Source organism: Rhinatrema bivittatum, chromosome 1, assembly GCF_901001135.1.
Source record: "Rhinatrema bivittatum chromosome 1, aRhiBiv1.1, whole genome shotgun sequence".
Taxonomy (NCBI): domain Eukaryota; kingdom Metazoa; phylum Chordata; class Amphibia; order Gymnophiona; family Rhinatrematidae; genus Rhinatrema; species Rhinatrema bivittatum.
Window position 1 is genome coordinate 70,095,384 of NC_042615.1, and position 72,089 is coordinate 70,167,472.

At 43.0% G+C, this 72,089-nt stretch overlaps 1 protein-coding gene across 2 annotated transcripts; it reads left to right on the forward strand.

Annotated features, from left to right (window-relative positions):
* Positions 1 to 9,810: 9,810 nt before the first annotated feature.
* LOC115099022 (WAP four-disulfide core domain protein 5-like) lies at positions 9,811 to 37,263 on the forward strand. Of its 2 annotated transcripts, none has more exons than XM_029616312.1 (4): positions 9,811 to 9,931; positions 28,213 to 28,353; positions 31,579 to 31,713; positions 36,321 to 37,263. In XM_029616312.1, exons 1-4 carry the CDS (start codon positions 9,850 to 9,852, stop codon positions 36,371 to 36,373), a joined length of 411 nt encoding a protein of 136 aa, XP_029472172.1. In that variant the 5' UTR covers positions 9,811 to 9,849; the 3' UTR covers positions 36,374 to 37,263. The 2 variants fall into 2 exon arrangements, with proteins under 2 accessions (XP_029472172.1, XP_029472252.1); XM_029616392.1 differs by lacking the exon at positions 9,811 to 9,931 and adding an exon at positions 10,604 to 10,694.
* Positions 37,264 to 72,089: the final 34,826 nt, after the last annotated feature.

The following is a 72,089-nucleotide window of genomic DNA, read 5'->3' on the forward strand; positions in this document are numbered from 1 at the left end:
TGCCCACTTTGCTCAGTAAAGGGCCTCCTATTTTGGCTATTGAACTTAATAGCCAAACCTACAAAGACTTTTCAGAGTTCTCCTGTAAGCCTACATTGAGAGGCATTTTTCCTGCCCACATGTGAAAAGGAGAGGTGAAAACGAACTGAAATGAAACATATAGACATAAGACCAGGAAGTCCATATTGACTATTGAGTGATTTCATGAAGCGGTAAGTAACCCAAATAACTTTAGCCAATATATTACCTGGGTAAGTTTGAAGCTGAATATATACAGCTAAAGTTACTCAGGTAACTTTTGGACTGTGATTTACTCAACCAGACTTATCCGCCTATATTTATCCAGTTAATTGGTGCTACCTTGATAAATTTAGGCCATCCCTCCCCCCCCCCCCCCCCCCCCCCCCCCCACACACACACACACACACAAACACACTTCATCCTGCCCCTTTTTAATCTGGCTAAATTTTATCCAAATAAACAGTTATCCAGATTTTAGCCAAGTAAAATTTAGGAAGTTGGTGGGGCAGAAAATTGAAAGCTTGGGGTTTGTCCGGGTAACTTTTAAAAGTTACCCGGACAAACCATTTTCAATGTTAATGTCCAACTTTTCAAGCACTTGGGGCATGCATGCATATTATATTCAGGTCAAAAATGTCATCATTTTTCAAGTGCCACTATGAGTTAGATTGGGGACGAAAAAAAGAGATCATGACTCCTGAACGCATTGGAAAAACAAAATGCTGTTATTATTGGTTGCAAAAGCAATAACATCAACACAATCAGACTTTTAATTTTGCACAAACATATGCACTAGCTTTCTATTCAAGACAAATAATTTTTATAATTGTTTTATATTATGCCAGTTAAAAGTTATAATTAGATATTTATAGGGATGTCTTTCATTTACTGAATGTAGAACACTGAACGTACTGTACACTAACACTTGAATGATTCTAATAGCGAGTTCACATGATTGATATGTTCCGGGTTTTCAGACATCCTGTGTCATTATATCCTGGTGCGTATCTGATGTCCTCACTATTTTCACTTTTTTCTTTTAACTCTTTATTTATACCAGTTCAAATAATTAACAAGCAGAAAAAGCTTGATAGAAATCAGTGATCAATGGTAAATAAAATTATATAAGATAAATATAACATTAGGAATATTGAAACAAATTGCATTACCTTTAAAAACAACAAAAAAGGTGTTATGTTTGGTGGTTTGCGGATTCCTCCTGCAAACTGCTGCACTCACCTCTGGGTCCGGTCCATCCCTCAGGATGCCGCCATTTCTATCTTCTGCCCATGAGGCAGGACGCCGCTAACAATCTCTGCAGTGGAACGCCACTGCTTTCTTGCTGGGCTTTCCTAGATGCATGCACACCCAACAGCATGTCATTTAAAGGGCCCATAGCAGGGAAATCCCCCATGGTGCCCATTGTTGACCTTACAGACTTAGGCCTATTTAAGGCCTTCCTTGAATCGGCAATAGTTCTCTCTACAGCCTGTGTAATGTGAGTTTCCTCAGCATTCCCAACTTCCTTGTCTTATCTTTAGTTCCTGGTCCTTGTCTTGTCTCCATTTCCAGTGGTCTTTGTCTCCAATTTCATTGGCCTTCATCTTTGTCTTCAGTTCTTGAGGTCAGTTCTTCAGTTCTTCCGTGTTCCAAGTCACTTTGCTGCTTGGCTGTGCTGCTCCATGCCTCTCTGCCTGCCTATCCATCCCACCTTCCTTTGAATGGATACTCAGCATTGACCTTTGCTTGCTTACTGGACCTTCCTTGATTGCAGCCTGCTACTGACCACTGCCTACCTACTTGACCTTCCTTGAACGCCACCTGCCACTGATCACTGCCTGCCTACTGGACCTTCCTGGTACGCCGCCAGCTATTGACCCGAGCTTGTCTTTGACTTTGCCTGCACTCCCCAGTCTCTTCTACAGATCTTCTGACAATCAGCAGAGGCTCCACCTAAGACCTGCCAGCTCCACACCCAAAGGCATAACCTGAGGGGAATGTGGGCTGGTATAGTTGAAGCTCCATTTGGGCCTCTGTCTCATCCGACTCTATCAGCCGATGATGGAGACCTGCAGGGCTCTACTCTGCAGGTTGCACCAACTCCTCCTCGGACCAAGGGTCCACACCCGCAACAGATTGCCGAGGTCATGGACTCGGCGGATGTCATAGCCTTGCAGGCCATCCTGTGTTTTGCACACAAGATACAGGACAACAAAAGTTTCTGGAGGTTCTGGCAGCATCCATGGAATTACTTTCTATGCAGCTGGATGTGGCCATAACTTTGGCATTGCCATTGCCTTCTCCGCCTGCACTGCTGCTACCCATGGCACCCAGCCATCCCATACCACAGTTACCAGCTCCACCCCAGTCCGCCATCCCCAAACAATGCCGTGGGTTCCTGAACCAGTGCTACATGCACTTTACATTACAGGCATTGTTATTCCCGGATGAAGTTGTTAAGACCACATATATTCTCTACCTCCTGACTTGGGCTTCTCCCTCTGGGAGCTTCATGACCTGCAACAATTCACAACTGTCTTTACGATGATCTTTGAGGAACCAGGCCTCAGGATGTATGTACAGTCCTGCAACACCTGCAAGAAAATAACTTATTCGCCAAGCTGGAAAAATGCCTTTTTGAAAAGCAGACTGCTCTTTCTGGGATACATTGTCTCACATATTGGATTCCATATGGACCTTAATAAAGTAAAAGCCATCCAGGATTGGCCTCACCCAGTGGGACTTCAAGCTCTGCAGAGATTTTTGGGATTCACTATTATTGCCAGTTTATTTCAAATTTCTCCTCTGTGGTGAAGCTCCTTACCTCCCTCACCCAAAAGGACACCAATACTATGGACTGACCCCCTGAAGCCATAGAGGCATTACAGGAACTCAAAGATGCCTTCTTGAAGAAGCCTTGTCTCTATCATCCGGATACCATGCATCCCTTCATCCTTGAAGTAGACACCTCCACCCTGGGGTAGATGCAGTTCTAAGCCAACACTCACTTAGAGTCTTTCACCCCTTTCCAAAGAAATTTTCTCCCATGGAATGTAACTATGGCATTGGTGACAGAGAACTTTTGACCATGAAATTAGTTCTTGAAGAGAGGCACCATCTACTCAAAGGTGCCCAACACTGTATCACTATATATATGGATCACAAAAATCTTAAACACCTTCACCATGCTCAGCAATTGAATACAAGACAAGTTTGCTGGTCCCTGTTCTTCATTCGCTTCAGCTTTGAACTGCGGTATCACCCCATTTTCAAGAACCTATGGGCCAATGCTTTCTCACACTCCTTTCAGGTTGAGGGCATCCCTAAGCTTCCCAGGCACATCATTGATCCCGCTATGAATCTATTGGCTGCCTCTATGTTGTCCCTCCAGGAAGATGGTCATACCTTCCCGACTACATGAAAAGATATTGAAATAAGCCCATGACTCCTCTGTCACAGGTCACCCTGGATAGGCTCAAACCCTTTCACTACTTCAGCAATACTATAGGTGGCCTCAAATTAAACAAGATGTCAAGGCCTATGTTGACTCATGCCCTACCTGAAAAAAACACTGCATAGCTGACCCAGGGGGTTGTATAAGCTGTTACCATCCCTCAGGGAACCTTGGACCCACTTGTCCATGGATTTCATCATGGACTTCCCTATCTCGGATGGCGCCACCATTATCTGGATCATCATAGATAAATTCTCAAAGATGGCTCATTTTGTGCTGCTTTTGGGCCTCCATTAGCACGACTCTTTGCGCTCCATGTATTTCGTTTACACAGTTTGTCAAAGCACATCCTGTCAGACCGAGGAGTACAATTCACTGCAATGCCAGGACAATTTGGCCATTCTCCTACCCTGTACTGAATTCTCACCCAATACCCACATCAATGCCTCTACCAGGTCTTCCCCCATTTCTACTTATCTATGGCAGACAGCCATTACCACTCAACTGTCTGCCCGGGAACTACAAGTACTCTGAATACGGACCAACGCCCTCATTCAGGAAGTTGCTGACAGGGCCAAAAGAACTTCTGATACCCATAGAAGGCCAACTCCTCAATTTAACTTGGGCAAGAAAGTATGGCTGAGCACATGACATATTCACCTGAGAATGCCTTCCATGCACCTGGCTCCCCACTGTATTGGCCCTTTCTTGTACTCCGGCAAGTGGAACCAATGATGTATCAGTAAGGTTGCCAGCAGCATTAAAACTCATAACATTTTCCATCTGTTTCTACTTAAACCCTTGATACTCATCTGGCCCTCTAGAGCACCCCCTAGAGCCGCAAGAAGTGGCCAGTGATGACAACACCATTTATGAAATTGAAGAGGTCCTAGACTCACGCCACAGGGTTAAAAAGATTGAGTATCTTCTTTCTTGGAAAGGATATTGCCCAGAGGAGAACACTTGGGAACCAGCCTCCAACATCCTAGTCCATAAATCTCGAACTTTAGGGAGGGGGCTTAAGAGGGGTAAACTTATCTTTAGTGGTCCACAGGCTCCACCCACAGACTGCTACACTCGCCTCTGGGTCCAAGCCATCCTTCAGGATGCTGCCAGCTCTCTCTCTTGCCTGTGCGGCAGTACATGGTGGAATGATGACGCCTTCCTGCTGGGCTTCCCTAGGTGAGCATGTGCCCAACAGCATGTCATTTAAAGGGCCCATGGTGAGAAATCCCCTGAGGCACCCATTGATGACCTCACAAGCTTCCCGGCGTGCACAAATGTACGCCTGATTTTATAACATGCTCGTGCAGCTGTGCGCATGTTATAAAATCAGGGGTCCGCGCGCACAAGGGGGTGCACACTAGTGCAACTTGCGTGGGCTGAGCCCTCGGAAATCAGCTGGCTTTCCCCATTCCCCCCTCCCTCCATCTTCGCCTCCTTATCCCGCCCCCCCTCCCAAAACCCCCTTACCTTTGTTGCAGGTTACACCTGCCGGCCAAGGGCCGGCACGCGATCCCCTGCCCAGCGGCCTAGCAGAGGCCTCTGGCCACACCCGTGCCTGCTCCCGGATCACCCCGCCCCACCCATTTTTTCAAGCCCTGGGACTTACACGCGTCCCGGGGCTTTACGCATGCCACCGGGCCTTTTGAAAATAGGCCTGGCGTGCGTAACCCCCCCCCCCCCTACGCATGTATATCCACCTGTCTTTTAAATATTTAATAATAAGCTCTCGTGGTCCAATGAAGGAGGTATGAGGAAAGTTTTTAAAAAGTGGAGATTATATGACCTCCATCTATTCTCAAATACTTCAAAATAGCAATGAACAATAGTAATGTGCATTTGTTTTAACTAAATTTGAAAAATGCAATGAATAAGGACCAATTTGTTTTCTTTCGAATAGAGTGGCCCCACAAATTAAAAGAATCCTATTTGATGCATTTGGTTAAAAAGAATCTATCCTATGGCCTATACCTAGGCCCAAAGTCAGGGCCTTGCCTAGCAAATAGGCTGAAGCCCCGACGCTAGGTCTTTGGCCAAGACCTGAGCAAAGGCCCAGGTCCTCCTCAAAAGGTTTGCAGGGTTCAGGAAAGTTCCTGACCCCCATTTACCTGATCCATTGGGTATATTATGCCATAGTTAGGCGGGGTCCTGATGCCTGAGCCTTGACCTAGATCAAGACTTAGGCCCAGGTCTGAAACCATGACCTGGCCCAGAGACTGGGTCCTGATGCCTGGGCCTCAATCTATGCCCAAACCCAAATGTGGGGCTCGGCTCAGAGGCCAGGTCCCGACAACTCGACCTCATCCCAGGCCCAAGACTGATGAGGGGCTCCAGCCTAGAGGCTGCATCCTGATGCCTGGACCTCAACCTAGGCCAGAACCCAAGCATCAGGACTCCGGCACATCCCCAGTGGACAGCGTTATTTGAAGATGAACGAAGAAAGAAGACATCTTCTATGAAGCCTGGGCTCCGACCTCTGTCCCTGAGCCTGACCCAGGGCTGAAACCCCAGCATTGGGTCCCAGCCTCCTGGCCAGCCCCAGCATCAAGACCTCACCTTTGGATTTGTACCCCAGTGATGGACCTGGGCCTCGGCTCTGACTTAGGCATTAGGACCTGGCCTCTGTACTGGGCCCCAATGTTGGGCCTGGGCCTGGGCCTGGATCTGAGCCAAGGCCCAGCTGTCAAGACCTGGCCTTCATGTTGGGCCAAGACATTGTACCTGGGCTGAGGCCCTGGTATTGAGACCCAGTCTCAGGTCTGGGCCCCAGCATTGGGCAGGGGCCAAGGCTCTGGCCTAGGCTGAGGCCCAGGCATCAGGACCTGGCCTCTGGGCTGTGCCCCAGTGTCATGCCTGGGCCTAGGCCAAAGCCTAGGTGTCAGGATCCAGGCTCTGGACCAGAACCCAGCATCTGGCCTTGGCCCAGGCTCTGGTGTAGGCCAAGGCCTAGGAGTTGGTATCTGGCCATGGCATCCAGCCTAGGTCCTGGTATTGAGCCTAGTCCAAGGGTTCGGGACCAGGCTTTCAAGCCTTGGCCTTGTATAGAACCTAGGCTGAGGTTGTGGCAACCTGCCTAGGCCTATGCAAGGCCGAGGCTTCAACCTGGGCCTAGCCCTTACCAGCAGATCCCCACCAAAACAGTTAAGTGGAGACTGGGTCGGGGCCCTGGCATTTTTACGGATGGGAGGGATGAGTGGTAGGATTGGCAAGACTTGGGAGCCCCGTTTCCTTTTTTTTTTTTTTCATTTTCATGGTTTTTGGGGGGAGTTTTAATGTTTGATTTGTTGTTGGGTTTTTTTTTTTTAATGAAAGAAATTAATTAAACATTAAAGAAATAAAATCTGTGCAGGAAGCTCTCCAAAAACAAATCAAGAAATGAAATACATTTTTACCCCTGCATACCTCTAATGAATACTAGAACAATCCTTAATAGAAGCCAGTCTAAACTTTAAATTAATAAGGTCTTGAGATTCAAGATTTTTCAGTCTCATGATGGTCCTCGGATGTTGTTTGGGAAACAGATACTTGAATTTTTAGTGATTCCAGTGAAGAAGCAAAATCATCGATTTTGTTACTCTCAGTGTTTTCAAGAAGAACAATTGCCTGCCACACATCTTCCAAGCTAATATTTGCTGGCTTCTGTAAATCGGACTGCACTGGGGTATCCACAGCCTGATCAGTTTTGAGTATTCCCGATAGCAGAAGCTCCTTTTCCCTGATCATCAACAAAAACTGTGAAAGGCTGAGAACTCCCATGGAAGACTGGAGCAGAAGGAGGAATGTGGAGCTCCCGACTCAAAAATGTTTCTTCCTCCTGGCTGATCAAGCGCTGTCACATTTATGCTGTCAGCAACGAGGTGTTAACCTGACCGGTGCCCTGCTAGTCCAGACATCTTCTGGGGAATAGTGCATTTATGGAATCCGAGGGGCACAGATTCAACATGGACTCAACCTTTCCTCTAATCCATCTGAGAAAAAAGAAATAACCAAACAGAACTGTAGAGCAAACAGCCAAAATTAAGATGCCTGAAAATCTGGATCCAAGATGTGCACCCCTTTGGTGCGTGGTTTTGACTGCATGTGCTGGCAGTGGTACGCCTCTAGGTGCCTCCTTTTGAAGTGAAGCAGACACCTCTTGCTGATGTCAGTGTTGATCCTTCACGGGAAACAACTGCTATGTTCCAGACTAAAATGGGGCAATTGAGGTATGGAAGAAGTCCTCCACGTTCTACCACTAGACGCCTTTTGAAGCGCAAGAAGACATCTCTTGATGACGTCAGAACCGCATCTCCGGGGGAAACAGCCACAATGTTCCAGGCCCAAATAGGCTAACAAAGGTATGGAGGAAGTCCTTCATGTTCTCTAGTATTACTTTTTATTTACTTATCTGTTATTGCACTTTTGTGGATCTGGTATTTATAGATGTTAAGAATTTTTTGAAACTTATTTGTAGTTCCTCTTTCCGTATGGACATATTTTCAAGTGAGATTCTGTTTTGCTCTCTCTTTTAGCTGTTTGGTACATATTTATAGGCCACCCAAAGTAAATATATGGTTGTTTATACAGATAAAGACGAATGAACAATAAATGGAATAAATTCTCTTGCCTGTTACTTATTTTAATTATGGCTCTCCAAATGGCTACTATTACAGTGCTATATTGAAAAACTATGGAAAGTGGTTAATGAAGACACATTTTCACTATGACTTCCTACTGACATTTATAGGAATTGTTAAAAAAAAAAAAAAAAAAAAAAGGAATCAAGCAATAGATTCAGTTTATATTTGTTACTCTTTCCAGGTAGAGTAATCAATAACTGGAGGACATGCAGGTATTTTACCTGCACTCTAACTGCTAACACTGAATTCATATTAAATATAAACTGCCAAAAGGACACTTATTTCATTCAAAATACTTCAAGGAAAGCCTCTATCTGGAGAAAAATGTTTTCATATAATTGTTATCAGACTGTCACATGATTTTCAGAAAATGTTATAAATTATTTTATAGGGGAAAGGTTAGTTCTGACCCTGAGATTTTGGAGTAGATCAATATATTCCACAACACATTTGCAATTTTCCTTCATTGTTTACACTAACACTAGCTTTGTAATGATTTAGAAAATTGCTCACCCCACCTGGCAGATTGCCTTTTGGCATGGGCGTGAGAATCTTTCCTTCTTGTCAGACAAACATGTATTAACCTCTGCTTTAATGAAGTTAATGAAGGTAGTCAGGAGAGTAAGCAGATTTAGGATTTCAGAGACTTGAAAATGGGTGTGCTCGGATTCAAAGCTCCCTTCAAGGAGATTAAAAAAAGGGGGCAGAACGGTATATTAGAGCAGAGCAAGTCCGTTCCATCGCTGAAGCCAAATAAGCCTGCAATATCGGAGAAAAAACAAAACAAAACAGACCCATTGCATGCTTCTATTTCCTCCTCCCTCTCCCCATTCAGTTAGACTGTAATATTATACTATTTGACACAACAAGAAAAATATTCAGAAAAGTTCACCAATTTATAATTGTGTCTTTTAGCCCAAACTTTCAGGTGACACTGACCAATTTACTATAAATAAAATATTGATTGATGCATCTTCATGCATGTACTATATTCATGTGGCTGCTGGGAGGAGTTGATAGGTAGAAAGAAAAGAGAGCAAGAGGGGAGGGAGTGACGTGGGGAGCTGGTGTTCTAGGTAGAAGCAAGGAGGTTAGCGGATGGGGAGGAGCAGCAGAAAAGGGGACGATAGAGGAATGGGAGGGAGACATATGAAAGGAGAAATAGAAGTAGAGAAGAGCCCATGATGTATATTATATGTTTGCTCCAATGGTTTTCTCATTAAACATACCATGATGTTTTCATTCACAGGTGTGGAATCACCTTTTACATTGCAGCCCATGCTTTTTACATCTGCCCCAATGTGTGAATTTGGATAGAGGAGTGGACTGGGGAACTATGGGGGGGCAGTTATAAAAATTGCTCTGCAGTCCAGGAAAGTCTGTGCCTGCCTCTGGTTTACCATTACCTGCTAAAATATAAGGAAACTTTAAATAATTCAGCTTTAAAGCTTGTCAAGGAAATCCAGTTGGACCATTACCAAGGAAATGCCTAAAGCTTGAGATTCCTGCCCAGAGGCCTTGGAGATGAGCTGTGCACAAACAAAGCCTTTCTTTACCTGCTCATGCAAATCAAGGAGTGGGGAGAGGTGCCTCAGTCATTGTGAAAGAAATTAATGTTGGTGTTGTAGTTTGGGAGTTCCCTAAAAGATCATCTGTTTCCCAAACCCTGCCCTTCCTGATCCAGCCTTTATAACCCAGCCTTGGCCACAACTAAGTAAGGAAATAGTACATAGTAAGTGGGAACACAGCACCATGAAGACAGGTGACATTATCCTTGTTCTGGCACTGCTTACTGTCTGGGTGGAGCTGGACTCGGTGTCTGGTCAGGAAAAGAGTGAGTACAGAAGGAACATAACAACAGCATCCGGCACTTTAGAAAACATACAGAGCTGCCTAGATTAAGGGGGGGGGGGGGGGGTTTGCCTGATGCAAAACTTTAGCAGAGTGTGTAAATCAGAGGAGTCTGGATCATGGAAATTATCCTACCAAAGTCTGATGGAAAGTCATCATCCAAGATCCAAGTTTTAATTGATCTAACTGAAATGTTATGTAATTTTGTATATTGTGATCCATTTTGGGAACTGAAAAATGGTAGGACAGAATATAAATAAAAGGATCAGGTGATGATGAAGAACTTGGATAACTGTATTAAGTGGCACCATGAGATCTCTATCAGGTAAAATTATCCAAGGCTTATCCTCAGAGCAGATTCTGATCTTTCTTGAATATTCTTATCTGCTTAGAAGATGGTTCCTCAGTGAAATCTGGGAGGTCACGGTCTCCAGCTGAGGATGTAGATATGCAATACTATACCTAAATTTGTGCATGTTACTGTTATTATCATGATTTGTGTCTTAGTTCTGAGGTGAATCTGGTGAGAACGTTTTTTTTTTTTTTTTTTTTTTTTAAGCTGACATCATACTCGGTTAGGTGGACTCAGAAGTGCACAAACACAAATCTCAGCAAGGGCAATAGGAGGAGATGATTAGCTTGGAGAAGAGAGAATACATGCAGGGATTTCATGCTGATGTCCAGACTTTGCACCTGCTTCAAAGCATTCCCTGCTGGCCAGCATTTTCCAAGGGGGAACTCCAAAGGTAGTGTGCAGGCCGGGGAGATTGAAAATTACCCCAGTATATATAATTTAAAAAATCAATGTATTATAAATGAGCTACAATTTTATTTATTTAGTTTATTTGATATACAGTCTTACAAAATATAACAAGGTGGAGAAGTGTGTAAACCCCACCACCTGATTTTCTTTCACTGTAGGTTGTTGGGGCATGTGCTATTCTCGATTTGAATTCTGAGGCTTTCAAGACATGATATCATAAAGTTTGAAACAGTAACACTATTTATTAATACTGTTATTTATTTAACTCAGACCTTTGCATCGGTAGCTCAAGGTGAGTTAGTATGTTGTATGCTGATTGATAGCAAAAGCCAGAAGAATGCTGGGCTGCATAGAGAGAGGAATATCGAGTAAGAAAAGGGAAGTGATTATCCCCTTGTACAGGTCCTTGGTGAGGCCTCACCTGGAGTACTGTGTTCAGTTCTGGAGACCGTATCTACAAAGAGACAAAGACAAGATGGAAGCGGTACAGAGAAGGGCGACCAGGAAGGTGGAGGATCTTCATCGGATGACATACAAGGAGAGATTGAAGAATCTAAATATGTACATCCTGGAGGAAAGGAGGAGCAGGGGTGATATGATTCAGACTTTCAGATACTTGAAAAATTTTAATGATCCAAAGACAATGACAAACCTTTTCAGTCAGAAAAAAATCAGCAGAACCAGAGGTCACGAGCTGAGGCTCCAGGGAGGAAGACTAAGAACCAATGTCAGGAAGTATTTCTTCACGGAAGGGGTGGTGGATGCCTGGAATGCCCTTCCGGAGGAAGTGGTGAAGTCTAAAACTGTGAAGGACTTCAAAGGGGCGTGGGATAAACACTGTGGATCCATCAAGTCTAGTGGGCGTAAATAAAGACGAGGCAGCAAAACACTGCACGGAGCGGCAGTAGCCACAGAGGCATTCACGGAGCGGCATGCCAGTGGCCAGTAGTTGGTGTTCCACCTTCAGGCAGCAAAACACTGCACGGAGCGGCAGTAGCCACAGAGGCATTCACGGAGCGGGATGCCAGTGGCCAGTGGTTGGTGTTCCGCCTTCACGGAGCGGAGGAATGGAGGGCTGCCATCTCCAAAAAAAAACCCAAAAAACAAACAAAGCAGGGGTGGGTAAGAGTATGAGGCAGGGGTGTGGCCTGCTTGTTGCGGCGGTTGCTACCCCTGATTGAGCTGGATGTTCACTGGGATGCGGATACGGCACTGCTCTCTGCATTGGTGGAGGGGTGGAAGGGAGTTGGGGCCGGAGGGTGCTGGAAGCCAATAGTGACGGGTGGGAGGGAGAAAAAGGGGGGGGGGGGGGAATGGATAAACTGCGTGGCTTGCTGGGCAGACTGGATGGGCCGTTTGGTCGTCTTCTGCTGTCATTTCTATGTTTCTATGTTTTCTATGTTTCTATGTATTGCAGTGTATTTTGTGTCTCTACCTTGGGACAGCAGGCAGTTTATTGCATATATAATTGGCCTAGTATTTCTTGACTATACTTTGCATTTATCCTCATTTCACACTACTACTGCCGATGACACAAAATTATTGAGTTGAAAAATTACAAGAGGACATTGCAAAACTGGGAGACAGGGCATGCAAATGAAATTTAATGTAGACAAGTGCAAAGTGATGCACTTACGGAAGAGAAACCCAAATTATAGCTACCAATGCATGGTTCCACATTTGGAGTCAACACTCAGGAAAAGGATCTAGGTGTCATCGTTGAAAATATATTGAAATCTTCTGCTCAGTGTGCAGCAGTAGCCAAGAAAACAAATACGAGGGTAAGTCAGTAAGTAAGTCACAAACATACATGGGATTAATATTCATGAAATTTATTTAAATGCAAAAGATGAATTATTTACTGTGAAATATACAGAATATTTTATTTATTTATTTAAGTTTTTTATATACCAACATTCAAGACTGTAGTCCCATCATGCTGGTTCACAAGAAACAGGGGTGCAATTATAACAAACTTTACAATTTGAACAATAGTGCAGAAAAGCAGTTACATATAACAAGGAAATCAATAACTTGGAGTGAGAAGGAAAATGAAGATCAGATAATTATATATATGTATAAATAACATTGTAAGAGGTGGCTATTAACGCTATTACTAGCGGAGCGTGATGATTGATGGGAGTTACATAGTGTTGGAGTTAGGAAAGGCCTGCGTGAACAGCCATGTCTTGAGTCTTTTCTTGAATGTTGAGATGCTGGGTTCCATTCTAAGATCCGGGGGAATGGAGTTCCATAAAGTTGGACCGGCTGTGGAGAATGCCCGATCTCTAAGCGTGATGTGTCTGGTAGTTTTGGCTGGAGGTACTTGAAGTGATCCTTTGTAAGCATCTCTTGTCGGTCTTGTTGAATGGTGTAATCGGAGGGGGATATGGAGATCGATTGGAGCTAATTGATGGATGTTTTTGAAAATGGTGAGAATGGCCTTGTAGATTATTCTGAAGTGGATGGGCAGCCAATGGAGGTTCATCAGGATAGGGGTTATGTGTTCTCTTCTCCTGGTGTTAGTGAGTATACGGGCGGAGGCATTTGCAATGGTTTGGTGTGTGATGAAGGGAGACCAAGCATGATGGTGTTACAATAGTCCAGCTTTGCGAAAATGATTGATTGTAGAATCGTTCTAAAGTCATGTGTGTGGAAGAGAGGTCGTATTCTTTTCAGCACTTGGAGCTTATAAAAGCAGTCTCTGGTGGTTTTGTTGATGTTAGCTTTCAGGTTTAGGTGATTGTCAATTAGAACTCCTAGGTCTCTCACTTGTGTAGTATTTGGAACGGTAGGATGAGTGTGTGTGAGGGAGCTGTTTTCTGGTGTGATGAGTAGAAGTTCCGTTTTTGATGAATTTAGTATCAAGTTGAGACTTGTGAGAAGCTGTTTGATATTTTGGAGGCAGGTTTCCCAGTGAGACAGAGTTTTTGCGAGTGACTCTTCGATGGGGATCAGGACCTGAATATCGTCAGCGTAGAGGAAGTGTTTGAGATTGAGGTCAGTGAGAAGTTTACATAAGGGTAACAGATAAATGTTAAACAAGGTAGGAGACAGGGAAGAGCCCTGAGGGACTCCTACTGACGCAGGGTGAAGAGAGGATTCTTTATTATGAATCTTAACCTTATATCCTCTGTTGCTGAGGAAGGTTCTGAACCATGATAGGGCAGTGCCTGAGATACCTATGGCTGTTAGTTGGTTGATGAGAAGGGAGTGATTGACCGTATCAAATGCAGACGAGAGGTCGAGTAGTATCAGAAGGAAGGCTTGTCCTTTGTCTAAGCCTAGGATGATGTGGTCAGTCATAGAGATGAGGAGGGCTTCCGTGCTTAAGGTTTTACGGAATCCGTATTGTGATGGAAATAGAAGGTTATTGTCTTCAATGTAGTTTGAGAGTCGTGAGTTTACCAATTTTTCCATTATCTTGGCTATGAATGGGAGGTTAGCTATCGGTCTAAAGTTGTTAGGATCGTTAGGGTCGAGATTAGGTTTTTTGAGAAGGGGTTTGAGAGAGGCAAGTTTGAGGTTGTCCGGGTAGAATCCTTGTGTAAGGGAGCAATTAATGATATCTGCCAGGGTTTTAGAGATAGATTCTGGAATTGATAGTAGTAGTTTGGCTGGGATGTGATCCGAAGGATGCGAGGAAGGTTTCATTTTCCTTAGAATTCCTTGGATCTCAATGGATGAAGTTGTGTCAAGTTCTTCTAACCGAGTGTAGTTGATTGAGGGTTGAAGAGTGGTTAGTGGAACAGTGGGGTTCGTGGGGAGCTGCGATAGAAGAGTATTGATTTTGTTGCTGAAGAATAGAGCTAGTTCTTCCGCTTTCGATTGAGCTTGGTCATGTGCAATCTCTGGTTGGTTTAATTGTGTGAGTTTGGCTACATAGCTGAAGAGGGCTTTTGCATCGAAAACAAGGTCGTGTATCTTCGAGGCGTAGTAGTCCCTCTTGGATCTTAAGGTGCTTGATTTGTATTGATGCAGAGATGATTTGTAGATTGAAAGGGTGTTGGTTCCTGGGTTTTTGCGCCATTTAGCCTCATTTTGTCTTAGTTGGAGTTTGAGCTTTCTTAGTTCTGAGGAGAACCATGGCTGTCGTTTGGAGGAATTCTGGTGTGGTTTTTTTGTAATAGGAGGGCATAGCATGTTAGCTAAAGTTTCGGTGATTGTATTCCATGATCGAAGTGCTGCAAACTGTTTTTCTGGAAAAACCAACTACTTTTCAACGTAATCGCCGCGAACGTTTATACATTTGTCCCAGCGTTTGAAATGTCCGTCAAAACCTTCTGCGTAAAAGTCTTTTGGCTGGCATCATAACCAACGCTTCACCTCTTGTTCCACTTCTTCATCGCTGGTGAAATGTTTACCACCGAGATGGCTTTTCAGTTTGCCAAACAAGTGAAAATTGCTGGGTGCCAAATCCGGACTGTATGGTGGATGTTCAAGAACTTCCCAGTGCAGGTTCACAATTGTCTGACGAGTCTCATTCGAAGTATGTGGTCTGGCATTATCGTGAAGAATCAGCACTCCTCTTTTTTCCAGATCTGGGCGTTTTCTATGAATAGCTCCTTTGCTTTAATAGAGTAGCACAGTAGGAAGCCGAATTAACAGATTCACCACGCTTCTGAAAACTGGTTAAGAGTATCCCATCTCGGTCCCAAAACACAGTCAACATCACCTTTCCTGCAGAAGGCACAAGCTTGAACTTTCTCGGGGTCGGTGATAGTGGATGCTTCCACTGCATGGAATCGCGTTTCGCTTCTGGTTGATAGTGGTGCACCCACGACTCGTCACCAGTAACAATACGTGCCATCATTGATTCACCTTCGTTTGCATAACAGCAGAGATTTTCCAAACAGACACCCATCCGGTTGTTCTTATTGTCTTCGGTCAGCTGTTTGGGAACCCATCTTGCACAGACTTTGCGAAAGTTCAATGCATCGTGCAGTAAGGAATATGCTAATCTGTGAGAACACCCAATTTCTTTGGCAACTTCGTCAATTGTTACCCTCTCGTTAGCGCGAACCATCTCTTCAACCTGCTTCACAGTTGCCTCTGTCGCAATCTCTACAGATCGACCAGGTCTGGTTTCGTCGTTCACTTTGGCACGTCCTTGTGCAAATTTATCGGTCCAGTTATAAATTGCTTTATGTGAGAGACATTTCTCTCCATATACTGGATACATTTCTTTATGAATGTCTTTTGCCACTAAGCCCTTAGCCCATAAAAATCGGACAACAGCACGTTATTCTTCGACCGTACAATCTGTCAACATGGCAGCCATTTTCCTTGTGTACACAGCCCCTGCGCATGCACAGTTTAAATAACTATTTATGTACATAAGCACTTCTAAGGTGCTGCCATCTATGGAATATGACAACATTACATATATATGTTTTATTACCTTAGTAGAGAGATTTGTGACTTACTTACTGACTTACCCTCGTAGAATGCTAGGGATTATTAGGAAATGAATAGAGAATAAAACAGAGAATATTATGATGCCTCTGTATCACTCAACGATGCGACCTCATCTTGAATATTGTGCACAGTTCTGGTCACCACATCTCAAAAAAGATATAGCAAAATTAGAAAAGGTACAGAGAAGGGAGACCAAGATGATAAAGGGGATGGAATAATTCCCATATGAAGAAAGGTTAAAGAGGTTAGAACTCTTCAGCTTGGCTGAAGGGAGATATGATAGAGGTCTATAAAATAATGAGTGGAATGGAACAAGTAAATATTAAGCAGTTGTTTGCTCTTTTGAAAAGAACAAAGACCAGGGGCAAACAATTAAGTTACTGGGTAATACATTTAAAACTAATAAGAGAAAATATGTTTTTACTCAACACATAATTAAGCTCTGGAATTCAATGCCAGAGGATGTGGTAAAAGCAATTAGTAAAGCTGTGTTTAAAAAAGGTTTGGGCAAGTCCCTGAGGGAAAAGACAATTAACAATTATTAAGAGAGAGTTGCAGAGATCCACTGTTTAGTCTTGGGATGGGCGGCACAGAGTCTTCCACCCCTTGGGATCCTTCCTGGTACTTGTGACCTGGCTTGGCCACTGTTGGAAACAGGATACTGGGCTTGATGGACCCTTGGTCTGACCCAGTATGGCAAGTGTTATGTTTATAAGTAATTTGGGTATTATTTCCTTGATGTTGTGAGTGATTCCAAATCTGCTTTATTTCTTTAAAAACATTTTTTATTATAAATATCTAGGGTTTCCAGCTGACCCAGGCCAAACTTGACAGGCTGATCCAGTTTTGTTTTTGCCACATTATATCTCTGGACTTGTAGTTCCAAGTTTTCTGACAAATGCAGGACTACAAGACCAGAGATGCAATGGGGCAAAACTAGTCAGGGTTGGCATGAAACAGGTGAAAACAGTGTTGTCCGTTTTTCAGTCTGGTGATTTTCTGAACCCAATGGAGCTTTTATAAATGTAACTTTGGGACATGTTTACTAAGGAGTCATATTGTTTGTTAAATTGGTATTAATACATTTGTGCTGATGGTAACATATGTTATTGTTAATACAAAAATTCCTATACTTAAATGAGTTGTGTTACATGCAAAGCAGATCATAAATATTCAAATGTTCTGTAGAAAATGGTATGAAGATATATGATTTGTGTTATCCCATAGGCTTAACACAAACATGGAATTATACTTCAGCAGGTATAGTTAAGTTATTTAGTTTATCCTCTATGCCTAACAGAAGCCCCAATGTGGGCTGTGATCTCTGTCTGCACACCCTACCACTTACCACCAGAGTAAGCAAACTGACCCCTCCAGGCTGATTGCCCATCCCACCTCATTCAAAGGCATCAAGCAGCGCCCACATAGTCAGTCCCCCCCCCACCTCTAATTATGAAGTGCCCCCCCCCCATGGGGTCAATTCTCCCATCTCCCAAATCATCAAGCATGCACCTCCAGGCTGTCCCCCACATATGCCCTTGAAGATCTTGGAAGGTCACATTGGAGACAGAAGAAAGCACTCCTCCATCCTGCATAAGACAGGAGAGAAATTAATGGATACACAAAAACTATCAGAGAAACCGTGAAATGTTTGCTTAGTGACATCCAGTGACTTTCAAGGATTCTCTGGTGACTTCCTGCCTCGTGGCATTGGCAATACTGGATAGAAACCTTTCAAGCAATGCAACAGGGTTTTCTGCTTGCATTATGCCGATTGGTTGGCATTTAAATTTTATTAAATAAATAAATGTCAGTTACACTTTATAAAATGCTCAGTGAAAAAACCTGTGACACAGAGAAAGTAAGTCAACTGAAAACTTTTTATGTCTGCATGAACTAGGCAAGGAAAGAAAATCTTGGGTAAATAAGTTAGATATAGTGTATTAAGCTATTGCAACCATTGCTTTATTCTGTTACTGATTAATAGTGCAGTTGCAGATGTAGAGTATTGTGTTTTGTATTTGATTCATTTTGCATGTATTTTACATTATGAATGTTCATTTGTACATAATGTAATAAATAAATACATTTTGTACATAAATGTACATAATGTAATAAATAAATACATTTTTAATAAACTAAAAACTAAACTGATGTGTCAAAGATGCACATCTGGCAACCACAAGAGAAAGAGCCTTCTCTATTGCCTCACCCAAAATGTGGAATACACTACCTAAATTCCTACGAATTCAACACGACCTAAAAATATTCAAAAAGGACTTAAAAACAATAATGTTCCGCAAGTTCCTCACTGACTTTCAATCATCTAATCATCCCGACCTCCAACTGAACTCCCAGTTGTTCACCGCATAATTTACCCCTTCTCCCTTTTCCTCCTTCCCTCCCCCTCTATCCCAATTTTAAATCATTCTGGACTTGATATCCATTTCTCTGATATTGTTTAATAGTTCAAATGGTTTTGTACTGCTACCCATCTGTTAAGAATCTGTTTACTGTTTCTTACTAATGCTCTGTTACAAGATAATGTACACTCTTGTAAACCGTTATGATGGCTCAACTGAATATCGGTATATAAAACTCATCAAATAAATAAATAAACTGCCATTCTTATTTTTCTTCTCTACTTTTTTTTTATAATTCATTCTTTATTGATTTTACCATATAATACAAGAAAAAGAAAAATGAAAAACATAATTGTCATCAATAAAACAACTGATACAAAAGGTAAAAAAAATATAGTCCACGTTATTGGAGCTGCCAGATATAACTCTCAATTGGTCACTAAGTATTTAAAATTACCCATTAGATTTATCCAACAAAAATGTTTCCAAATATAAAGGATCCACAAATGCAAACTTATTTCTCATACATGGGAATCCTAGATAAAACATGGCATAGAGTGAAAGGGCACGAGGTTATGATGGAAGAAATTGCTTTCTTCTGATCTGTGTCTCTCTAGATGCATCAGGAAATACCATCACTCTGTGGCCACAAAATAAAGTCATCTTATGTTTTAAGTATTGTTTAAAAAAGACTTCTCTATCCATAGACAATGCAAAGGAGACAACAAAGGTAGCTCTAATGGAAACCTGATCATCAGAGGTCTGCAAAAATGAAGAGAGGTCTGGACCTTGAGCAGGAATCGGCACATCTGCCTCACCTGCCCACTATCCTTATTATATGCTATTAAGGTATATAATAATTATTTATCAAAAATGTCTTCTCAGGCAGGAATTGTAATACTTCAATCACATATTTTTTAAGGTATTCCTCACCTGAAATCAGATGAGAAATAGGAAAATTTAACAGGTGAAGGTTATTAGACCTAAGTCTGTTTTCCAATATTTCACATTTAGTATACTGAGTTGACACTGACTATAAATTAGAAATAACAGAAGACTGAGCAATATGCAGAATCTAAAGAAGACAGCCTAGTATCAGCTTCTTCTTTTAGTTTTTTTAACAGTATCTGGTAGAAACTGACACAATTGATTTATTGAATTTGAAAGTTTAGAGTCTATTCCTACAACTACGTTCCAAATATCTTTAAGAGAAGACTCCTCCATGACACCTCCAGTCCAGATAACACTTGCATTGGGACCGGAATTGGAAAAAGTGAATTTATTTCATTTGTCTGACCCATATTTAAATCCAATAAACTGTTAGCATCTAATGTCTGCGAACAGATAGAAATACCAGTCATTCCAGGAATAGTCTCTTGCTGCACAAGTGGACCACTCGGAATGGGAGATGGAAGCCTTGCTTCTGGACTCAAGGAGACATTCTCCAGTTCTGTACTCATGTTGCTGTTCAGAGATGAACTGGAAATCACAAGATGATCCATGGGACCACATATGGGAGTAGAGGTGGAGGCTTGAATCAGATAGGGAGGTTTCCTCTTCTTGTATCTTCTCATTTATGACCAAAACCAGTTTTTCAAAAAATCAACAAAAGGGGCGCACGGCTTCGGCATGCGGGCAGCGGTGCACCACAGAGTAGGGGTGACTCTCTTAATAGGCTCCCCTACTCTGTGATGACATCAGCGTCGGGCAGCCACGATGGTTCCCACTCTCTCATCAGGTCCTTCTCCTCCTCACTGGCTCCGAGCAGCAGGTCAGTGAGTCCCCTACTCTGTGATGACGTCAGTGTCGGGCAGCCACAATGGTTCTCGCTCTCTCTCCGGTTCCTTCTCCTTTTCACTGGAATGGGTAGCAGGTCAGGGAACTCCTCCTTTTATAGGCCTGATGCTGTGATGACATCAGCATTGGGGGTGGCCATGATGGTTCCCCCTGTCTCTCCAGGTCCTTCTCCTCGCTGGGTCCGGCAGCAGTGTTAAGTTCTGTGTGCCGGCAGGCCCCGGTCCACCCTGCCCAGACCCCACTCCCCAGTCCGCCCCTTTTCTAAACCTTGGCTCTTCCGTGTGTACTGGTAGATATGCATGTGGTCAGGCAATTTAGAAAGTGCTCTCGTCCCGGCTACGGGTGTATCTGCGGGATTTGCACATTCTGGGGATTTGGAATCCCCCAGTTACTCTCCTGCAGGATCTTTATCCTGTTGAACTCTATGCCATCCCTAAATTAAAGCATTCCCCCCCCCCCCCAACACACACACACACACCAAGTTGATCCACTTTCTCATTGCAATATAATTTGTACCTGGTATAGCAATGACCCATTGTTTATCCTCCTTCCACCAGGTCTCTGAGATGTCAATTAAGTCCACTTCTTCATTCAGTGCTGTACATTCTAACTCTTCCATCTTACTTGTTAGACTTCTGGACAGGTCTGGATTTGTCAATAGGCACACCAGGCCTGTGCCTAGAGTGGCAAAGTCTTGGGGGGGGGGGGAGCAGGCTGACTGAAGATTTATTTTCCTTCCAACTGTGCTGAATCTCACTCAGCGGAGAACAGCCCTCTGCTTCCTGATCCAGCCCCTCCCTTCCTGGGCAGCATGCAGGGAACAAGATGGGAGGGGGTAAGCCCAGAGCACAGAGAGCAAAGGGGGATCATTTTGGTAAAATTAGGAGGGGCTGAATGGGGATCATTGGGGCGAAAGAAAGGCTGAGGCATAAGAGTGGATCAGATGGGGAAGGGAGCAATGTTTGGGTGTGTGAGAGAAAAGGGGTTGATGTCGGTGTGAGTGTGTTACCAGGTTGAGACGTTTAAAAAGGAGTTGAAGGGGGAGCAAGACACAGTAGAAATACCTTCTTCTCCTTTCCCCTCCCACACCCACAGCAATTCACGTTCTCTCTCCCTTGATCTCAGATTCTATGCCCCAGAACCAGATCTCTCCAGATTTTGAAACCCCCCCCCCAACATGTTCTACTCCCTTCACCCATCCCAGAACCACCATCCCTCTCCTTCTTTTCCTCTCATCTCAGATTTCTGATTTCCTTCTTTCCTCTACCTTCCTCATATCCAATCCTTAACCCCAATCCTTTCTACCTTTCCTCCCTCCTCCCTCAATCCTCTTTCCTTCTCACACTCCTCCCTCCTATCCCCAGTACTTTCACCTTCTCCTCACCCCATTCCTATCCCTTCTCCTTTCCTCTCCCCATCCCTGATTCTCTCACCCTCTCCTTCTCTTTTGCCCATCCCTGAGATCTCATCCCTGTACTGATACTTAAGATCCCTTTTCCTCACCCAATAAAAAAAATTAATTATACAGATACAAGCGAGATTGGAAAATTACTTAATAATATCAAAGATACAGAATCTACACCTGAGCTGCCGCAGCAAATTGGGGGACTGTGCCTTACACCTCCTGCTCCCTGTTGTCTGACCTTACCCGGGAGTTGGGGGGGGGGGGGGAGGGTGGAAGAGGGGGTGCAACAGTGCCTAAAGGTAGCAAACTCTTAAATCTGTCCCTGCTTCTGGCACAAAGTATGCTTTTTATTTGTATATACAACTTTTCCGAGCAGTTTACAGGGATAATTTGGAAACTTTTAACTCAATCTCTTCTTTACATATAGATATTAGGGATGTGCATTCGTTTGCAACGAAATAGGAAATAAAGACGATATTTCCTATTTCATTGCATTTTGGGGGAGGGGCTGACGAAACAATAGAAAAACCCACAAAATTTCGTGTGGTTTTCTTATTTTTTTTTGGGGGGGGGGAGAGAAAGGGCACATTAAAAAAAAACCAAACCCAAACCTTCAAATTTAATTAATTGCAATCCTCCACCCTTCTGACCCCCCCCCCCCAAAACATGCCAAAACTCCCTGGTGGTCCAGCGGGATCCCGGGAGCGGTCTCCCATTCTCGAACCATCGGCTGCCACTAATCAAAATGGTGCCAGTGGCTCTTTGCCCTTACCATGTGACAGGGGCTACCGGTGCCATTGGTCGGTTCCTCTCACATGGTAGGAGCAATGGATGGCCTGCGCCATTTTTAAGATGGCACTGGCCTTCCATTGCTCCTACCATGTGACAGAGGCCAGCCAATGGCACTGATAGCCCCTGTCACATGGTAAGGGCAAAGGGCCACCGGCACCATTTTGAGTACTGGCAGCCGACGGCCCGAGAGCGGGAGATCATTCCCAAGACCCCAGCTGGACCACCAAGGAGTTTTGGCAAGTTTGGGGGGGGGTCGGGAGGGTGGGGGGTTGTAGTTAATTGACTTTGAAGAGTTGGGGTGGGTTTGGTGTTTTTTTTTCGGGGCAGCCGATGCACAGGGCCGACCTGTGACATAGTAAGGGCAAAGGTAGCGCCGGCGCCATTTTGAATACTGGCAATACGGCCCGAGTGCAGGAGGTCACTCCCGGACCCCCGCTGGACTTTTGGCAAGTCTTGTGGGGGTCATGAGGCCCCCCAAGCTGGCCAAAAGTCCCTGGGGGTCCAGCGGGGGTCCGGGAGCGATTTCCTGCACTCGTGACGTCGGATGCCAGGAATCAAAATGGCGCCGATAGCCTTGCCCTTACTATGTCACAAGGGCTACCGGTGCCATTGGTCAGCCCCTGTCACATGGTAGGAGCATAAGATGGCGCTGATGGCCATGTGACAGGGGCTGACCAATGGCACCGGTAGCCCCTGTGACATAGTAGGTCAAAGGCTATCGGTGCCTTTTTGATACTGGTACCGAGGGTGTGTGAGTGCAAGGTATGGTTCCCGGACCCACCGCTGGACCACAATCGAGTTTTGATAAGTCTTGGGGGCGTCAGGGGGGTGGGGGGTTTGAGTAAATTTAATTTTAGCCGGGTAACGAATAGATTAAGACATATAACCGCATCGGGGCGCCATACGGACGTATGCAACGTATCTGCCCCATGACGAATACGTATCCCGAATGCAACGTATGGCATCCCTCTGCACATCCCTAATGCTTGCTAGCTTACCCTCATGTTCTAGTTTTAAAGCTGCTCAATCTCCTTTTTTAAAGATTAGCACCAGCAACTTAGTTCCACTCTGGTTTAAGGTGCAGCCATACTTTCAGAACAGACTCCCCATTCCCGTCCAGTTTCTAACAAAGCTAAAGCCCTCTTCCCTGCACCATCGTCTTATCCATGCATTGAGACTCCGGAGCTCTCCCAGCGAATGGAGTCCTGCTAGTGGAACAGGGAGCATTTCAGAGAATGCTGTCCTGGTAGTTTTACATTTGTATACCCAAAGCCTGATCCCTGGCTGTCCCCATTGTATAATCCCTACCCCTGAGGGCTTGCAATGCTGCTTTCATAGCATCCACATCTCTGGCTGGCATAGGGAGCAGAGAACTGAGTTCAGGTCTTTCACATAGCAGTTTGCAATTGATTGCCAGTGAACTCTTTCTGAAAGGACACCGGGCTGTGCCCTGTGCTTGGAACAGTCTTCCAGAAGTGGTGCGCCATGCTCCCTAACTTGCCATGTTTAAGTCCCATCTAAAAATCCACCTTTTTGAAACTGCTTTTAAATCTTATGCCTGCTTGTCTGCTTTTAGTCTTTTAACTATCTTTCTTTTCTTTTCTTATCTTTTTACCATTGTCTTGCTTTATGAAATACCCCAAGTCTCTTGTTCTGTATGTTTGTTTTATTAGATTATAAACTCTTCTAAGCAGACTCTTTTTGTATGTTTGTACAGCGCTGTGTATGTCGTGTTGCACTTGTTAAGTAGTAATAGTTGTAGTGTTTTATAACATTTTTTGTTGTGCACTGTGATACTTGTAACCTGGATTGGCCATTGATGGAAAAAGGATGCTGGGTTTGATGGACCCTCAGTCTGACCCAGTATGACAACTTCTTATGTTTGTAATTCCTTGATATTTGTAGTATTCCAGATTTAAAAATGCATCATAAAAGTCAGGAATGTCTTAAAACTTTCTTTAAAAAAATGGAATTTCTTTATGACCATATTAGTAGTTTCTTCTTTGTTTTTTCCAGTGGTTCTGTTTTTCTCTCTGATATTTTGCTTTCCAAAAGGTATTTTCATTACTAATGAGCCCTGCTGTGTTTTTCATGTTGGGGTTGATCCATTAAAAGTGTACAAAAAATGTGCACCAAGCATGGTATACATACGACATGCACTTCACTAAAGTTAATACCTAGACCCCCTGCAATATACAAGTTTATGTAAGTCATCCTCCCTCCCATCTACCAATTGAAATAAAAAATGAAGGCTCCCACTCCTGATTTCCCCCTTTCACTTATCTGATTTCTAAAATATGATCCCCTGTGTGATTCAATAAAAAAAATGAAGTCCCCAGCTCTGTGATCTCACTAACAACCACATGATTCAAAAGATAATAACGCTCCCTGATCCCCAACCCCTTCCCCCACTCACCCAATTCAATAAAAATTAAAGTCTCCCACCCCTACCCCTACCCCTACCCCATCCAAGTGAAAAACAAATGAAGCTACCCATTCCCCAAAGTATGCAGATAAGTGCCATAATGCCCATCTAATCTGTCTATTTTGTTTCTTTATAATACCAGAGACCAGCAGTTCTTGGACCTGTCCTGAGGGTTCTCTAACCAGTCAGGTTTTCAGGATAACTGCATGAATATGCCTGAGACAAATGTACATGCACCATTTCCCTTGCATTCAAATTTATGTCATGCGTATTCATTGTAGATATGCTACAAATCCAATTGGCTGGGGTTCCCCAGGACAATTTTGGGAACTATTGCCACAGCTGATCTCTGGGGTTTTTTTTTAATTTATTCCAAGGTTTTCCTTCTCTCTTTTGTTATAGGAAAATGAGTGATTCATAACAGAAACAAAGATCTGATGGCAGAAAAAAAAACCATTCAGCCTATCTAGGGTCTCATTTACTAAGCATTTTCCCCACAGACACAGAATAGGAGAAAAACCTTAGTAAAGCAGGATCCTAGTTTGCCCATTCACATAACTGCTCAGTTCTGTAATCCCTACCACTCCCTTAAAGATCATATGTGCTTGTCCCATGCTTTCTTGAATTCAGATACCTTCCTTGTCTCTACCACCTCCACTGGGAGGCTGATCCATGCATCCACTACCCTTTCTATATAGACTTCCTTAGAGTAGTCCTCTGCCTACTACTATTCACTCTCATCCCATGACCCCTCATTCTAGAGTCTTCTTTTCATTGAAAGAGAGACACCTCCTGTACATTCATACCTCTGACATATTTAAATGTCTCTATTATAGGGGTGTGCATTCGTTTTCGACGTATTGTGAATCCGCAACGTATATGCCATATTCGTTGTATTCGTGGGGGTTCTGAAACGTATGGCGAACCCCCACAAATACAATGGATCACCAACGAATAGGCCCACCACCCTCCTGACCCCCCCAAGACTTGCCAAAAGTACCTAGTGGTCCAGCGGGGTTCCTAGAGTGATCTCCTGCATGCAGGTCATCGGCTGCCGGTATTCAAAATGGCGCCGATAGCCTTTGCCCTTGCTATGTCACAGGGGCTATTGGCGCCATTTTGAATACCGGTAGCCGACAGTCCGAGTGCAGGAGATCACTCCAGGAACCCCGTTGGACCACCAGGTACTTTTGGCAAGTCTTGAGAGAGGGGTTGTTGATAAATAACTTTAAAGGGTTGGGACGGGGTTTTTTGGGGGGAACAAATGCATTTTTTACATATGAATGGATCGGGGGCCCCCGAGAACGGATGCAACGGATTTGGGCCCCTACGAATCCGAATCCCAGATGGGACAAATCCGTCCCTGCTGCACATCTCTACTCTGTTATATGTCCCCTATCTTGCCTTTACTCTAGGGTATACATGCTTATATTTAAGTCTGTCCCCATATGCTTTACAATGACCATTTTAGTATCCACCCTCTAGACTGAATTCATCCTATTTATATCCTTTCAAAGGTACCGTCTGTTGAACTATATACAATATTCCAAATGTGGTCTCACTAGGTACATCTACAGGGGCTATATTGCCTCCATTTCTCTGCTAACTATTCCTCTCACTGTGTATCCAAGCCTGCTTTCATTGCCCAACAAATTCAATTATCTTTAGCTTCTAATAGAGAAGATGGAACAAGGAAAGGATACAGAGAGCAAAGAAGGGTGCCATGAGCAATGGACAGAAAGTCATTAAGAGCAGTGGGTTAGAAGTTACTGTGGCAAGGACAGTTTCTTGTATTATTGTTATACCTGTCATACCTATACGATATTATATGCAATATTCATGTCTTTTTATCAGCTATAATTATGCTATTGAAGTTAAACTGTTACATGTATTGTTGTTTTTATCTGTAAACTGGTGTGAAGGCCTGTGCCAAAGATCGGTATATAAAAATATATAAATAAATAAATAAAATAAATATTGAATGTAGAGCAAACTGAAAACAAATTATATCTAACTACAAATAAATATTCAATTTTATAGAACTAAGTTTGAATCTAATAAAATAAGAATGGAGTCACAAAGGTGTAAATTAAAAAACCCCTTGAACCCTTGACCTCAAACTAATCATATCCCTCTCCATGCACAGAACTTAAATGGTGAGCTTATTCTTCATTCTAACTAATGGGCTGATATAGTAAAAACGCGGGAGAGCGGGCAAACGCTGCTCTCCCAGCGCACGCACAGGCCACTCTCCTGTGTGCGTGATTCAGTATTTTTAATTTATTTTAATTAGGGCCGGCGGTAAAAACAGGCACTAGGGACACTAGCACGTCCCTAGCGCCTCTTTTTTGACAGGAGCGGCAGCTGTCAGCGGGTTTGACAGCGGATGCTCAATTTTGCCGGCATTGGTTCTCGAGCCCGCTGACAGCTAAGGGTTCAGAAACCAGACGCCGGCAAAATTGAGCATCCAGTTTTCGACCTGCGAGCCGCGGGCCTATTTCAATTTTTTTTTTCTATTTTTTTTACTTTTTTTAACTTTCGGGACCTTTGACTTAATATCGCCATTATATTAAGTCGGAGGGTGCACAGAAAAGCAGTTTTTACTGCTTTTCTGTGCACTTTCCCGCTGCTGTTACCCCACAGTGCACCGGAGCGCACTGTTCTGTATCGGCCCATATATAAATTATCTTCAGCTGCACTGAGTGCATTAAAACTATTATATAAATATGATTATTGTGATTGTTCAATAAGTTACATATCTATATCCTTACAATATGGAGTATAATGAATTAAAATTGGTCCACATGCAGCATTTTCTTAAATTCTGCTTATATTGTTGTCTCCTTTCAACCACTGAGAAAATTGTTCTTAGATTTAAGTACTAGATTCCTAAATAGAAAAGTGGTGCAAATTAAGCAAGTGATCTTCCTGTAACTCATTTTGAATCCAGCATCAGTTCTTCAAATTTTTGTTGTGCATTTACTCTGAAAATCAAAATGAGCTTTAGCACACAATTCATATCTGACAGAAATTTGGTTTTGAAGAAACCTAGATTTATTTGTATTGGTTCAGATTTAAACAAATATTTTTTCAAATTCAGAATATTTAAGCATAAGTGAATAATGGAGATTCAAACCGAGCTACAAGTGGTTTAGCTTTATCGATATCGACTAGCCTCCAGCTCACTGCAGTTCAACTGTTTATCTCATCTCATCCTCCATGTCTGGGGTTCTGGTTTAATACAGTTTTGCTCACTTATTCCTAATGTAAATATGTACAATATGCATTTTCTATATTACAGAGAGACCAGGATTTTGCCCTTCCAATGACTTGCCAGCATCAGCCTTGAAGGCCCCCAAATGCCACAACGATTCTGATTGCTTAAAACCTGCAAAGTGCTGCCCTCGTGGCTCAACAAAAGACTGTCTTCCAGCAGTTAAAGGTAATGATTTTGACTAGAAGTTTTGTCCACAGCATATAATGTATTAGCTTACACTGGGTGTTCGATTAGGGTTCAGCATATGATAACTCTTCGTTTCATGCACAATTGTAGAGGAGGAATTTCCTGCTCTGGTTTTCAAGGGGTACAAATACATTTGATTTTCAGGATTTCCTCAATGATTATTTTGCAAACATTTTGTCTAAGAACAAGGCTAATTTTGCATGGCATTGTCATGTTGGAAACCAGATATGTTTGTTGTTACCCTGGAGGAGTAAAATTGGGAATTCCTGATAAAGGATATGCTACAGCTCCCTTAAGAAAGGCTTGACAGATTAGGACTCTTCTTGGAAAACATGATGAAGAGGGGATACGATAGACATTTGTAAAAATCATGAGTGGTGTGGAACCAGTAAATAAGGAAGGGTTATTTACTTGTTCAAATACTACTAGACCTGGGGGACACTCTGAGAAACTAACTGGTAGTATATTTAAAACAAACGTAAGGAAGTATTTTTTTCAGTCAACACGTGGAATTTGTTGTCAGGGATGTGGTCAAAGCCAATAGTATAGCTGGGTTTAAAATGCTTTAGGGTACATTTCTGAAGAACAAGACCACTAGCCAGGTAGATCTGGGGAGCGCAACCTCTTACCGCTGTGAAGTAAGGGTAAATAACAGTGAATGGATATCCCTGGAGAGAACCACTGGGTGGTACTTCCAAATGCCTCAAATCGGCCACTGTCAGAGAAAAAATGCTGAGCTGGTATGTCCCAGTATGGCATTTCTAAGATTCTTATGCCATTATGATAGTAACCTTGGCTGCTCTGTGCAGGTTACTCCTGTCTTCTTGGAAGCCTGATGCTATCTTACTTTCTGACAAATGGCTTGTATTCTCCCTTCTTTGCTGCTCTAAAATATCATACTGATAGGCAAACATTCAAGCCCCCTCTGTACTCTGTGTCTGACCCAAGTGTTTTTAAATTCAGTTGTTTTTGGTTGCCACTACATCTTCATTTTAGGCTATTCCAAGCATCTATTATTCTCTCAGTAAAGAAGTATTTGCTCATGTTTCCTGTAACGTCACATCATGACCCTCCTTATTATTGAATTTCCTTTTCTATGAAATATTACATCTTTTCATACATTTTTTATTTATAAGTATTTATATTCCACAACTTCCAAAACCAAATTTGTTCAGTGTGGATTATACCTTAAAACATTCACAATTATAATAAACACAAATTCGCAACAAACAACAAATACATTAAAAACATAACAAATTGAAGATAATCTTTAAAAGGATCATCTGAAATATAAGAAGGTATAGATAGAGACTGAGCCACCAACAAAAAAAGGTTTTATTTCTTCGTTACTCACTCCTTCCCCCTTTAGTCTAATTTTGGCTTGAAAGGTCCAGTAGTCACTCCAAAAGGATATGATTAGTTCCGCATGTATAACTAACACCCTTTTCTTATAATTATACTTGCACGCGCTCCACAAAAATGTATATATATCAGAAAATAAAGCTTCTGACAGTGTATCTTTTTTTTTCTATGTTTTCTAGTGCCTTGACTGCAGGTCTGGCCGATTAATTGATACAGTAAATCTATCTCTGGTGAACTCAGAAACAAAGGGATTATCCTTAATTGATAAACAATCTGCATCTTAAATTTAAGCGGTTACCTCTGAAAGATTTGGGTTGGACATTATATATTCTGTCTGTAGAGAATCTCTGCCCTATAATGGTTTATGTGCCTATCTTGCATGTACTTCTGCGTGTGTAACTGTGCACAGCTGTATTGTATTGTTCACTTCTCGAATATGACAGGGAGGAAGATGTTTGAAAGGGTTTTACTTATTGTGAAACACACGCATGCTCGCACCAATGGATACAAATGCATCAAGAAGGAAGATATATCAAGTGTGTTCCAGAGATGTTTTGATGAAAGTATGTCACAACAGAGTCAATCAAAAATATGAATGGCTATACAACCAATATCCATTCAATATCTAAACCAATAGTTTTAATATTCAACTATTGGACCATCTTACTAAACACTCCCTGTTATAGACCTTCATTCCTTTTCATGTAATCATATTTTTATGCAAATAAAATAGTTGACCAGTTTGCAAAAATGGATGCTCCAGAACACTGATAAATAAGCATCAATAGCATGGGTTCTTCTTAGTGTTTGGGTAATTGCCAGGTTCTTGTGGCCTGGTTTTGGCCTCTGTTGGAAACAGGATGCTGGGATTGATGGACCCTTGGTCTGACCCAGCATGGCAATTTCTTATGTTCTTATTATGCTAATCCCTTGTTGCAAAATACATTTTCAAAATTCTGCGCATGTTGGGACTCTTGGGATTATAAAAGAACCAGCAGATACAAAAAGCTAAGGGCCGGATTTTCAAAAGGTTATGCGTCCTGGGCCCATTTTCAAAAGGCCCGGCAACATGTGTAAAGCCTCAGGACGTGTGTAAGTCCCAGGGCTTCACTAAAGGGGCTGTCCAGGGGCGGGGCAGGGTTGTCTGGGGGCGGTGCCAGAGGCAGGCGTAAAAGGTAAGACAAAAGTCAGGGGGGGTTAGAGTACGACTGGGGGAAAAGATTAGGGGAAGGGGTGGAAAGGTCAGGCTAGGGGGAAGGGAACGGGGGAAGGCAGCGTGGCTCAGCGCACGCAAGGTGTACAATTGTGCACCACCTTGCACATGCCGACCCCCGATTTTATAACATGCGCGCACCTGCGCACGCATGTTATAAAATCGGGCGTACATGTGTGCGGGCCGGGTAGCACGCGCACATGTACGCCACACATGCTCCTTTTAAAATCTATCCCTAAGTTGGTAAACTATTTTATTTGAATAAAAATCAAAAAGAATTGAAAAATAATAAAACGACCAGACCTATGATTATATGAAAAGCAATGAAGCGGGAGTGCTTAGTAAGATGGTCCAATAGTTGAATATTAGAATGGATATTGGTTGATGAAAAGTATGTCACCAAGAGGTACTTTTCTTTTATGCATGCATAGCATAAACCTTTTCTTTTATGCATGCATAGCATAAAACTTTAACAAGTATGGGTTCATTTAATAACCAAACTCCTCAGCTTCTTATCTAAGCACTTGACTGTAGCAATTCTAATTGAAAAGTTTGAAGGGGGCTTGGTTAGATTCTAACCTGAACTGCCTTTCTCATCTCAATACTAAATTCTGAACTTTCTTTTGCAGAGAAGCCTGGCAAATGCCCCAAGACAACTGAGAAATGTGAAGAGCTTTCCAAGTGTGAAAATGACAAAAATTGTCCTGATGATCTGAAGTGCTGTGACTCCTTGATTGGGAAGAGATGTTTAAAGCCTCAGCCAAGTAAATCCTAATGTTTAGAATGCTTTTGAACTATATCTACACTTCAATATTTCCCTGTTCTAGTGATATCCAATGCATTATTCAGGATCCGTCTGTGGTTCTTTTTAGAAGCAGACAGTATAGTGAAATAAATACCTACTATATATTTTAAAGTCGAAAAGGTCAGTTGTGGCTCTGCTACCAGATTCACTGTCTGACAGAGGTTGACCACTAACCATTCCAACTGAAACTAGTGTTTGCAGTGAGAGAAGTGCACTGACCGTTAATATTTGTCCACTGGAATTATCCTGTGACAATAACAGAGTAGATAACAGCAGATAAAGTCAAATTGGTACATCCAGTCTGCCCGGTTATTCTGGTCTGTAGTGCCATTTGGCAGTCATAGAAGCTTGTGTGCCTGTAGGATATCATTGCCTTACTAAAGTCCATTTTTTTGTTGCCTTTCTCTTTGGTTCTCTATCTCTACTATCTTGCATAGATGAGCATACAAGTTCCCATACGTAGGGCCTGATTTACTAAGCCTTTTTACCCATATACACAGAATGAGAGAAAAGCCTTGGCAGATCAGGTAATCCAACATCCAGCAGTCTCCCTCCCCAGGTCTTACTACCAAGCTTTGTGCATATATATGTAACCCCTATTCCACCAGGAGTCACCTTTCCAGCCTTGGGGAGCACTGGGGCAACTCTCCCAAGGTAGCGGGAAAACTCTGGAGCCAAGGTCTAGGGGCAGGATAACCTGCAGGGTCAGTACTGAGTCAGGCACACTCTCACACAATAAAGCCATTGTCCACTCAGTATTTGTGCTCCAACAAAGAAATAGTTTACTGAATATGAATCTGAATAAAACATTGTCTCAGGTTAGGATAAACAGTAACAGACCAACAGACAATAAAGTTCTTTTTACAACTGTTCTTTCCTAAATATTTTTTTTACTTCTTATGCACTGCTCTGTACTACTACTATTTTGTTTGATTCATTAGACCCTTAGGTCTAGCCTGGCCCTCTTTTTTCCTTTCCATTCTCAGTTTGAGTTATTCACAATCTCCTGTGTTCTGAAAAGCTCAAGGAAAGTATCCTTCTGGATCTGCAGACAGAATCCTCCGAGCCCTTGGGTCAAGTTAAAACTGGCACAGTTTAGCTTCCTGGTCCAGGCAAGTTCCTGCCCAAATTAATGCACAATTATCCTTAAATTTCTCTCTCCAATATTAATTCTTAATCATCCTTCTTCTTCAGCCTTCCGAGACTCTTGAAGAGGGTCTCTGCCCAACTCCTACTTCTCCAACCCTGTCACCTTGGGAGAGGATCACAGGCATGACATTTGGGAGGGTCAAGGGTTTTATAACCTACTCCTAAACCGAGCCGGTAGGAGTTATATTCCCACTGTCTATCAAAGAATGCATAAAGCACCCTCTGACCAAAAAATGATCCTTCTCTGCTAGAACATTCTCACTTCCTCTTGTAACTCTGGCAGCTGTGACTTCCCTTAAGGGGAAATTCTCACTGAAACTCTCTATATTTATTTATTGATTTTATATACTGTCATTCAATGTAGCCATCACAATGGTTTACAACAGCAATAAAATTACAATAAAATAACTCAAAGTAAAATAAAATATTAAAATAAAATTTACAATAAAATAATATAACACAATATTAGTACAATAAGAATAAAAGTACATTAAAATTATATTTGGGAAATTAAGGCGAGGAAGAGTAGTGATTAGTGTGTTTACTAAAATGAAATCTTAAAATCTTAAAACATAACATAAAACATAAAACATAACATTGTTTACTTGTTATCTTATACAATTTGTTGCTCTTGTTTGCCAATTTTCGGCCACTCCTCTCCCTTTCTCTCTGTTGTCCCATCCCCAGTACCTGCATTAAATAAATAAAATAAAGTGTAGCAGGCTGTGGTATATGAGCGACTCAATGGGAATCATTAAAAGCCTTCATAAAAAGCCATTTACATTGTGCAATTATATAAGGATATATAATTATTCATACCCACACATACTGCATATATAATATCTAATAACGAACTCACCCCCTTTGCACAAGCATTTACGGGCTGATTCACTAAGACTTTTCTCCCATTCTGTGATTATGGGAAAATACCTTCATAAATCTGGCCATTTGTTGGGGCTCTTTGTTTTGCCAAGCTAACATGGTCAAAGTCTATCTTAAAAGTGTAAAGTCATAGATGCACCAAAAACATACAGATTTTCATAAAAATGAAAATGCTTAAAAAAAATAGAAATATGAAAGGTGATTGTGACTGCTTTTTCAGAATGGTCGCTATGCTCTGTCACGTCAACCACTGAAGAGACGAAAGGGAGCTGGAGAATCCTCTCTTCCCCCCCCCCCCCCCCCCCCCCCCAATGAACTTTCATGGGTTTACCCTTCTGTTTCATTTTCTTACAAAGCTCAGTGGAATATATAAAAGGGTTAATATATGGATTTTGCAAACGTGAACTTTTTAAGTGAGCCTGCTCATCGGGTGAAAGAGTCCTCTCAATTTTCTTTCATCCAGTGGGATCTGATTCCTAAAACTCTCTTTATCGTGTTACTTTAAATTGTGCTGATAGTAGAAATGAGCATCAGATGAAAAGATGATTCTAACAGAAGCTTAAACTTAATTTTCTAATTTTTTTTTATAAAATAGTGTGGTTGCTATGTTAGTTTACTTGAATATGTAAAAATAAAGGTCAATAAACATGTTGTAGGTGATGCTTTTCTATTGCACTCTATGTGATTGGCTTTGGCACCTGTGCTTCCTTCATCAGGTCTCAGCTTATTTTGCACTGGTGTGATGAAAGGAGCAGAACTCTCAAACGTTAATTACGGATACATGCGCGGGACTGTTTTCAGCATGTCTGTGAGGGTTACAGATCCACCATGGGCTTGCAAGTTCATTTTGAAAGGAAAACCCCAGCCCGTGCAGGGGGGGATTCCCCCTGAAAACAGGGCCAGTGGTGCACAGCGGATACGCAGTATCCTCCTTGAAATGGGTTTAAATGTACGTGCAGAAAGTACAAAAGCAAGCACAAACGGACGTGGGAACCAAGTACCCATTACGTACCCCTTTTTTTGCCAGTGGGTAACATAGTTTCATTTACAAAAAAAAAAAAAAGTTTCATGCAAGCAAACTTGAACTGGCAGTTCCCCCGAGGCAGGCTCTTCATGCCAAAATGCTAGCGCTGGGTTTTAGCACAAGCAAGTGCCGCATGCCAAACTTTTGAATGTTTATCTTCTTTTTTTTTTAACCAGTTTATATGATTTTCCATTAAAGATGGATTATTGAGTCTGGCAGATGATTATAATGAATTCAAAAAGAGACCTGTTATATGGATGTCAATAATCTGAGTGTACCTTCATACGATGCTGTAAAAAAAAATACGGCTATCGTGACTGTGAAGCCTATGTGTAGGCTTTAAAAATCATTAGGTACCCCAGTGTTGGAATGCAAACTTTTGTAGTGCTCACTGTCCACTGTGCAATTGTTGCTGAAATGATCACGTGGATACTGTTGCAATATTCACTTATCTCAAAATTGTAGTCGGTCTTGCCTCAGCACAGAGTCGTGGGAGCAGCCGCTTGTTTTTCACGGAGCTTCACAGACCGCTAAACAAACTTAACAAGTTGAACATTGCTGGCACAGTAATCAAATTCACTGTCACAACATCTAATGTTTCACTGGAATACCGGTCTCTCTTGCGCATATCCAGCCCTTGAAGAAGGAGCCAGCGGCTGAGGCAAGACCGACTACAATTTTGAGATAAGTGAATATTGCAACAGTATCCACGTGATCATTTCAGCAACAATTGCACAGTGGACAGTGAGCACTACAAAAGTTTGCATTCCAACACTGGGGTACCTAATGATTTTTAAAGCCTACACATAGGCTTCACAGTCACGATAGCCGTATTTTTTTTTACAGCATCGTATGAAGGTACACTCAGATTATTGACATCCATATAACAGGTCTCTTTTTGAATTCATAATTTTTTCATGTTATATTGTTTGGGTTTATAAATTTAGATGATTATAATGAGCATTTGTGAAAAACAGCATGCACTCACAATTCATGATAGCTCAAGTTTTTGAAAATTTACAATCGGGCATGTTGAAAACTGCTACACAGTTTATTACCCATATTTGCCCATAAAGGACAATGGAGATAATTATTAGGGGGACCTACAACCTTATTACAATAATTTGCCTCATTGCTTTAATATGCAAGATTTGTCTGCCTGCCTATTGTGTTAATAAAACCTTTTTCTGCTTCCACACGGCTCCTTTGCCTGTAGATGTCCTACTTTATCTGACGCACCTTTGCTTTTGTAGATAATTATTATATCCCATATTCATGAGCACTAATAACATAATGCTTTTTTTTTATGAGTTTTAAGATCTAAATTGTACAGTGTCCAACTCCAGTATTATTCTGTTTCAATTTAATGTTTAGAGACTCGCTGGTTAGATAGTATGATGATAAATAAACTAAAATTCATCATTATCCAATCCTTAACTATACGTTATTTATCATACTTGTGTTGGCTGTTTAGCCATTGATTAATTGTATTTCTCTTTTCTACTTTTCAGTACTAAGCAGTAGTCATCCGGAAAGATTAAAAAAAACCAACCCAAAACCCTGATGCCTGGTAACCGTGTCCAAGATGGCTTTCAACTCTAGTCACCAGGAAAGAGGATGTTCATTTGATGCTGCTCTGAAGACTTTAAAGTCAGCAGTCAGCAAGAGACTTTTTAATTCCTCCTGCCTACTTTTTATTTAGCATCTATTTCTGTTGCTTGGTTTAACTACATCATTGTTTGCCTGGAATGCAGCTTGTTTGGATTAGCTGATTGTCATATTTGCAGTCTGAAAATCCCTGTGCAAATGGTAAGAAGAATACTGCATTCTCTGTGTCTTGCCTAAAATTTCAGAACTCCAAATTTGCCTTCTGTCTTGAATAAAGCAGTGTGGTTGCCATGTTAGTCCTCCAGTCTAGCTTTCCAGCAGCCCTGCTCATCTTTGAATTAAACACTAGCAAGATGCAAACTTCAAACTGAGAATCAACAAGAAGAAAATGGCACGAATCCCAGCAAGGTTCCACATTGCAAAGAGCTCCAGCACATATCACAGCATCCTGCAGTTAACTATAAGGGAAACCATTCAGCATAAAAGGATCACAAAGAGGCTTTTCTTTTAATATAATATAATTTTTAATATAATAGATATTACTAGAGCAGAAAATGTAAAGAAGCATGCAACGCTGGTGAAACAGCTCATAGGTTAAATCCAAGAATAAACCTCTACAGGTGCAAGATAGCATACCACAGAGAAGAACAAAGTACCATGCCCATTGGGGGAACATTGTGTCAGACCAGATCATTGTATCAATGACCTTCTGATCAGGACACTAGAAGAGAACTTTCAAATTGTTCAGGAATGTAAGACATTTAAAATTAAAGGGGCTGATTTTCAAAACCCTATGCGCACCGAGCCTATTTTATAAAGCCCCGGTGACGCGCGTAAAGCCCCGAGATGCGTCTAAGTCCCGTGGCTTTACAAAAGGGGCGGGGCGCAAAAGACAGAATAACAATTTGGGGGGGGGTTTTAGAGTAGGGTGGGGGAGAAAGGTTAGAGGAAGGGGTTAGTTTAGGTGGAAGAGAAGTTCCCTCACAGGCTGCTCCGATTTCAGAGTGGCCTGGGAGGGAACGTGGGAAGCATCGGTGCGTGCAGGGTGCACAATTGTGTACCCTCTTGCGCGCGCCAACCCCCGATTTTATAACATGCGCACACCTGGGAATTTTGCATGCTATTTTTCTACCCATGCAAATGAACCATGTATAAAAATAGAATGCAAAATTTTGCTATGAGGTGTAGTGAATTTTTTTTACTTTTTGCAAAATTTGCCCCTCAAAGTGTCTTTCCTGCATAGTTATCTATGCTGGAATCGCAGCACTCATTGATATTGATTTAAATAAAATTTTGCGTGCAGCAAACTACGCACAAAATTTAGCTATTTGTGAAGGAGTTAGGCTTTGCGGGCTTTCACGTGTGAAGTTTTACTCCCTTAGCACTTTTAGCCTCCTAGTTCTTCTACAGCTGAAAATTCGGCTGTTTATCTCCTTCAGTGCTCTCACCCTAAGCAAATATATCAACAAGCCCTTCCTCTCCCTCACCTCCTTGTTTTTTTCTTTACAGCTTGACAAACTCTGATGTTGTAATCCAACCTATAATTGAATTGCATATCTGGGCATATCATCTTTAAATCATTTTGAACTGACTTGGTTCAGGAAGTGTTACTCTTGAAAACTAGTAATGAATTATATGAATCCAATAAAAAGATACCAGCTAAAATGTGTGTGTTGGCCTTTATTTCTACATTCAAAAATTCAAAAAGACCAAATGATAGGAGTAGGTTATAAAATTTATTGCATAAATTATTATACCAAATTGTTATCAATTCATATGGTAGTGTGACGCTATTTTTCTATTTCACAACATGTCCCCAGTTTGTCTGATAGGGAACCTATGTGGTTTTCCTAATTTGTTTAAATCTAACAAAATGAATTATAACCTACAAATAATTCATTTTCTTCTGAACCAATATCCTGCTGGAACTCTGCACTACAAAAGAGGGTTCATTTGTACCTTATCGTACATCAGAAGGAACTGACCTCAAACAGTAATACTAGCGTGATTGATCCCTCCTATCTTACCATCTTTAACTTCTTCCTCTACCAAATCCTTTCCATGCATAAGAAATAAATAACTCTCATCCTTTTGATCTTACTGCCTATGAGGGACAACTGAGCACTAGAATCCAGAGTAGGGAAAATGCGCTCTTAGTTAAGCAAATGCAGACAGAGCGTTGTTTTCTGTGGCAGTCACACAGCACATTACATCCCATGTTGTTACTACCGTACTGTCTGTTCATTCTGTTAAGTTTTGTATTGCATTTGATTTTGTGTATGCTCATATCTCACTCAGCTATTTTCTGAATGGGTGAGGAAAAATGTAATTAAAGAAGTGCAATAACTACAAAAACACTTATAAAGAAGGATTATAAATAAGATACAATATATATATCCCTCCTGACTCATTCATGAAAATGTGTATGTAGACCTTCATATAAGAGACCACATATTTTGAACAATGTCCCAAAATTATAATCATAGGTCTCAAAACTGTGCTTTTATCTTGTGACATATGTGATTTCCAAACCAAATTTGTGTGTCCACATAACACTAATCCTTGCAACAAAATAGTTAGCATCAATTCCCAGAACTTGCAAATGGGTACACACATTTGTTTAAAAACCACACACTTAATCATTCTACAAATAAATACATAAACAATCCATTTCAAAAATCACATATATCACATTTTTGCATCGGCCCCATAGATAGTTGTAGTGAGTCATGAGGCCATTGTCTCTGTTCAGACCTAGGGTGATGATGTTATGTTTTTTGATGAGTTCCAATTCAGCAGTTTCATGCTGGTGTGTTCCTTTGAATTTCTTTTGTAGAAGTATGACAACCTTAAGGTCAGATAGAGAATGTCCTGGAAGGTTGATATGTACCATTATTGATTTCTGGATGTTGCCATTTCTAAAGTCAGACTTATGTCCATTTATTCTTTTTCTTAGGGACTGACCTGTTTGTCCTATGTAGACAGCAGAGAGATATTGATGGCAGTTGATGGCATATATTACATTAGAAGAAGAGCAGGTGAATGAATCCCGGATGTTGTAGTTGATGTCGTTGGGTCCTGTGTTAGTGTTGTCTGGGTTAATATGTGGACAGAATTGGCATCTGGGTTTCTGGCAGGATCTGGTTCCTGACTTGGTATCATTGTTGTACAATTTGTGGTTGCTGGTGAGTATCCTGGTAAGCCAGGATAAGTTTGCCATCTATGGCCTGTGAGAAGGTGGTGTCATTGCCTACGATGGGTTGTAGATCTTTGATGATATGTTTCAGTGGTTTCAACTGGGAGCTATAGGTAGGGTGGTCAACTTTTCCATGGACTATAACTGGACACCCCACTAAACCTCATGCTTTGGGAGGGAAGGCGGGGGGGGGGGGGAGGGGGGAGGTTACAGACTATCAGCTGTCGATCCACTCATTAATTGGCTTTCAAGCACCCCCTCAATATACTTTGTTTTATAAAATGTATTTCGGCTATGCTCATAAACACATCAACCAGTGACCACAGCCTTTCTCATGCAGTTTTCATCTCTATCACAACTAAAGCCTTTCTAATGCACCCTCAACTTCAAACTTCCCCATAAATACACAGCTTCTTATATATATATATATATATATATATATATATATATATATATATATATATATATATATACACACACAAACACACACACTCACTCCCAAACACACAGCCTCCTCTCTCATACACACAACTTCTGCTCTCATACACACATTCTCCCAAACACATATCCTCCTATTTCATACATACATTCATACATACACTGGCTCCTCTCTCAGACACAGGTGGTTCGCTCTTTCTTTTCTTAAAAACTTCCCAGCCTTTCCTCTGTGTCTCCCTTGTGCCACTTGACTCTCAATATGCCCTCTTCTTCCTCTGTACAGTGTGCACTCCTCTCTTGTGCTGCCCTCCTAATCTAGTCCCTTCCCTCACCATGCTCTTGTCTTTCTCTCCCTCCTGTCTCCCTCTCCTCCCCAGTTCCTTCCTCTTTCTCTCTCCTTTTCTCCTGTGTCTTCCTGTCTCCTTTGTACCTCTTCTGTCTCTTCCTTCCCTTCCCCATCTGTGTCTCCTGCCTTCCCTCATTCTCTCATTGTGTCTCTCCCCTTCCTTGTGACCTTCCTTCCTTCTATACCCCTCTGTGTCTCTTTCCTCCCTTGCTCCCCATGTGTCTATCTTCCTTACCCTGCCCTTTTCTCTGTGTTCCCCTTTGTCTCTTCCCTCGGCTGGCTCACTGAAGTCTCCCTCTCTCAGGTCTTGACCCTGCACTCAGTGAAGGAGGGGGAGGGACCCAGAGGGCATTGCTGCATAAATCTGTGGAGCCACTGGGAATTGAGGGCTATGCTGTGCCCCACCTCCTCTCCTCATCCCATCCAGTCACAACACAGGAAAGGAGGAAAGAGGACGGGGACACAGCACAGCTCTCGGCTCTGCCTTTCCCTGTAACCAGGAAGCTGTTGGAAAGAGGAGCCTCTTGCAAAACTGGATTATCAGTGTCTGATCAGTACCTCTGACCAGATACTGTAAAGCACAGATGAAAACCTGGCTGCCGGGCAACCCTAGCTGTAGGTAATAATCAGAGGTGTTCTGTTGTTTGGTTTTTTGAGATGATCCTGTAGTAGAGTGTTCCTGGGCATTTGTCTAGCTCTGTTGATTTGTTTTCTTACCTCATTGGGTGGATCCTATAATTCCAAAAATGTCTGTTGTAATTTCTCCAGATGGGAGTCCCTTTCTGAGGGGTCAGAATAGATGTAATTGTACTGTAGGGTTTGGTTGGAGATAATTGACCTGGTTGGGGGTTGGTGGAAGCTGGATGTATGTAAGTATGTATGGCAGTCAGAGAGTTTTCAGTATAATGTGGTTCTTATGTGTCCTTCATGTATTTGGACAGTGGTGTTCAGAAAGTGGACTTACTGAGTGGATTGTTCTAGGCTCAAGTTGATGACTGGATGGAGTTTGTTGAATTTTTGGTGAAATTCTTTAAAGGCTACTAGTCCATGTGCTCAGATGATGAAGATGTCATCAGTGTATCTTAGGTAGAGGAGTAGCTTCTGGGTGTAGAAGTTGAGAAAACATTGTTCTAAGTCTGCCATGAAAATGTTGGCATATTGCAGAGCCATGCGTGTACCTGTAGCAGTGCCATTGACTTGCAGATACAAGTCCTCTTCAAATCTGAAGTAGTTGCATGTGAGGACAAAATGGCAAAGTTTGTTGGCCAGATCAGTTGTGAAGCATCCGGGATGATATTATTGATGGCTTTTAGTCTCTCTTTGTGGGGGATGCTGGTGTAAAGGGATTCAACATCCATGGCTGCTAGAATGGTGTTGTCTGGGAAATGGCCAATAGAGTGGAGTTTCCTCGGAAAATCTGTGGTGTTGTGAAGGTAGCTCTGAGTGCTGGTGGCATAGGGAGTCCACGTAGCCAGATACTCCTACTATGAGGATGTTGATGCTGCAGACAATGTGGCATCCAGGGTTCCTCAGTTTGTGTACTTTGGGTAATAGGTAGAAAGTACTTGGTTGAGGTTACTGGGGTGTGTCCAGGTAAATCTGTTGGCAAATTCCAGTGGGATCGGAGGATAAGGACTTAGAAAATGTTGTGTTGGAATGCTTCCGACTACTTGCCCAATCTGAGATAATCAATGAACAGCATTGCTTGCCCCACAACCTCAGCTGCATGGGAAGCCATCCATAGCTTCTGAAACATTCCAGACATCATTATCAAAGAAGCTGACAAAGGAGGAGCTGTGGTTGTCTTGAATAGATTGGACTACACTCAAGAAGCAAAGAGACAACTCTCCAACACAACATTTTACAAGCCCTTGCCCTCTGACCCCACTGTAGAATAGTTTTCTTTCTTTTTTAGAAGAACCAAAGTTACGTGGCAGGGGACTTTGGTGTATGCTGGGTCACGTCAGTATTTATATGCACATCTTAGGTTCATGTGCCAAAATGACCATGCCCCACCCACACCCTGCCCCATTTTGAAAACTTTTGAGATGTGCCACTGTGGGAGATATGTGTGGATCTCAGTAACTTTTAAAATCTGCTCAGTCTGCATAAGCCTGACTTCTTCACGCATCCCCTAATTAATGCACACATCGGGCTCTTAAAATTCACCTCTAAGTTGATACGTGAGGCAACAGAGAGTAAAGTGATTTGCCCAAGGTCACAAGGAGTGCCAATGGGATTTGAACCCTGCTCTAACAACTAGGCTACTCCTCTACTGCAGGCTAGATCAAGCGCCTTATGTCATCCCTGCTGTGGGCCAGATCAAGCTCCTTCTGTTCCTGCTGGGCACCGGATGAAATCATCCAAAGGCTGCATCTAGTTCTTGGGCTATAGTTTGGTGTACCCTGCTATATTTAATTTTGCATGGTTCACTTAAACAGCATTCACTGTACAATCTAGTACCCTCTGTCTGCCAAATTTCAAGAAAATATAGAAATAGTGCAGAATAAGGTAAGAGTCCACAGAATAGTTTCAATATGCTCTTATAGAGGTTTTACTTAGTATGGCAACTCCACTATTTTTTGAAATACACATACTCTCAGTCATCTCGAGTTGAAATCTAAAACAGTTTTAATAATCCTATGTCTGTCCCTCCCAATGCAGCCTTGTGGCGAAACACAGGATCCATGTCGGGGGACTTGCTGTAACACTTTTATGTGTATTTCAAAAATAGTGAGGTTGCCATACCAAGTAAAACCTCTATAAGAGTATATTGAAACTATTGTGTGGACTCTTACCTTATTCTGCACTATTTCTATATTTTGTTGGTTTAATAAGTGCAGAACTTGTTTTCCATTTTTTGTTTATGAACTGTTGCCAAATTTCAAGGCCACTTCTCCCTCTTTAATCTTTTTGGCCACTATTCTGCCTCCAACACAACTTTCCATCATTTTACTCCCCTGTATCCTTCACTCTCTTGGTTTCTGCCTACTTTTCTTACCTTTGCAACTAGTTCTTAGTGTCTCCCTTTCTGAGTCTTTCTCATCCTGTCTTCTCCTCTCTTTTTAAATCCCTTAAGGCTCTGTTTTTTTTTTCCCTATGTGACTCAATCTAGTCATTTGACTAACAAAGTTATCCCTATAATCTCCTGAACAAGCAGGGCAAACTGGGATGGTTTCTTAGGTGGCAAGTGGTCTAGAAACTGGGTAGATGATAGATAAAGTGGTAGTAAATGGAGGTGATTTTTTTGCCTTAACGCAAGAAATTCTCTCCTCTTTATCCTACTGACTGGTGCCAAATCAGGATACATTTTTATGGATTGTCCATGGAAAGATATGGAAAATTTCTGAAAATATCTTTTCTAACTTATTTATATCCTATAATGATATAAATGATACAATCAAAGTATTTCTATCTAAGACATCTAAATTAGAATCTTCCAGAAAATTTGTAAGGTTCGCAGGTATTTAAATTGGAGAAGCATTAGCTTTTTTTTTTTCAAGAAAAAACAAGTGTTTACAGAGGGAATATCTTCTTCAGAGTATGATAATACTGCTCTAAAAAACCTTTTTAAAGATGTATAAGCTAGTTCTCCTGCCATCTGAGGAAAATTTAGCTCTTGCGGTCTTAAAGGGCCCGCAATGGGAAACCTCCTGCGGCCCCACCTGATGACGTCTCCATCCGTTTCCTATTTAAGGCAAGCTCTGATAGTCAGGGCTTGCCTTGGCAACAGGTCTCCTCGCTCTCCCTGAGCTGTGTTCCTGTTTTCCAGTGTTCCTGTTCTCTTGTACCTTCGCCTGCCTTGTTCCTACCCTCCTGTGTGCCTTTTCCTTGGACGGACTCCTGGCTTCTGACCTTCAGCTTGAACCTGACAATGAGTATCGCCACCTGCCCTGACCTCCTGCTTGAACCTGACTATGAGTTTCCACCTGGCCACCTTCCATGGGATCATCCACGCAGAGGTCCACCTAAGGCTAGCTGGCCCAAGAGCTCAACCTGGCTTCTGCTGGCCTCTGCTTCCCGTCCGGCCTCGCCTGCCGATGGTAGGGGCTTGAGGGGGTTTCCTCCGCAGGCAGCGTCAACTCCCCCTCGGCGCAAGGGTCCACTCCTCCAATACTCACACACAGACAAATGCTCTCTCTCACTCACATATACACACACACACACACACACACACGCACTCTCTCTTGGTCAAATGCTCCCTGTCTCACATCCTCCTTCTATCTCATACACAGACTTACTCATGCTCACACACATGCACATTCTCTCTCACACATACGCTGATACACACACACACACACACACACACACATTCATTCCCTCTCTCTCACACATGCTTAGATAGTGATATACACACACACATAAATTGCTCTCCAGTTAGAAATTGTTTAATCTATCCCTTTTCTTCAAATGGCCTTGTTCTACATTCCCTGTTTTATTGTAACTTTCGCTTTCTGTGTTAACTGGTTTCCCCCCCCCCCCCCCCCCCCCCCCTAGTTTATTGTAAACCGGTACGATAAGACCTGGTCTTGAGCATCGGTATATTAAAAGAATTTAAATAAATAAATAAATAAATAAATAAAGTCAGTTTTGTTTACTTCCTCACTGGTTATCTACCATCCTGGAAAGATGAATACAGAAGATCCCATATGTAATCCAACATGCAGTACCCTGCATGTGCCACCAAGCCTGAAACAATCCAGATAGCTATCAAAACTAGAGAGGTTATTGCCCAAATCTCAACTTGTTCATACTTAAATCTCTGCCCATAGAGATCAATGGTCTATGTTTGCTCATGCAGTAGCATGAGAATGGGAGATTTGTTTCCCCGTTTCAGCAGTGACATCTAATGGCTATGTAACCCCACTTTCACCGGAGGTCACCTTCCCAACCCTGGAGAGCTACTGGGCACCACTCAACCGGGGTGGGGAAAATTCTTTCTGGTCCATGGGCTGGGGGACAGGTTCACCTGCAAGGCCAAACTAAGCCAAGCATACCACAAGAAACACAACGTCCAAACCCAGGAACAGCTCAAAGTCTCTCTTTAATATTCCCCACAGTCTCTTTCAATATTTCCAGTACTCACAACACCAACAGGCCGATTCAGAAAAATGTGCGGGAGAGCTGGCGAACGCCCTCTCTCCTGGCACGCGCACAGGCCACTCTCCTGGGCGCGCAATTCAGGGGGGTGACCTATGCAAGTTAGGGCCCATGGTAAAAAGAAGTGCTAGAGACACTAGTGCGTCCCTAGCACCTCATTTTTGACAGAAGAGGTGGCTGTCAACGAGTTTGATAGCTGATGCTCAATTTTGTCGGCGTCAGTTCTCAAACCCACTGACAGCCATGGGTTCGGAAACCAGACGCCGGCGAAATTGAGCATCCGGTTTTCAAGCCGCGGGCTTATTTTAATTTTAATTTTTTTTTATTATTTTAAACTTTTAGGTCCTCCGACTTAATATCGCCATGATATTAAGTCGGAAGGTGCACAGAAAAGCAGTTTTTACTGCTTTACTGTACACTTCCCCGGCGCTGGCAGAAATTAACGCCTACCTTTGGGTAGGCGCTAAGTTATGAAAGTAAAATGTGCGGCTTGGCTGCACATTTTACTTTCTGTATTGCGCGGGAATAACTAATAGGGCCATCAATATGCATTTGCCTGTTGTGGGCGCTATTAGTTTCGGGGGTTTGGACACGCGTTTTCGATGCACTATTACCCCATACTGAATAAGGGGTAGAGCAGGCGCGTCGAAAACGTGCGTCCAAACGCAGGGTAACAGCGTGCTCCACCAGAGCGCACTGTACTGTATCGGCCCATAAGTTTGGCTGCAGGACAATGCTTTCCCATCCCTTAGGTTGATGCCAGCAGTGCTCTGTAGCTCCACACAGGCACCGCTCTTCCTTGTAGGCCTCTTGTAGGCCCCTTGTAGGCCTCCAACACAGTTACTTTTTATTTACTCCAGGCTCCAGTTCTTCAGTCTGGTCCTTTTCTCAGACTTACTTTTCCTCAAACTCTTTTGAGTGCTTGTATAAGCACCTCAGCTCCTTAATCTCAGTGGCACCACAATGGGTGGTGCCAGCTACATCTCTCCACTTTCTCAGTCCCTTCCCTTGTACAGAGCTAGAAAATCCTAGTGAGAAGCATATTTTATGCTCCCCTTAGCACATACCATCTACTGGGATGAGCAACCTTATCACTCAAGTTAATATTCCTCATGCCACTTGATCTTTTATTGAACCTCCTGATCTGGAAAATCTCATTTCTAAATAATAGCACAACCCTGTACACTCTAACTGATCTGCTGCAATAAACTTTGGGGTAGATTTTCAGAGCCCTGCTCGCCTAAATCCGCCCAAAACCGGGCGGATTTAGGCGAGCAGGGCCCTGCGCGCCGGGAAGCCTATTTTACATAGGCCTCCCGGCGCGCGCAGAGCCCCGGGACTCGCGTAAGTCCCGGGGTTCTCGGAGGGGGGCGTGTCGGGGGCGTGTCGGGGGGCGGGCCCGGTCGTCGCGGCGTTCTGGGGGCGTGTCGGCAGCGTTTTGGGGGCGGGTACGGGGCGTGGCTACGGCCCGGGGGCGTGGCCGCGCCCTCCGTACCCGCCCCCAGGTCGCGGCCCGGCGCGCAGCAGGCCCGCTGGCGCGCGGGGATTTACGTCTCCCTCCGGGAGGCGTAAATCCCCCGACAAAGGTAAGGGGGGGGTGTAGACAGGGCCGGGCGGGTGGGTTAGGTAGGGGAAGGGAGGGGAAGGTGAGGGGAGGGCAAAGGAAAGTTCCCTCTAAGGCCGCTCCGATTTCGGAGCGGCCTTGGAGGGAACGGGGGGAGGCAGCGCGGCTCGGCGCGCGCAGGCTATACAAAATCGATAGCCTTGCGCGCGCCGATCCAGGATTTTAGCCGATACGCGCGACTACGCGCGTATCTACTAAAATCCAGCGTACTTTTGTTTGCGCCTGGAGCGCAAACAAAAGTAGGCTGTTCGCGCTTGTCTGAAAATCTACCCCTTTGTGTGGATGAACCCTGGACCCATTATTTTCTATGGCTAGTGTGCCATCTAGTGGCCATAGGTCCACAGGTATAAAGGGTGAGATTTGCAAAGTGAGGCCCATTTTTCTGTGTTTTTCTCAGCTTGTAGTTTAGCTGGTTGCGGTTTCTTGCTCCCTTTTGCAGAAATCACTGGAGGAAAACTTTTTCTCAAGAAAAGAGAGTAAATCAGGTACTCTATTCCTGGGCTTAAGGGAAGACTGAATATTATTTAAAATAGTTTCCTTCTGAAAGCTGCCCTATTGTCAGATCCAAAAGACTGTGGCTTGATAAGCATAGAGAAAATGCTTATATATAACTGTGAATGCTTCTGATTTTTTTCCTGTGAGCTATATATTTCTTAGACTTTCTAGAAAAGCCTAGAATATAAATTTTGCAATGTTTCAACATTTCTGGTTAAAGGAAAGGTTTTCAATAAACTTTGAGCTGCTTTAGCTCAAAGCAAACAATTGATTACTTAAGCTAGTAATCCTCCTGGGTCAGGGGCTTTTAATTAAAATTAGCAGTTTTATCCAAAGACCTCAGCAGGCAACCTATCCCATATCACTGATTTCACTGAAAGAGGTTAAATATCATAAGCTGATAGGTCAAATATTTTGCAACTAAGGATGGCAAATGGCAAGTCTCATTTATTGTTTTTGTCAAGTGACCTTCCTTCTCAAACTTGTGCAACTAACAGGTTAAAATTTGAAAGAATAAGCACACATTCGGGCCAATTCAGTAAAGTCCGCGGGAGAGCGGGTGAACGCCCGCTCTCCCGGCGCATGCACAGGCCACTCGCCAGTGCGCACGATTCAATATTTAAATGAGGCCTGGTGGTAGAAACAGGCAAAAGGAGGCGCTAGGGACACTAGCGCGTCCCTAGCGCCTCCTTTTGGCCTGGAATGGTGGCTGTCAGTGGGTTTGACAGCCGACGCTCAATTTTGCCAGCGTCGGTTCTCGAGCCCGCGGACAGCCATGGGCTCGGAAACCAGACGCCAGCAAAATTGAGTGTCCAGTTTTCGACCCGACAGCCGCCGGCCCATTTAAAAAAAAATTTTTCTTTTTTTTTTTACTTTCTTCACCCTTCGGGACCTCCAACTTAATATCGCCATGATATTAAGTTGGAGGGTGCACAGAAAAGCAGTTTTTACTGCTTTTCTGTCCACTTTCCCGGTGCCCAAAGAAATTAGTGCCTACCTTTGGGTAGGCACTAATTTCTGAAAGCAAAATATGCGGCTTGGCTGCACATTTTGTTTTCTGAATAGTGCAGGAATACCTAATAGGGCCATCAACATGCATTTGCATATTGAGGACGATATTAGGTTCGGCAGGTTGGCGCACGTTTTCGGCCCCTTACTGAATAAGGGGTAATGGAAAACGTGCATCCAATAGCGGGTTAACAGTGCGCTCCGTCGAAGCGCACTGTACTGTATCGGCCCGATTGTAAAGCAGCCCTACTATATGAGCAGCAGATTTTATAGCTCACTCATTTTTCATTGAAATTTTTTCCTGTTGCAAAGTTTCTTGTCCATTAGCATTAACAGTAATCATCACAGGCCCAATATTGAAAGATATCTGGTTATCTAAGTTATATAACTTATCCGGATAACTTAGAAGGGACATTCAACGGCAAAGCTATGCTGCTGAATATAACCAGATAAGTTCTAGTTAGCTGGATAAGTTATATCCAGATAAACTTAGGTCTAACTTATTCAGTTAGCTTAACCATTTAAGTCTTAATATAGACACTTATCCAATTAAGTTAACCAGATAAATTGCTCTGTCTAGATTCACACATTGCCCACCACCCAAGATATCTGGCTATCCACTTAGTGGTGGCTGCTGAACATAGCTGGATATTCAGTGGATGCCATTTAGCCGGATATGTCCCTATTTATCTGGCTAAGTAGCGCTAAATATTGGCCTCCACGTGTTCTTCCAAACTGAATGGCTTTGAAAGAAGATCCTACTAATGACGCAGATTAACCATGTCTTATGTATGCACTTTGTCTAAATGTAGAGCACAGCCAGTTTCTTTCATTAACAAAGAAATAGTCCTACTTAAATAATTCCTTCATTTCTACTTCAATGGCAACATTTTTTCCTTCAAGCAAGAAAACTGGAATCTTCCAGGAAAGAAAATAGAAGAGTAGGCACCTCCTTTGACAATGGGCTGGCATTCCTTCTGAATTGTGTTCTGCAGAAGAAATAACTCTACCAATCTTGGACTGGAAAGTTCTGTCCCCATAGTCGGTGCTTCTTGAGATTTATGCCCAGTTACAGTTCTTTGATCAGGTCTTCTTCTGGTGATTTATTACGCTAACATCTCCAATTCACTGGAAGCAACACTTTCACATGTGGAATCTGAGAAGAATATGTTTAGGGTCACTAAGGATAGATCTCTAAGCAGGCCAGCTGAAAGAGTGTCACATTCATGTGGGACAACATAAAGTTAGCCTAGTGTCCTGTTTTCTGCATGTCCTTAAGTCTTATGATTTGATGTTGTAAACAGGTTCTTATTTTCAGGGGTAAATTTAGACTTGTATCTGGAACATATTTATAGTGAAACTGCAAGACTAATTATTTATGGGGGTAAAAAACATCATGGAAGTTCCCTTAGCAAGTCAGTCCTACATAACAAAGAAATAACATTCTAAACCCATAACTCCGGAGTAACCGGGCTTTAAAAAACATCTCAACAACCCATTCTCCTCGGGGTTCATGATATGCAGGGGAATCTTTTTCTCTTGAAAGAACACTAGGAGCCACTAGGGGGCCTCCTTTCTTTAGAAATTTATGAAGGAAGGTTTCTACAATTTTTTTGACAACCCAAAGTTTTGTTTGTTAGCACGTTGTATGAAATTAAAAAGTGTTTTAAGTTCGTCCATCCGTCAGTGATATCGATGTCACCAGAGGTGGGGGAAAGAACTAGCAGGCTGACATAGTAGCCAAGAACGTAAGTGTGATGTTGGCCAGAGCAGAAAGACTGGTGGGGTTCCCCTGCCAGCCAAAGACATGGAGGAGCCAGCTGCTGAAGCAGCAGAGTTGGCCCAGTGGAGCCAGTGCCTTGGGCAGTATTGGCATGGTTCCTCAGCTCCTGCCAACCAAAGACACAGAAGAACCTGTGGCCATGTACCCATCACTCTTCTTTTGCCACACTGTGTGTTGCCTGTCCAGATGCCTCTCCTCTGACTCCTGACTGCTGTCTGTTCTGCTAGATGTTGGCAATTACATGGGAGGTAAGAGAAGAGTAAAGTGGTGAGAAGAAAGAGAGAGAGAGAGAAAGTTTGACAAAGAAGAGACTAGAGAGAGAAAGTGAATTGGGGGAAGAAAGCACGGGGAGAGGGGAGACACAGCATAGAATTATACCCTACCCCCAGAGCAACCATAACACTCACATATACCTAGAGCAACTTAACAACCCCTTAAAGCAACTGCAGCCCATGCACATAGATCCCTCTCCAGAACAATTGCAAGCCCTCTTCCCCTCATAAGCTCATCTCACATGCTGAACACTTTGATGTCTCTTTTGAAAGAGGCTCCTAGTGACTTGGGATGGCTCTGTCACTTACATTTATTAGTTTCTTAACTGCCATTTCCACAAAGAACTGTCCAAGAGCACCAAGGTGGTATTCAAATAAATGAAATATATATAAAAAAAAAAAACAACCCAACAACAACATACATAAAACAGAAATGTACATAAAAACATTACATTAAACAAAAAATGTCTATTTTATTTATTTTATTTTATTTATTTGTTTTTTATATACTGACATTCGATCAGAAATATCACATCGGTTTACATTCAGGTACTGTAGGTATTTCCCTATCCCCAGAGGGCTTACAATCTAAGTTTGTACCTGAGTCAATGGACTACTATGGATGGAAGAAAAAACTAGTGGTTAGAACAGTAGGCTGAGAGCCAGGGTTCAAATTCCACTTTCCCCATTGACATTCCTTCCGACATTGGACAAGTCACTTCATTTTATTGCCTCACGTGCAAAATCAGGTGACTATTTACTAAGCTGCTGAATTTATTATACTGCAGTACTAAGTACCACAGCGTAGTAAACCCTGAGGAATTTCCCCCTGTGGTAAGATACAATGGGGAAAAATACTGCGGGTTAGTAGCCCCCAAAAATTGTGCACTAGGATGGCCCCTCAGCTCAGGGCAACCATCTTGTTAAATGGTCAGATTGGCCCAAATTCTCTCCTCCCCCCAAAGTGAGAGAAAAAAACCCAGGGGTCTTGTGAGACTCCAATCCCACACTCACCCCCATTCCCTGATGCCCCAGAGGTGGCTCCAGTGCCAGAATTTTAAAAAATGTAAAAAGGATATGCAGCACAGACCCTTCCTCTCCCTTCTTATCCCTACCCCTTTGATCCCCCAGCTCCAATCCCCACCCCCAACACTAGAACTCACCCTGACCCCCTCCCCCTCCCTAGGTCAGACCTTTAAAACCCCAGGGCTCTTTAGGCTCTGGGCCCTGTTCTATCCATGAAAAAATGGCTCCAGCCAGCCGGTTTACAAGTTATGTCTCTATCACATGATAGGAGCATAAGATGATAAGCCACATTATTTTATTAGCATCAAATTACCTAGTAATGAGCTGATTTGCATACATTTGCAAAGCATTTGTCTGCAAAGTACCTCATTACCATATCTGCAATATCGGGGATGAAATAATACATGGCATTGTAAGAGCAAAGCCCAGAAACCTCATAAATAACGGTGTATGCTGGTCCAACAACAAAACGGATGCTGGACCTGTTTTCCTCCGCACTCAGTATGCAGACCTGAAGGAATTTCCTGACCAAGCAGCCCAACACCTGGCATATCTTTCTCTGCAAAAAAAGGATTATTTGCAGAGCAATTTGCAAACAAGGACTTACTCTTTTCTGAACACACACAGAAAAGCAAAGACAATAAGTGACTAAGACAGTAAATTTTAAACAGGTGCGGGCGCACGGATGCACACATTTATTGGCCCGCGCCCAGGGATGTGATCATTTTATAACATACACGCTAATTGCGCACATTATAAAATAGCCTGGACTCGTGGACATATGCGCACAATTTGAAATGGATGTGTGCATAAATCCCGCACATACTGCATAATTGGGGAAATTTTACAAGGGACACGCTCCGACACCCTTAGATAGTTTTCCCAGTTCATTACCAGTTCGCCCAGTTAAGGGATAGGACTTCCAAAGCCCTTTAATTTAACAGCCTCCCTTCCCCCCCCCCTCTTAGCCCTGACCCTTAAAACCCCACTGACCAGCCTAGATTTTTTTGTTTAATGACTTACACGCTATCCATAGCAGCAGTAAGGTTTTCGGGTAGGGGACCGCAGCACACGCCTGTGCGCATAAGTATTTAGGCGCACATCTCTTGACCTGGCTCTGCCCCACCCCTGCTCCACCCATTTTTGCAAACTTTTTACTTGTGCATGCAGCGGAAAATATGCGTGTCCTCGGAGGCGGCTTTTAAAATCCGCTCGGCACGCACCAACCTGACTTGTGTGCGGATCTCCTGGTTTTGGTGCGTGCTGAGCTTTGAAAATTGACTTACAAACTTGTGGAAAACAGACACAGCTGGGGTTTGCTTCAAACCTTTAGTCAATGTCTCTCTGCCCACGAGATGACCTCACAGTTTTAAGAAAAAAACCACTATGACGAAGCAGGACTAATTGCAGTGCAAACCATAGTCTTCATTAATTTGCATTAAGTCACCGAATAATGCAAAGTTAAGCCTTTATAATGCAGAGAACAAGGAAGCTATAGAGGAGCACCAGAAGATTTGAAGCCGTAAGACACGATCCCAGCCATTCCTCAGCCTTTTAGGGCCAACAACTCTAGGAAAAAGAACAGCTCAAGCAGATCTTTTATCATCTATTCTGCTTGAGGCTTCCAGCGCAGACTACCTTAGTGAGACTTACTACTGGGAGTCAGATAAGACCAATTCACTTACTAAAATACAAGTTAAAGTTAATTTGTTGCTAGTGCCTTGCTGATTTTATGACAGTTGCATAATTCATAAAGAACAGAATTATTTTCGTATTCTAAAGTTTTGCTAGTATATATCTCTTCCTTCCTGACCATCACTAAGTTGTGCGATGACCCTATTGTGACAATCTAACACTCCCTATAATTTAAAAAAAAAATCATTATATAAGACAAAAGGAATAGTGCATTTTGTGATAAACTCGAACTAATAATAGAAAGGTATAGTTGTGCATATTTGATATGCTGATCACCCTACAGTATTTAAAGTACCAAGCATTATCACCATGCCTTGGAGCCTTATTTACTAAGCTTTTCTTCCATAGACACGGCATGGAGAAAAGGCCTGCACAAATGAGGCTCTTCAATTTTAAGCCTTCTGGGGACAGGGGAATACCAACTGTACCTGAATGCAATACACTTCAAGCTACCAATGAAAAAGCATGGGCTAAATCTAAATAAATCTGAAAGAAATTGAAAAAATACCCATATTATCCCAGCACCCCAAGAACAAGAAAACTGCCTAAAGATTCAATATAAAAAAATGTATCAAAAACATAAATATTGTTTATTAGTCTAGAAATGCCAATATAATAATCAGCAATGGAAATGTTTATCGTAAAGACCATGGTAGTTTCTCAACTTATATTTAAATAATAGACTCGAGTGGTAGGTTTATTTTCTACAGCAGCAATTTTCTACCTGGAACTGTTTGCTTATACATTAAGTCTGGGTGCCTCAGTGATTTGAGATATTTTTCTCTGCATGTGTGTTTTTTAACTGCTTATGAGCTGTAAGCACCTGTTCTGTCAGTTTAAAGGTTTCATGATACTGTTGAGGCTTATTATTTTTTATGCTCTAAAATAGACTATGCTTATTTTCTTTTTTCTTTTTTTGCCGTGGAGCTGTGTGATTTATTGATGCACATATAGACTTTCCTCTGTCGATTACCTCAAGTAATGGCAATGATTTTCTTTATACAAGGATCTTTGTAGGTTGTGAGAACTCTTAAAGCAGTGGTTTGCAACATGTTCCTCCAGGACCACCAACCAGTCAGGTGTTCAGGATATCCATGATGAATACGCATTGCACAAAATATATCCTGACACAGAGGTCTCCTGAGGACCAGGTTGTGAACCACTGTTTTACAGGACCAACTAAAAAGATGTTGCAGGACATGAAATGTCATGACCTCATAGGCTAAAAGTTTGTACTATAGCATCTCTGTCATTTTTCTTTAGGGATAGTAATTTTTAAAGGGACTTCTGCCGGTAAAGTAGTGCTTTACCAATAGAAATGGCCATTTAGAAAATTGTGCAACTCTTTACCTGTAGTTGGGATTATTTTTCACTATGTGCATCACTTTTCGCTTATCCACATTTAATTTCATCTGCCATTCAGTTGCCCAATCTCCTAGTTTCACAAGGTCCCTCTGCAGTTCCTCACAATCCACTGCTGTTTTAATAAATTTGAATAATTTTGTCGCAATTGCAAATTTGATCATCTCACTCGCTGTTCCCTTTTCTAGATGATTTCTGAATATGTTAAACAGCACGGGTCCCAGTAAAGACCTCCGTTAAAGACCTTTCTCCATTTGAAAAAGTTACCATTTAGACTTATTCTCTGGTCCCAGCCTTTTAACCAGTTATCAATCCACAATAGGACACTGCCTCGTATCCCATGGCTTTCTAGTTTCCTGAGGAGTCTTTCATGGGGAATTTTGTCAAATGCCTTCTGAAAGTCCAAATACACTATATCAACCAGTTCACCTTTATCTACATATTTATTTACAACTTCAAAAAATTCTAAATGATTGATAAGGCAAAACTTCCCCTTGCTAAAATCACATTGACTTTTCCCCATTAAGCTATGGCTGTCTATATGGACAGTAATTTTGTTTTTAAGACTAGCTCCTTCCATTTGTTTGGCACCAATGTTGGGCTCACCTGTCTATAGTTTCCTGGATCATCCCTGGAGCCCTTTTTAAAAATCAGCATCACTTAGGCCATCGTCCAGGCTTCAGGAATCATGGTTGTTTTAAATAAAAGGTTATAGATTATTACAAACAAGTTAGAAATTTCATGTTTTGGTTCTTTTAGATCTTTGGGGCAGATGCCATCCAGTCATGGTGATTTATTACTCTTAAATTTGACAATCTGATTTATTACATCCTCCATTGTCAAAAATATTTGTTTTAGCTGCTCAGAATCTCCACTATTAAAGAATGCTTCAGGTGTGCATATGCTGCCAACATTTAAAGACTGAGGGAAAACATTCATTCAGTTTTTCTGCTATTTTCTTGTCCTCCATGAGCAGCCCTTTTGCTCCTCGGTCATCTAGTAGAAAAGCTTATTCCCTTACAGGCTTTTTGCTTTGAATATACTTGGACAAAGTTTTTATTATTATTTATTGCCTCACTGGAAAGCTTTTTCTCAAAGTCTCTCTTGACCTGTCTAACTAATATTTTACATCTAACTTGCCAGTGCTTATGCTCTTGCCTATTTTCATCATTTGGGTCTACTTTCCATTTTATGAATGATGTTCTTTTAGATTTAATGACTTCTAGGGATGTGCATAGGAGCTGCATACGTTTCATACGGCATTCGTATTCGTCGGGGCCAGATACGTTGTATCCGTTCAAAGGGGCCCCCTGATCCGTTGATACATGCCATTCTTATTTGTTTCCCTTTTAATTTAATTAACTACAACCCCCCTACCCTCCTGACCCCCCCCCCAAGACTTGCCTAAATTCCCTGGTGGTCCAGCGGGGGTCCCGGAGCGTCTCCTGCCCTCCCTCCGTCGGCTGCTGGTGCCATCTTGTGCTCCTGTGACATACTGAGGGCAAAGGCTATCGGCGCCATTTTGAATACTGGCAGCCAACAGCCCGAGTGCAGGAGGTCGCTCCAGGACCCCCGCTGGAATTTTGGCAAGTCTTGTGGGAGTCAGGAGGGTCCGCCAAGACTTGCCAAAAGTCTCTGATGGTCCAGAGGGGGTCTGGGAGCGATCTCCTGTACTCGGGCCATCAGCTGCCAGTAATCAAAATGGTGCCGATAGCCTTTGCCCTTACTATGTCACAGGGGCTACCGCTGCCATTGGTCGGCCCCTGTCACATGGTAGGAGCACAAGATGGCGCTGGCAGCCGATGGAGGGTAGGCAGGAGACACTCCGGGACCCCCGGAGTGTAGGGGGTCCACAGTGGACCCCCAGGGGATTTAGGCAAGTTTTGGGGGGGGACAGGAGGGTGGGGGGGTGTTTAAACTTGCCATTTTGATGGCCAAATGATTTGGCCATGATTCATTGTATTCATGGAGAATCGCGATACGTTTTGCGATGCAACGAATACAACGAATCCGGCCATATACGTTGTGGATTCGAGATACGTTGCAAACAAATGCACACCCCTAATGACGTCTGCCTCCTTTACCTCACCATTAAACCATGCTGGCTGCATTTGGTTTTCCCTTGATTTTTTTTAGTGCATAGTGTGAATTTTATCTTGGCATCCAAAATGATATTTTTTTTTTTAAATATCTACATCTCATACAAACTTTAAACCCTTACAGCTACTCATTTTAGTTGATTTCTAACTAAGGGGGTCATTTATCAAAATGCTATATGGCATTTTCGCATGCAAAATGCCTTTAATGCATGCGAAAGCACCATAATGTTTGGTGCGATGCAAATGAGAGGATATTGGGGTGGGAATTTTGGGCGTGGGCTGGGCTCACAGTTTTGCAAAGCTGTATTGCACAGCTTTAACTATACCTTTTTCATTTGTGTAAAGCCTTGCGATAGGGCTTTATTGCAGTTGCGATGTTTTCACACATGCCGTTACGAGCGTTTTTAAGCTCCTGGAGAGCCAGCCATGCATTCAGGGCCCTCCTGGGGAGAGAGAGAGACTCTCTTCCTGGGTAACATCAAGCTAGGTTGAGAGAACATTCCACAAATCTCATCTTTGGGTGAGTTTCCTCACTCTGAAGGTCATCAAATCTTCACAAGAGAGCACTGTTCTATTTGTACGTCTCACTTTGAATGTCAAAGTGGCCCCTAACCCTACATTAATACCTAAACCTCACCTTGAGTTACTAGGTGGGCCTCCCATAGTGCCAGCAACCTGGTTCTACTCTGTTTAAGTTGGAGCCCATCCCACTGGAATAGGTTTCATCTCCCCCAGAACAGTGCCCAGCAGGGGCAGTTTTATAAGGAGGCAGGGTGAGGCAGCCACTTCAGGTGGCAGAATTGTGAGGTTGCAAAAAAAAAAAGCCTCTTTCCGAATGCTACTGTGGCATCTGCCTTACCCTGCCTGCCCCTGCCATGGGTGCCTCAGCTCAGGCTGTTGGTGGCCGAAGAACATAGAAAGGCTGGAGGCTGCCGCCAGAGCTCAGGCTAACAGTGGCTGAAGAATAGAGAGAGGCTCGGGGCTGCTGTTGGAGCTCAGGCCGGCGGTGGCCGAAGAACAGAGACAAGCTCGGGGCCGCCACTGGAGCTCAGGCTGGCGGCAGCTGAAGAATGGAGAGATGCCCAAGGCCGCTGCTGGAGCTCCCACTGTTGGCAGCCGAAGAATGGAGAGAGGCTCAGGGCCTCTGCCAGAGCTCAGGCTGATGGCGGCCAAAGACTGGAGAGAGGCCCCACATGAGAGACAGGCAGCTTGCTTGTGTGAGTGTATGTGTGTGTGTGTGTGTGTGTGTGTGTGTGTGTGCTATTGTGAGAGGCAGCTTGTGTGTTTGTGAATTTGAGGCAGCTTGTATTAGGGATGTGCATTCATTTTCAATGAAATAGACAATGGCAATGAAAATTGTCTATTTCGTCTTGTTTTGGGAGCGCCACGAAACAGAAAAAAAGACGACATTTCGGAGAAATATTTTGTGTTAGTGCGCACTAACGGGACTTAGCGAGCACTAACATGTAGTTTGTGCACACTAAGTCTCGTTATTGCGCACTAACAACATTTTTCCTATTTATGCACTGAGGGGTAGATTTTAAAAAAATGCGCGTTCGCGTACTTTTGTTGGCGCACCAGTCGCAAACAAAAGTACGCTGGATTTTAGTAGATACGCGCGTAGCCGCGCGTATCTTCTAAAATCCAGGATCGGTGTGCGCCGGCTGCCGATTTTGGGCAGCCGGCGCGCGCCGAGCCGCGCAGCCTGCCTCCATTCCCTCCGAGGCCGCTCCAAAATCGGAGCGGCCTTGGAGGGAACTCTCTTTCGCCCTCCCCTCACCTTCCCCTCCCTTCCTCTACCTAACCCACCCCCCCGGCCCTATGTAAACCCCCCCTACCTTTGTTCACGGATTTACACCTCCCGGAGGGAGAAGTAAATCCACGCGCGCGCCGAGATGCGACCCGGGGGCGGTTCCGGAGGGCGCGGCCACGCGCCCGAGCCAAAACCACACCCCCGGGCCCGCCCCCAAAACACCGTGTCCCGCCCCCAAAACGCCGCGTTGATCGGCCCCGCCCCGACACGCCCCCGACAAAAAACCCCGGACTTACGTGAATCCCGGGGCTCTGCGCAAGCCGGCAGGCCTATGGAAAATAGGTGCTCCGGCGCGCAAGGCCCTGCTCGCGTAAATTCGGGCAGATTTACGCGAGCAGGGCTTTTAAAATCCACCCTTTAGTGTGCACTAATGGGGCTTAGTGCACACAAACTGGATGTTAGCGTGTGCTAAGTCCCATTAGGACACACTAACTAGTTTTCCAAATTTTGGAGTTAATGCACACTAATGGGACTTAGTGCGCACTAACTAGAAATGTTACTAATAAGTTAAAAAGTGTCAATTGGGGAGCAGTTCGTTAGCTAGAGGTATGGCTATCTCCTTAGTTCTCATTGGCTATCTCCTTAGTTACTTGAGCGCCGAAATCGCACGGGCGTAAACAGGCGTGCATTCATTCACTGCCGGCGGGGGCTGCCGGAGGCCGCTTTCGCCGCCGGCTCCCTCTGCCTGGATGAATGCACGCCCACCCGCCTGCTCCGGCCGCAGCCTGGATCGAACACGCGCCCACCCGCCCGCCAGCTCCCAACGCCGCCTGGATAAACGGGTGCCCACCCGCCGGCTCCCGCCACCGCCTGGATCCAATGCGCGCCCACCCACCCGCCGGCTCCCACCGCCGCCGCCGCCTGGATGAACGGGCGCCCACTCGCCCGCCGGCTCCCGCCACCGCCTGGATCCAATGCGCGCCCACCCGCCCGCCGGCTCCCACCGCCGCCGCCGCCTAGATGAACGGGCACCCACCCGCCCGCCGGCTCCCGCCGCCGCCTCGATGACTGCACGCCTGGGCGATTCGGAAAGTGACAGGAAAGTGACAGGTATTTAAACATATATATAAACAACTTATGCTGCAATGTTAATATGGAGGTCGTCCATGGTTTTTTACACTTTACTCCCTTTGGTTTTACCCCCATTTTTTACCCTTTATTCCCGTTTTAATTTTCGAACACCACACTAACACCAAGTAGAGGGTAGGCAGTAAACTAACAGGATAAGGACGCGGCAAAATAGCGGGTTACAAAGGAGATAATCTGAGCGCGCGTCACAGTATCAGAGGGGAATAGCTAATTCCTTCATTAAACAGCTAATTCGTTCATTTACATATCATATACAGGCTGGGTGCGGAAAGGGTTATGCATCTGTTTTAAGAAGCGCAAAGGACGCGTGAAACTGGAGACTGTATCGCAGGATCGCCTTACGCGTCCGAATTGTGCGCTCACAGCGGGTTACAGACGGGAAATCTTCAACCGCACGTTACAGTGTTGCCAAGGTTGCAAGGTGGTGTTTGTTGGGGGATAGCCAGTGCTTGGTAACAAGTAAAAACAACAAGTGATGTAATAATAGCATCAAGTTCTAGTCAGCAAAAGCATGTAATGCAAATGCATATTTACAATTTGCCAATCTTTTGTATTTTAGGAAAGGGGACATGGTATTTTGGGATATGTATACTTTGAATTCTACTTTTCCTTTAAAAATTAGAGTAAAGTCTTAGTCTGCAGGTAAAAAGTATCCTGAAGATTTACTCCCTGAAAAGGTATCATAATCCACAAAGATTTCAGAGGCCATGGGTAGCAAGATAACTGTAGATTTTTACCAATGTGAGCTGTTTGAAATTTTTCCACATTATGTTAGGCATTAAATACAGATAAATTGTTCACGCACATGAAATTAGGATTGACCGTGGAAGACAGAACTTAAACACTGTTTCCAAAGGTTTATTATTGTCCCATGTTGTAAAGTTGTTTTTTGCTTTTTTTAGTTCTTAAAGCAGCATTCACAGAGAGAAGTCCTGAGCGTAACCTCCACAAAATACTTCCTTCTGGAATCCCGCAAGCAACTCAGCTTTGAAGTTCTTTCAGCATTTGTAAATCCAAGTACAGGAAAAAGACACAGCTGCTACTACTATTCTTAGGCATACATTTTTAGTAGCCGAATAAATTGGGTCTGTAAATGGATTGCTAAGCAACTAAATGTATGTGAAAAACTTGACCCGTAAAAAAAATGGGGCATAAAGTTATGCATGTTATTGGCATGCTGGTTGCAAGTGTAGTTTTTAAAAAATGAAAATTATGCTTGTAAATTGATAATACATCCTTGAAAAGTCCCACTACCCTCCAGAACACCTCTATATTAAGTGGCCAGACTTATGCATGTTATAACTCATAGATTTATGTGGCTAAATACCTACTTAAGTGCATAGGCGGTCTTAACACACATAGGGGCAGATTTAAAAAGCCCTACATGTGCCGAGCCTATTTTGCATAGGCCCGGCGACGCATGCAAGCCCCGGGACGCGCGTATCTCCCGGGGTTTGAAAAAAGGGACAGGGTATGGGTGGGGCAGGGGCATGGCCAGAGGCCTCCGAAGGGCCGCTAGGCCGGGGGATCGTGTGCCGGCACTTGGCCAGTGTGCGCAACCTACGCCTGCCCAGAGGCAGGCGCAACTTCCAAAATAAAGGTTAAGGGGGGTTTTAGGTAGATCTTTGGGGCGGGTGAGGTAGGGAGGGTTAGATAGGAAGGGAGGGGAAGGTGGGGGCGGAAGGAAAGTTCCCACGAGGCCGCTCCGATTTCGGAGCGGCCTCAGAGGGAACAGGGAAAGCCATTGGGGCTCCCCTAGGGCTCAGCGCGCGCAAGGTGCACAAGTGTGCACCCCCTTGCGCATGCTGACCCCCAGATTTTATAATATGCACATGGCTGCGTGCACATGTTATTAAATCGGGCATAAATTTGTGTGCGCCGGGTTGCGCATTCAAATCTATGCCTGCGCGTAGATACTAAAATCTGGCCCATATCGTTTTATTTTACAGGCATGCATTACGACTGAAAGGTGAATTTTAAAAGCCCGATGTGCACTTCAGTTAGGGGATGTGTGAATATGTCGGGCCGGCACGTGCCAAGCATATTTTAAGAGCCGCCCGAATTCACCCATATCTTCCGCTGCACGCACAAATGAAAAGTTCCAAAAGAGGGGAGGGGCAGGGGCGTGGGTATTCCTGGATTTCAATTTCAAATCAGCATTAAAATAATTGCATACAGGCATGCACCTTGATCCCCTGCCTTGTAACTTTACTTCTGCTATGGATGTGTGCAACCTATAAAATAAAGATAAATCGACAAAGCGGAGGGCTTTTAAGGGTCAGGGCTAACAGGGGAGAAGGGAGGCTAGAGGGGTTTGGAAGTCCTATCCCTTACCTGGGTAAACTGGGAGTGAACTGGGAAAACTGGTAGGGTGTTGTCGCGCGTCTTTTAAAATCCCCCACTTACGTGGTAGAAGCGGCATTTGCACGCACAGCTGTACGTTTCACTTAAAACATGTGTGCGCATGTACGTGCGTTTGTTAGAAAATGGTCGCGTACCTGGGTGTGGGCCAAAGAACGCATGCATATGTGCACCTGTGTGCCTGTTTAAAAGTTACCATCCTGTTTTTTGAAGATTAACTCCATATTTTCTAGAATCATTCCAGCATATCAGAACAGTGTTGTGGGTTCTAAATAAATGCTTTAACACCAGCAAGTTGAAGAGAAAAGCCTTTTTTTAAAATTCAAACAGCAAATAATAAGAAACCCCTGTTTCTTACTGTCTTTGTCTTTATCTTGCAAATACTACATTTAATATACGCAAAAATGCAATACATTGTTTAAGAATAATGACATACTGTGGCTTGCCTTTATACTGCTTCTGTGCACTTCACTGCTCAAGAACGTACCTCTTACAGGTGTGTGCTGCAGTACAGGGCACCTCTACAACAACCTGCAATGTACGGTCACATAACTTTAAAAAATATTCAGTTTAAAAAGAAGGTAGAATTATGATTTTTTTTTTTTACATTTTAAATAATTTCAAAACATGACTGAACAAAATGAGTGAAACTTGATTTTATTATTTTAAGCAATCAACTAGTTAGATACAAATGATGTTGACCTTTTCCTAAATAAGCTTCACGTTCAGCAGATGCCTTATGTGACTAATGTTCAGTTAGGCCTCAATGGTACAATATTACTGAATGCAGAAATAAAAATAGGGGTCCAATGCATCTTCTGAAAATGAAGATAATCATAGATACTGGATAAGTTATGGGGCTGAATCTATAGAGGGTTTAGCATAAAAACATTTGAAGTAAGGGGCAAATATCTTATTTTCACTGACTAAGATACCATACTCTCCTCCCTAGTATAGAGCCAAGAAATGAGGTTATCTCATCAGCTAGCAGGCTGGAAGGTTTATCTCTGTATTCAAAAAGTTATTTTTTTTTTGGTTTCTATATAATTCTGCTATTGAATTGGAAAGTATATTACCTTATCCTTTGAGTTTAACAATTTAGCACATAATTATAATCTACAGCATACTCATGAGCCTCTCCAATACGTGCTGCAAGCTCAAAAATCAGTCTCAGTTGATGTTTTTCATCGAACTGAGATAAACACAATAATCTGCCTGCCAATAGAAACCTTAAGGGCAGCCCAGTAAATGATGGCAGACAGCTTATCCCGAAAGTTTGCTGCCAAAAAGAATTCAGATTGATGTTTAAGCAAATTATAAAGTCTGGTTCATTATACAGAACTTGATTCAATCTCCATCTTGCTGGTTTGAGAGGCAGCGAATCAAATTGAATTTCTATAAAACAAAAATAAAGTCATGATCAGAAAGAATGTGCTAGCAAGTAATGATATTTATGTATCCAGTTCATACGTTTGGAAGACATGCAAAAAAAATAATTGATTCAAGGGTATGCATGATGTGGATGGGAGATAAATGAGAAATCTAAGTCAACATTTCACCTTTCAGACAACTTCAAAGCAGCCTTCAGCTGCTGTATGTATTTTCCTGTCTCCAGAGAGCTCACAATCTAAGAGTGAGATTTACTAAGCTGTGATAGTTTATCATGGGAGGAGCCAAATATCATAGGGGTATTCCTGTGATATTTGGACCTCCCCAATAACTAACGTGGCAGTTCTGCAGCACGATTTTTTATCATAGCACAAATGTGTGACAAAAAATTGTGTTGTGGTACTAAGCCTTTCTGAATGAAGGTGGCCCACCTCAGCAATGGCCACCATCGCATAAAGGCTACAAGACTCAGAAAATAGCAGCCCCCCAATCCTAAAAAAGCCACCTCGGGGATCTTTGGAGATCTCCACCCACCCCTCCTGTCACCTACTGAAAAGGCACTGGCCTCTGAAATAAAAAAAAAGAGTCCAAAAAGTGGCAATGACCCACTCCTTTTCCCACTCCTCCCCTTAAATGCCACAATGCCCTTTAGTCTTAACACCCCACCCTCAAGCCTATATCTTCTCCCCTATCCAAATAAAGTAAAATCCCTGGTGTCTAGAGATTCCCTCATCCCTCCAACCCAAAAATAATTAACTCTGGCGAGATCCCAGACCCAGTGTCAGTTTAAAGAAGAAAGAAGAGGTTGACATTGATGGAGTTGCAAGGCCTGGGTTCTGGGCTGGGCCTGACCATAGGTATCAGGACTCAGCCTCCAGGACAGGGCCTGGCATCGGGCCTGGGTCCATGCTGAGGCCCCGTCATCGGGACCTGGCTTCTTGTCGGGCTGTGGCGTCAGGAGTGGACACAGGCCCCAGCCTATACAGACGCCCTGGTGTTGGAATCTGGCCTCTGGGATGGGCTGCAACATCAGGGACCCAGGCATTAGGACCTGGCCTCCAGGCCAAGCCCTGGCATTAGGCCTGGGTCTATGCCAAGGCCCTGGTGTTAAAACCTGGCCTCTGGGCCGGGCCATGGTGTCAGGCCTAGCCCTGGGATCTGGCCTAGGCTGAGACCCAGGTGTCAGAACCCGGCCTCCCTAACATTGGGCCTGGGTCCGGGCTGAGGCTTCGGGGTCAGGACTTGGTCTCTGGCCTAGGATGAGGCATTGACCTTGCATAGGCCAAAGCTGAGTTTGTGGCGACCTACCACAGCCTCGACTAACACAAGGATGAGGCTTCATCCTGGGCCTAGGCTTTACTGGGAAATACCCACCAGACCATGTAAGTGGGGGCTGGGGCAGATCTTGGCCCTGGCATTTTTACAGGTAGGAGGGATGGGTGGTGGGTATGGGACGGAGGCCTTGGGAGGCCCTGTTTTCTTTTTTGGATCCTTTTTGCCTGTTTTTTTTTTTTGTTTGTTTGTTTGCTTTGGTTTGGTTTATTTTTACACAAATGAAACAAATAAAATTTTCCATGAACCGAAATTCATGGGGAAAAAAACATTTGAAAATGAACTGAAAAAGGAAAACACATTTTTTATCCCTGCACACCCCTACTAACCACTAGGCTACTCTTCTTTCCAAATAGTAAAATCTAAACCTGAACCTATCCAAAAACTTGCTGAAAGAAAAAGCCTTCACTTTTTTTCCTAAACCAGTTTTCTCAACCAGTGGTCCATGGACCGGCAGCAGACCCAGCGGCATTTTTGCTGGTTTACAGAGTGGAAGTGATTGCAGTGGGAAGCTAACCCATACTGCAGCCTCCCTCTGCACAGGTACAAGCTCCCACCCGGTTGCCCACAGTCATGAGAGGGGCATTCGGTGCATCCCTAAACTTCTGAGCCAAAATGTCCTGCTAGCAGCTCCACTCTAGGCTCCAGAGTGCTGCACACTGCTGCTGCTTTTGGATGCAAGAACAGACTTCTGGCATTTTCCGGTTCTTCACTACCATGGCACTGAAGAGCTAATTGGACTGGCAGACTAAACATAAACATGGGCCAAGCCCCAGACTTCCCCACTCCAGCTCTGTAAATAAACAAACAAACAAAAAAGTCCAAAGGATTGCTGGCTATACAGCCACTAAAATAAACAAACAAACCAACAAACAAATCCAAAGGATCGCTGGCTATACAGCCACTAAAATAAACAAACAAACCAACAAACAAATCCAAAGGATCGCTGGCTATACAGCCACTAAAATAAACAAACAAACCAACAAACAAATCCAAAGGATCGCTGGCTATACAGCCACTAAAATAAACAAACAAACCAACAAACAAATCCAAAGGATCGCTGGCTATACAGCCACTAAAATAAACAAACAAACCAACAAACAAATCCAAAGGATCGCTGGCTATACAGCCACTAAAATAAACAAACAAACCAACAAACAAATCCAAAGGATCGCTGGCTATACAGCCACTAAAATAAACAAACAAACCAACAAACAAATCCAAAGGATCGCTGGCTATACAGCCACTAAAATAAACAAACAAACCAACAAACAAATCCAAAGGATCGCTGGCTATACAGCCACTAAAATAAACAAACAAACCAACAAACAAATCCAAAGGATCGCTGGCTATACAGCCACTAAAATAAGCAAACAAATCCAAAGGATTGCTGGCTATACAGCCACTAAAATAAACAAACAAACCAACAAAAAAATCCAAAGGATCGCTGGCTATACAGCCACTAAAATAAACCATCAAACCAACAAACAAATCCAAAGGATCGCTGGCTATACAGCCACTAAAATAAACAAACAAACCAACAAACAAATCCAAAGGATCGCTGGCTATACAGCCACTAAAATAAACAAACAAACCAACAAACAAATCCAAAGGATTGCTGGCTATACAGCCACTAAAATAAACAAACAAATCCAAAGGATCGCTGGCTATACAGCCACTAAAGCTGCTGCAAGCACCAAGACTACACTATCCTCCAGAATGAGGAGACTTGATTCTTTTTCCTTCCTTGTTCTGGGTGCAAGAAACACAGCTTCTTTGTCATAATTCTTGAAATTAAAACATTAGGGGGTGGCTAGATTGAGACTGAGAACACTTCTGAAGGTGGTACAGAGCAGGGCCCCCAGGTTCTTCAGCCATAGAACAGGACTCTTCCGCTATTCTTCAGGGGGTCTCCCCCAACTTTACCAGTCACCCTGTCCACATCAGTTTAGGGGTCCCTAGCATCAAAAAGGTTGAGAAACACTATCCTAAAGGCCGGCTAATCCAGCTCCTGTCAGAGATCGAAAGGTACAGCATACCACAATATTGGGACTACTATCAAAAAAATGTGCACATGAACGTCCAGTATGTGGGCCCTTCTCAAAGAATGAACACAAACAATTGTTTTCCCTTATAAGCGTACGGTTCAAGATGGGGCATAATCCTGAATAGCTTCCCTTAAGTAATCAGGCAAGTCCAATGAAGAGCCCTAAACACATTTTGTAGAACTCTCCAACTTTAACAGCAAGGCAGAAGTATCACAAATACTTCTGATCTGAAAATCCGACAGAGGGTTTCTCTCCAGAGTTTGGTCTTTTATTCAACTGTGGATTTGGACCTCATTCGCATAGCCTAAGGCTATTCTCTCATTCTCTGTCTTTGGGGGAAATACCTAATGAATCAGCATGAAAGATTCCATATAACTGAGACAGTATGCATGCAAATCTATCTCATGCCTGTTCATCAGAATATTTATTTATTTATTTATTTATTTATTTCAGATTTTTATATACCGGCATTCGAGACAGCAGTCACATTGTGCTGGTGTTCACATAAAACAGGGGTGCATAGTAAACATAACTATAACAATGGTGTTGAAAAGGCAGTTACATATAACAGGGTGATAAGAACTTGGCTGAGAAGGAAGAGAAAGGAAAGGTTATTAAATTCACACAGGTACAACGATAGAAGATCAGGATGACCATGGTGTAGTTGGAGATTAGTTAACCATGTTGGAGATTAGTTAACCATGGTATAGTTGGAGATTAGGGGTGGCTTGGAGGTGTTCGATCAATTGGCGTCCGGGAAAGCTAGTGTGAATATCCAGGTCTTTAGTCTTTTTTTGAAAGTTGAGATGCATGGTTCTGTTCTGAGATTTGAGGGGATGGAGTTCCATAACGGTGGAATGGCTGTAGAGAAAGCCCGGTCTCTAAGTGTGCAGTGTCTGGTGGATTTGGAATATCCTGAAACTGAAATATCCTGAAAACTGGACCCATTTGCTGCTTTCGAGGTCTGGAAACGAATTCCACTGGCTTAGTGAATCAGGCCTAGTGTGGTATTAAAGTTGTCTGTCTCAGAAAACATTCTGAGATTTAAAAAAGCTGAAGGCAGTAACATATTCTAGCACATTATAAACCATAAAATGATACCTTCTGATCACCCACCAACTTACCCTCCCACACACACCATTCTTTCCCCTACCCCTTCCTCTTCCCTCTATCATTGGAGTGCCTTTTATGATTCACTTATGACAACCACACCACTTTATGTTTCCTCGCCAATGTCACCTTTTGCTCATTCGAATTCTGACTTGAAGAAGAGAATATTAGCTCTCAAACGTTAATTAAGATATGTATGTCAGTCCAATAAAAAGGTATTATCTTATATAGATTATTTTGTATTTATTTGCTACCTTTTATTTCTATAGTAAATGACAACACATAATGACCAAAATGGCCCCAGTCTGACCAGCAAGGTGTTTAGGGTTATAGCTGCCACTCCGTGCAGGTTTCCCCCCATGAATTCTGGTTAGGGTTGTAACTGCTGCTCCTTGTATGCCTTACCGCCATATGGAAAAGTTATCACAGGTTATCCCAGTGCTTTGTTTCTATCCTCTTACCACCAGGGATTCTCTGTGTTTGTCCTACACCCATTTTAATTCTGTCAGTTTTCTTCTTTATCTCCTCCTCCAGGAGGGCATCTGCCACTCTTTCCGTGAAAAAATATTTCCTGAGCTCTCCATGGAGCTCCATATCAGGACACCTAATTCTCACGCACAAGAAGGAGAGCATACGGACTCATATCAGAATACCCCTGAAGCAGTTTTCAAAGCCACGCACAAGGAGAGCATGCGGACTCACATCTGAATACCCCTGAAGCAGTTTTCAAAAACACGCACAAGGAGAGCATGTGGCCTCACATCTGAATACCCCTGAAGCAGTTTTCAAAAACACGCACAAGGAGAGCATGCGGACTCACATCTGAATACCCCTGAAGCAGTTTTCAGAACCACACACAAGAAGGAGAGCATGTGGCCTCACATCTGAATACCCCTGAAGCAGTTTTCAGAACCACACACAAGAGGGAGAGCATGCGGACTCACATCTGAATACCCCTGAAACAGTTTTCAGAACCACACACAAGAGGGAGAGCATGCGGACTCACATCTGAATACCCCTGAAGCAGTTTTCAGAACCACGCACAAGAAGGAGAGCATGCGGACTCACATCTGAATACCCCTGAAGCAGTTTTCAGAACCACGCACAAGAAGGAGAGCATGCGGATTCACATCTGAATACCCCTGAAGCAGTTTTCAAAACCACGCACAAGAAGGAGAGCATGCGGACTCACATCTGAATACCCTGAAGCTGTTTTCAAAGCCACACACAAGAAGAGCATGCGGACTCACATCAGAATACCCCTGAAGCAGTTTTCAGAACCATGTACAAGGAGGGCATGCGGACTCACATCTGAATACCCCTGAAGCTGTTTTCAAAATCACACACAAGAAGGAGAGCATGCAGACTCACATCAGAATACCCCTGAAGCTGTTTTCAAAGCCACACACAAGGAGATCATGCGGACTCACATCTGAATACCCCTGAAGCTGTTTTCAAAACATGATGCCTGCATGAGGTTGACAAATTTGGGATAGTGCTGCAGAAAAATTCACAAGATAAGTCCTTCTTTATTAAGAAAAAACTGAAAACATGGTTATTCAGCCTAGCGTTTCCAGAACCCATTTGCTAGAAATACACTCTCGCTATAATTTCCTACATACCCTGTCTAATTCCCTTGGCAAGTATGGATTGTTTTTGTATGTTTTTAATTCGCTCTCAAACTCGCCCTTAAATCCACCAATCAGTCTTGATCCTTTGTTTTTCTTATCCTCCCTCCCTCTTGTCTTCTGTCCGCCTTCCCCCCCTGCATTCCAGCCCTAACTTACTCGATGCATTCAACTGCTTGTTAACTTTAACTCTGTTTTATGCAAGGCAACCAGTATAAGATGTTAATTTTAATACCATGTTACTTAAAGTTTTTTTTAGATGTTTCTTGTTCTATGTAATGCTCTCAGGCAAGTTTTATTGTTTCACTGTAAACCGGTTTGATTTGTATCCAATGCAAGAAGATCAGTATATAAAAATAAAAAATAAATAAAATAAATAAATTATAAAGAAATTGTAAATGCAAAAACAGTTTCTTGAAACACATTGGATAGCATTTACAGTTGTATTATCATGATCAATAATTGTAAAAAAAAAGAGCTAGATCACTGCACAGGGTGATATTTGCTCTCCTTGTTATGAGGGTCTCAGGATTGTTTAGACAGTGTGTTTTGCTATTGGCTCTTCTTTTGCTTTAATTGTATTCACTGCACTGCCAACCAGCAATGGTCCTTCAGTACATTTTTGTTAATGATTCAGTTCACAGGATAGAAAATGAACACTACAAGCCTATCAAACACGAACTCGGATTCTAGCGGATACGTAGGAACGGCTGGTATGTTCTTTGACTGAACAAGTGCGGACTCTAGCAATTGTCCAGCTGAGGGAGCCGTGCTTGTCCCCTGTGAGCTGCATTCTTGTTATTTTCAGTTTATTAGTGCTTTGCAAATGAGAACTTTTTTTTCAGTCAAAATTCAACCGGAGGTTAAAATTAATTTAAACAAAAGGCACAGGTTTCTCGACTGGCCATTTAATTGCAAGCCTGCTATTATGGTTCATTAGCGAATAGACTGCAGATTTCTTGACTAAGAATGAAGAATTTCAGTTAAATAGCCAGAAACAAGCACTTTTCTGGGTCGATGAAAGCCTTCATTTGACTCCTTATATTTTACCCAGCATGAAGAGGCTCTCTGGTAATTAATCATTGGTCTGATTGGAATGTAGCAGCACAGGTTACTAAGTGAGGTTTGTATTCACTTGGAACAGCTGAGTTCAAGAAATCTTTACTTTGTAATAGATTCTTTGGCTACATACCCTGGCTTTTCTAGTTTTGAGCCCTTGACCCTCATGATTATAAGTGAAATGGCACAATATTACTGTGTGGAGTATATATTTCAGTGTCATCTGGTGGGCTTATTTTATTGACTCTGTGGTCCATATGTGGAAAATACTGCTTATTATTCACTTTGAGGACAACTTTCCAAAGGATTTCCTCACTGTTACTTGGCTAGATTGTGATACATTACAGGAGGACCTTACAAGACTGGATCATTGGGCATCCAAATGGCAGATGAAATTTAATGTGGATAAGTGCAAGGTGTTGCATATAGGGAAAAATAACCCTTGCTATAGTTACACAATGTTAGGTTCCATATTAGGAGCTACCACCCAAGAAAGAGATCTAGGTGTCATAGTAGATAATACTTTGAAATCGTCGGCTCAGTGTGCTGCAGCAGTCAAAAAAGCAAACAGAATGTTAGGAATTATTAGGAAGGGAATGGTTAATAAAATGGAAAATGTCATAATGCCTCTGTATCGCTCCATGGTGAGACCACACCTTGAATACTGTGTACAATTCTGGTCGCCGCATCTCAAAAAAGATATAGTTGCGATGGAAAGCCACAGAGACACCCAGACATACTTATAGTGAGACCCACACGATGACAGTAAGTGAGAGACAAACATATCCAACAACCAGACCCTAATAAACCATAGCAAGCCACAAAGTCCACAGGCAGGCATGCACAGTGACTAGCACATACCACATATAAAGGTCACTGCAGGGATGTGCTGTGAACCCAAGGCTTAGGTAGACCAGGTCTTGAACTCTCATATCGTGAGTGGATACTTAACTGCTGATGCAGCAAGCAGTTTCATCCTTATAAAAATCAAAAAGACTCTAATCTAAGTTCTTAGCACCCTAACATGTGAACTCTATGCTCATGAGGCCATTACATGTCACATTGTAACCCAGTGAGCAGTGGTAAATACACACTCATCCATTTAATGGGAGACTTTGAAAGTCTGGGAGTAAGGAATGGTTTATTTGGCAGCGCAGTTGTAAGGCCACTAATAACCTCCCAGACCACTACATTAACCTTTCAGCTGCCACTTTGCCTCATAAGTATGTAGGTATCTGCCTGTGTGGCACAGTGCCCAAGCTATATTGTGGAAGTTGTCAAGATGAGGCTACATAGGGGCAACTACAGCCAGATCTCAAACTCATCTGGCAAAGTGGCGCTGGATATCTGAGCTCTTCCACTGCCAAGGTTTACAACCCCATCTCGGATGAATGAATAA

Bases quoted from the DNA above. Each gene is read 5' to 3' on its own strand.
- LOC115099022 (XM_029616312.1), top strand. From the start codon at position 9,850: ATGAAGACAGGTGACATTATCCTTGTTCTGGCACTGCTTACTGTCTGG. The intron at 9,932-28,212 runs GTGAGTACAGAA...TCTATATTACAG, and splicing joins GGTGTCTGGTCAGGAAAAGA to AGAGACCAGGATTTTGCCCT. The intron at 28,354-31,578 runs GTAATGATTTTG...TTTCTTTTGCAG, and splicing joins CTGTCTTCCAGCAGTTAAAG to AGAAGCCTGGCAAATGCCCC.